General features: G+C 40.0%; 2 protein-coding genes across 6 annotated transcripts; one reads left to right on the top strand and one right to left on the bottom strand.

Moving 5' to 3' along the window:
* Positions 1 to 4,857: 4,857 nt before the first annotated feature.
* On the bottom strand, positions 4,858 to 31,303 carry MTPAP (mitochondrial poly(A) polymerase). The gene is made up of 10 exons (XM_024573734.4): positions 31,030 to 31,303; positions 30,120 to 30,458; positions 26,783 to 26,955; positions 26,062 to 26,295; positions 24,580 to 24,804; positions 16,917 to 17,128; positions 14,257 to 14,483; positions 7,914 to 8,006; positions 7,759 to 7,832; positions 4,858 to 5,588 (listed from the first exon to the last, which is right to left on the bottom strand). Exons 2-10 carry the CDS (start codon positions 30,271 to 30,273, stop codon positions 5,226 to 5,228), a joined length of 1,755 nt encoding a protein of 584 aa, XP_024429502.2. The 5' UTR covers positions 30,274 to 30,458; positions 31,030 to 31,303; the 3' UTR covers positions 4,858 to 5,225.
* A 17,123-nt stretch (positions 31,304 to 48,426) lies between these two features.
* MAP3K8 (mitogen-activated protein kinase kinase kinase 8) lies at positions 48,427 to 71,454 on the top strand. Of its 5 annotated transcripts, none has more exons than XM_045182983.3 (8): positions 48,427 to 48,795; positions 52,886 to 53,244; positions 59,996 to 60,163; positions 62,467 to 62,728; positions 64,137 to 64,243; positions 68,314 to 68,466; positions 69,159 to 69,405; positions 70,319 to 71,454. In XM_045182983.3, exons 2-8 carry the CDS (start codon positions 52,909 to 52,911, stop codon positions 70,447 to 70,449), a joined length of 1,404 nt encoding a protein of 467 aa, XP_045038918.2. In that variant the 5' UTR covers positions 48,427 to 48,795; positions 52,886 to 52,908; the 3' UTR covers positions 70,450 to 71,454. The 5 variants fall into 5 exon arrangements, with proteins under 5 accessions (XP_045038918.2, XP_053779109.1, XP_045038919.2 ...); XM_053923134.2 differs by lacking the exon at positions 48,427 to 48,795 and adding an exon at positions 48,865 to 49,176; XM_045182984.3 differs by lacking the exon at positions 48,427 to 48,795 and adding an exon at positions 49,187 to 49,368.
* The last annotated feature ends 635 nt before the right edge of the window (positions 71,455 to 72,089 follow it).

Raw genomic sequence — 72,089 nt, 5'->3', positions numbered from 1 at the left:
ATACAGGATGGGTCAAAAGCAGGTTTACAGGTGAGAGTCTGTGAAAGTTTATTCTTACATTATCATCAATTTGGCAGTCCTTCACAATGTCACTCAACCTCTACTCTGCTGAGCATCACAGTAAACTGTGTCCCAGCCTGAACTGTCCTCCCCAGCCGTGCCTCCCCCCTTCCTGACTCCCATGAAGGCTGTTCTTCATTTCCCCACAACAGTCCCTGTGCCCTCCGTGGCCCACCTAACATCCCTTCAACACCTCCCGTTGCCTACCCAGTATGATAAAGCTCTGATCAGCTCAGGCAGAAATGGTTTCACTTCTGTAGCATTTTGACCGTTCTATGCCTATAACCTTTCCTGAAGGGACTGAATCAAAATACAGTAACAGCTACTCACCACCTGAATCACGCCAAACTCTGGGAAACTCGCGGAAAGCTGCTGCTGGGACAAGCTGCCAGTGCTTGGCTGCTGTCCTGTGGATTTAGCTATAGATGGCTATCTGCTCAGTGGGTTGGCTTATACGTGCAAATGCAGCTTTTCCCTACTATGGCACCAGCAAGCCCCAGAACTGAAGAGAGCTGTACCTTTCAGATCAAGGAATTTCAAGACGATAAAGTGACTTGAAACAACTGAATTCTATCAGCACTTGACTACAGCCCTAGAGCAAAAAGAAGAGGCAAGTAGAAAAAGACAGCAGAAGAGAGTCCTATTTCAACTGTCTTTATTCTCTCTCCTCCACAATGACTGAAGGTTTGTGAATGAGAGAGATTATACACCACTTTTCTAGAATGTCTCTGGCCAATTCTCTAATTTCCTAAAGGTAGGTAATAACTCCAGGAATTATACTACTGAGGTTTAAATCTGTAGCGATGTATAACTGATTGATATACATTTAATCTATGTAGGCTCATATCAAAACTAGTTTCATATGCTGAATAAAACTCAGGTGAAAGTTACTGAATGAAAGCCTAGTAATAGCTTTTAAAAAAAACTAAAAATTATTTTTAACTAAAAAATGACAATCACAAGTAACTGATTGTCCCCAAGATGTAATAAAGACTATCTTTTAAAACTTTGGAATGTGAGAGAAAACTAATATGACGGTAAACAGGCTCACCTCCTCACAAAACCACATTGAAATTGCAACTAAACTACATAACCACCATTATTCAGAACTGTCAGAAATCAAGCTGAATAGAAGTCCTATGGAATTAAAGAAGAAACCACATCGAGACTGGTAGGAGGGTTGGACACGCAGAATGGACTTGTCCCACACCCATGTGTGGCAGGGAAAACTCAGGAGTCAGGGGTCCCAGCCCCACAACAGGGCTCCCAGCCCAGGTTCCAGTGCCAGGAAGATTAAGTCTCCATAACTTCTGGATTCCCAGGCAGTTCCTCTTAAAACGGCCTGTGCATAGACTTAAGTCTCACTCCCTCTGAGCTCTAGTGCAGGGACAGCAGATTGAAAGGCATCAGAGAAATACAGGGAGGAACTGAATCGTGGCATCAGGAAAAGAGCTGGGGGACAGCTTTCTCCCAGATAGAAATGCTAGCAGAGGCCTCTGTTCCTTTTCTGAACCGCCCTGCACAGAGTTGGCAGGTGGGTACTATATCTGAGATTCCATCAACCTGGGTCACACTATTTGCCCCCACCCTGGTGATTCCCTGAAGCCCCACACAACTTTCAGGCCCACCCAAGCTGTTTCCGGGGGCTTTCCCATACAAATGGCTTGTCTTGGCTCATGCTTCAGGTTTTCCTAAATTCTCTCCAACAAGCAGCACCTGGTCTCAGTAAGCGCCGCACCTATTGCTGCAGCAGTCAGCCTTGGTTCACAGCTTGGCTTCACTGAGGTACCTCAAGCCCAGCAAAAGTAGCAGCCCGGTGGCCGTGCAAAGAACACAGGCAGTGACTGACACTGGCCTGCACCTCCTGGGAAGCTCCAGAGCCTCATACCCAGTGGACAGCTACAGACCACGTCAGAGTACCACCACCCAACCACCTCCACAAGTGACACACTGAAGGGGTAGACTCAGCAGGGACCAAAAAGTCCTGCTCTGTGGAGTGGGCCCCTGCACAGCTGCACCTCCACAGTGGTTGGAAGTTGGTGGTAAGTAGTTACAGCCAGTCCTTGAAGCTGATTGGCCTGGGTAAGTCCCTCCCATTGACCTGCCAGCAGCAATCAAGGCTCAATTACAAGAGGAGGGTGTACACAGCCCACACAGTGAGCATATCTAGCATACCCAACTTGGGTAATAGCAAGAGGTTATGCCACTGGACCCTAGGGGACACTTACTACATTAGGCTACTCTTCCGAGCTAGGGAGGAGTCATAGCACTCTACCTAATACATAAAAACAAACGCAGGGAGGCTGCCAAAATGAAGAGACAAGGAAGCAAGGCCTAAATGAAAGAACAGACCAAAACTCCAAAAACAGAACTAAACAAAATGGAGACAAGCAAGCTACTAGATACAGTTTAAAACACTGGGTATAAGGATGTTCAAGGAACTTAGGGGAAGAGTAAATGAAGTAAGGGAGAACTTCAACAGCATGGAAAAGGGCATGAAATCCATAAAAACAGAACCAGCCAGAAACAAAGAATACACTAACCAAAATGAAGAACAATTTACAGGGAACCAACAGTAGAGTGGATGAAGCCAAGAATCAAACCAGCAATTTGGAATACAAGGAAGCAAAAAACACCCAATCAGCACAGCAAGAGGGAAAAAGAATCAGAAAAATGAAGAATAGCATAAGGAGCCTCCGGAACAACTTCAAGTGTACCACCATTCTCATCATGGGGTTGCAGAAGAGGAGGAACAGCAAGAAATGGGAAACCTATTTAAAAAAGTAATGACAAAAACATCCCTAACTCAGTGAAGGAAATAGACAAATCCAGGACGTGCAGAGTCCCAAACAAAATGAAGCCAAAGAGGCCCACACCAAAACACAGCATAATTGAAATGCCGAAGTTTAAAGACAAAGAGAGAATCTTAGAAGCAGCAAGAGAAAAGTAGTTACTTACTACAAGGGAGCTCCCATAAGACTGTTAGCTGATTTCTCAAAAGAAACTTTGCAGGCTAGAAGTGACTGGCAAGAAACATTCAAAGTGACAAAAGCAAGGGCCTACAACCAAGATTACTGTACCCAGCAAAGCTCTCATTTACAATCAGGGCAGATAGTTTCCCAGACAAGAAAAAGCCAAAGGTATTCATCATCAACAAACCATTATTATATGAAATGTTAAAGGGATTTATTTAAGAAAAAGATAAAAAAGATGAGCTATAAAATGGCAATAAATACATCTCTCTCAACAATTGAATCTAAAACACAAAATAAAATAAACAAGCAGAGCAGAAACGGAATCACAGATACAGAGATCATTTTGATGGTAGCCAGATGGGAGTGGGGTCAGGGGGATGGACTAAAGAGGTAAAGGGATCAAGTACGAATTGGTTGTTACAGAACAGTCACGGGACTGTCAAGTACAGCACAGGGAACAAAGTAGCCAAAGCACATATTTGCATAACCCATGGGCATGGACAACAGTGTGGATATTGCCTTTGGCAGTTGGTATGGGGTTGGGTGGAAGGAGGAAAAGGAGGAAGAATTGGGACAACTGTAAATAGCATAATTGATAAAATATAATTTTAAAAAATTAAAATGTTTAATGTGACACAATGAACTTATGAGAAAACATTAAATTTGGTTGTAGTCCATATTCAGTTAAAACTTTAAATTAAAAGATCACTGTATATAAAAATTTATCACAATTGAATTTGATTCTGAAAAGAAAAACAGACCTACAGGGCCAAAAATCATTCTATAAATTACGAAAAAGAAAATGCTAACACATACACACATTTTATGTACTTATATGACCATTTTAGACTTAATAACAATCTAAGAGAAAAATGTCCAAATAAAGAAAAAAAATCATCTCATTTAGAAGCTATTAAATACTTATGCTTTTAAAACCTTTTTAATTCTTAATATAGGTTTCCAGCCCAACAAAATAAACCTAATTAAAGAACAAATGACAAATGGCTTTTGAAGACACCACTTGTATAAAAGAATACGGATACTTATTTGTTGGTTTCAGAAGTTGGCTATACACAACTTATTTGCTTCATAACAATTCTATTAGTTTCCCAAAACTAATACTAATCTGAAGCAGAGCTCATTATAGTTTGTGACTGAAAATTTACATGGAAAACTATTTTGAAAACCACTACACATTCTAAATCTGAATTTTGAGTAGCCAAGAATAGTAATCACATACCACAAACACACAAATAGGAATAGCTAAAGGGAAGTACCAAGTACTATGTGTCAGCCTCTAGACATACATACCTCACTCGGTCTTCACAGCAAGTTGTGGAGCAGGCACCATTATCATCCCCTTTACAGATGAAACAACTGGGAGCCCACAGGGACCAAGTAATTTACCACAAAGCCGGTCTAGCTCAAGCTGGTCTAGCTCAAGTCCATGTTTTCAAACACTACATTTTTGCTTCTTAAAATGGAAGTTACTTCACAGGAAATGTAATGGAATTATATTTCAACACACATCTATTTCCTACAGGAAATAAAGTAGTTCTCAAAAGAGAAGTGAAGAAATACTAGATATATTACAGATTAATAGTAATAGGGTTTTAATTTTTTAAATAGAAAAAGTAACTAAATAATATTTAAAATACAATGTACCAATATAGCATAGAATACCTAGAACATAGTGACTTAAGTGTCTGTATTCATTTTTTAAAAACATGAACATTTTTTTCAAAATCATTACCAACCCCTTTTAGTTTATATGTGAATAAAAGCACTTTGCTTACAGAATACAAAAATACATACTAAAGAGTATTACCAAAATGTGAAGCTTTATTATATTCATCGACTGTACATGTACATACCCAGGGACTGACAAGGGTATCAACAATGATTCTAAAACTGATTCTTACCATTCGCTTTGTACACTGTATCTATTAGAGTACATTTCAATCTTCATGCACCCGTCCCTTGCAGCTGATGTTTTAATAAAGTGCCTGCATCAGCCTAAAAACGTCCCAGAACTTGAGACCAGATAAGGACCCAGAGAGAACATCGAAGATCACGAAAAGAGGAGCCATCAGGCCATCAGGTGAAAGTTGAGCTTTGTGAAAACTCCACCAGGCAGTCCAAAGATCATTTGATAGGATAAAACCAGTTCTTAAAGCCAAGCAGTAGCCATTATGCCTGAGTACTAACTGTTCTTTTCCCATTGGTGTTTGTGGAATTTTCTGTACTGCTACTTTTTATGGATTCCAACAAGTTTTTAACCCTTTCACTTGCAGGCTTCTTCCTTTTCTTCTTGGCATGAGACATACTGTTTGCTACAGAAGGCAGCAGCAGGGCTGCCAGCCCCCATGGCTGATTACTTGATGGGGAAGGGTGATCTTGACCTTCCTGATGTAAAATCCAGGCGCTTTCTCTGGCCAGATCTACAAATTTTTGCAGCTGGCTTTGGCTTACATTTTTGCTGATGTTGAGAGAAGTTTCAAAAGGATTCTGAATGTGCAGTGGAGAAGATTCTGGTTTGTTCTGTTCCCTTCCCTATAGGTTATTACAAAGAAGAAAAAATATATACATACATGACGGGCTCAGAATGAAGAACAGTTTGGCTTAATGAAGTGTCAAGAACATGTAAAATACCAGCACTAACTTTACAGAGTAAAGACTTTCCTTTCTAAGAGGACTAGGTATGTACGCACGTTATGCACTTGTGTGGATGTGTGTACTTCTGACTTTCTCCTGTCAGTTTCATGAGCATTCTTTAGAGAAAAATTAATTTGGTTTATAAGCTATGGATGATTATGTTCAGTTGAGATTATCTGGACTAAGTCAACCAATAAAAGTATTTTTTAAATAACACCTAACAGGATAGCTGGGAAGGAAAAAAAATGAAAAAGAAAAATGGCAGAATACAAAGTAAAGATACATTTATTTTTCAGATTTGTTAAAGATATATCTACTACAGGTGGGAATAGAAGCACACAAAATTAGAATCCTTAAATTAAATATAATAATGTTTGCTGTGTATAAAATCAGAAAAGAAACAAAGGATTACTCGTTATTCATTTTACAACATTGAAAGTTTCCTATTTTATCATTCTTAAAGATCCAACTTAAGTAAGGCTCTGCCAGGTGACAGCTCATAGGGAAAAAAGGAAAAAAACCTGAAGCCATGACTCCATTAGCACCTTTTCCTTTCAAAATGATACCATTTCTTACTTAAAATTATGAAACAAATGCTCAGGATTCTCCAGTGTGAGCGAGTACGTGTTTATTCCCTGACTTCCCTCATCCTACTGCTCAGCAGAGCTCCTGCCTGTCCATCACCTCTGAGCCTCAGGGGTAAGAATACAAAAAGGATAAAGAATTTCATGTGTTCAGAGACCTTTTTCTAAACTGGAATCTAATTACTAATCAGATTGTGTTCCACAGCTCTGTCTCAGCCCCTCCTTTCCCCACACTTTTTTAAAGCAAAATCTCCATCAGTAGGATAAAAGTTAGGAAAGAATGAAAAAAGGAGAGTTGAAGAAAAAACAAAAAGAAATCTGAGTATGTGTTATAAAGCCAACCTTATAAGAGTTGTAACTGAATGTCCAAAATGACAAACAGGATAAACCAAATCCGAGAACTATCTTGAGTACCCCCACTTACAAACAAATGTAGCCTAGGGGTCTGTGGTTTCTTCTTCAGAAAAATGTCTATTATTCCAACTATTCAGATGAACCAAAATCAGAAATTCAATTGCTTAAATAAATTAAAACCTAAGGGCTTGAATTGAAGAACTCACTAAAATCTAGCTTTGAGACCAGATACCAAATTTGTTACCTAGAACACAAATCCCGTTTAAAAAGAACTCTATGTAAAATTATGCTTTCCAGAAAACTTTTCAAAATATATTTCACATTTTAAAAGCTACAGTATTAAATGTTGAAAGTGCTGGCTTTTGCTCTTCCAAAAAAAACTAGGTGACTGATCTTGGTTAACTTATAGCTCCTCTAGGCACTATTTTTCTTATTAGTATCTATTACTGTAATGTTGAAATGGAGTAACATTTTTTAGAGTGCTTTGAAAACTGGATGGAGATACTTGAAATTTGGCTGTTAGGGGCTGTTAAACCCTCACCACCACTTAAGGGTTTCTCTGTGCCCTGTCCGCCCTTTGGGAGGGGGTGGATGCTGGCCAGTTAACAGGAAAAAGCACACACACGAGGTAGCAGCAGTCACAGGAGCCCCCTCCTGGCTTGGGTGTGAAGACACACGTATACGCAGGGGTTTGGAAACAGGAGCTGGCTAGTACGGAGCATGTGTGTTCCTGACAGGGGTGTTGGGTTCTTTCCTAGGGGACAGGATGTCACTAAAGCAGGCCTTTTGACATATTAAAAACTTTTTTAATGCAAAATAAGTTTAGATTTTAATCATATTTGTAGGGATTTGAAGACTTTGTTTTACAGAATTGCTTGTTTGCTTCTACTATCTCCTTTCCATCTGTTTTTAGAGGAGAGGAGGGCAGGGCTGGGGTCAAACACTTGTAATTTTGTATCCTGGTGTCTGTTCTGAGTGAAATATTCCTTCCTTAAGATTCCAAAGAGTTCTTTTTTCTTTTATAATAAAAAATAAACCCCACCCTCATTTCTTAAAAAGAAAAAACTAATTAAATATTATTACATTAGGAGATCAGAAACCTAATCACCAAATATTAAAATATTATTTACCTGTTGAATATTTATAGAATTTTTATTGAAAGCGAAATTTCCAAAATATTCAAAAAATTCCTTCAGTAATAATTCTGGAAAAAAAAGGAACACAAATAGTAAGGGAAAAGTCTGTTTCAATCCAAAAAGGAAAAAGAAAAAAGAAAAACACCTACCTAGTGTTTCTGTGTTTTCTGAAGGTTTAATTCTATTCAAGTCACAAGTAAATGTACAGTTGTGGCCTTCTATTATACATTTATCTTCTGCATCTTACATAAACAGAAATAAAAATATTTCACATTATATTTCAAAGATATTCCCTATTCAGAAAAGAAAACTGTAATTAAATAAATCAGTTATAGATTAACATTTCCCACTATTACTCAGTGTCATATATATTTACAGTTAATAGGACTTAAAACTCCATTTAAAAGATTTAGACTAATTATACCAGTGAAATGAACATTACATTTACTTCAGCCTATCAACATCCAACGATTCTTAATTTATCTTTTGAGGTGATCAGTTTTCTAGTTATAAATGAAAATGCAGACAGTTCCCATCTTTCAGCAATATTTCTTTGATCAATATTTCATTTTGATCTCCATTTCTACTCCTATCACCTTTCTATGCATTATTTTCAACAATTCACCCATGACACAAACTGAATGCTCTAAGTTTTATAAAAACCAAGTAATTTCTAAAATGCAGTACTGTAACAGAGACTGGAATTCAGTACAATAAACTTAACACTACACTGGATGTAAACATTCCCCTTTCCTAATAGTAGTGGGTTGGCCAAAAAGTCCGTTTAGTTTTTTCCATAATATAAAAGACACATTTTTCATTTTCACCAACAACTTTATTACTTTGGTATTTTGACTATGTCAGCTATCTCCCATGTGGTATAACATTGATTGTCTTGAATTAAAGTCTCAATTTGATCGCAATCAACCTCAACTGGTCTCCCCAACCACAGAGCATGGTCCAGAAAGAAATCTCCAGCATGAAACTTCACAAACCACTTTTGACAGGTTCAATCAGTCGCAGCACCTTCTCCATACACTGCATGAATCCTTTTTTTTTGCATTTCAGGTGTGTTTTTACCTTTCTTGAAATAATAAAGCATGATGTGCTGAAAATATTGATTTTCTTCCAACTTCAGTATTAAAATGGCTACATAAGTATTCACTAATTTTGATAAGTTTTTTTAATGCACACTGACATAACGGCTGTCACAATACGGCTGTCAAATGAAGTTAAAGACAACTAAGCGCTACTAGAGCCATCGTACAGAAAAAAAACAACCTTTTTGACCAACCCAATATTTATGTCTATAGAGATAATCATTTCCCTAATTATCAATAAATGTACAACCACCATAAAATTGCTCAGCATTCTAATCTCCCTTCCACTGTACAAATATGCAGACAAACTCCCAACCTCCAAAAATTGAGTCAAAGGCCACCTCACCTGAAAGCATTTCCTAACTTCAAAGTTGGTGACCTCCCCTTTTGTTCCTTCGGAGCTTATCTGACTGCATGCTGGTTGTGTGGATGCAGTCTTCTCCCCTACACCCGCCTGGGACTACACGACCACTGTCCTATCCATTACTGCCTCTCCATCCAGTCTAATCCAGAACAAGTGCCTAACATACGGCAGGCACAAAGCCAATAATTTGAATGATCCCTGCTGTTTGATTCTGAATGCTTATCTACAATTGTTAGAGAGAAATTAGAAAGGGACAAGGTAAATCAACAGACAAAGTCAAGTCCTACCTGCTCTTCTCACCATGGCACATGCTCCAATAACACTCAGCCTCTCGGAGAGGCAGCCTCTATATATCCTGGTTAAGAGCACAGGCTAAAGATGGTGAAAGAAACACAAGCATCTATATTCACCCCCTCCTAAAACACCACTAAAATAACAGTAAAATGATATGAAATTTAAAAGATCAAGAACAGAAGAGATAAGAGCAATACAAAATTTTAAACTTAAGGACAGATGGCCAAGTAGCAATGATTTAGGAGCTATGAAAACACTAAACCCTAACCAGCACCAGAGGTGGCCAAGAAGAAGCCAGCTACACAAGGCAGGGTCTCTGCCAGCCCAGGGACTGCAGTGCCACGTCTGCCTGGAAGACTGGAAGCTAGACAGTTAAATAAGTACTTAGACTCCACCCTCCCCCACCCCCATCTCTTCTTCCCTAACAGAAAACTTCAGTATGCTAGTAGCCTGGTCTGATCTTCCAGGAAAAAAAAAAGATTAAGACTCATTTCTGGGGACTATGAATAGCCCAAAAGGAATGACCCAGAGATTGTGACATCTAAAGTTCCTCCCAATAAATCAGTGCAGCCCTATTATCCAACAAGGAACATTCATCAGACAACAAACCCCACCTATGCTCAGAGATTCAAATTAACTTTCTGGTTTCCAACTCAAACAGGAGCAGAAATTTGAAGATTACCAGGCATCTGAGGAAGGTCTCTAACGTAAGACTAAACAAAACAAAATAAAAAGCTGTTTAGAAAAAACAGAGGCTAGGCAAGGAGGAATTAATAAACAGAATATTTCCTGCTTCTAATTCTTTCAAGAAAAGATATAGACAACTGGTAGCAAGTTTGAGATTTAATTAATGTTAAGTTCATAAAACCTAAGCAAACAGTAACAAACAAAAAAGAAAATAAGTAGTACTAAAAACTGTATCATTAACCCCCAAAAGATAAAAAAGTTAGGTAGGAAAGGAAATCAGTCTCAGTGTCCATGGATCAGACATGAAAAATGCTTACAAGGTCATAATTGTGTAAAGAGCGCACACCACAATCCTCCTATAGCTACTTTCAAAATATGACGGGTGTGTGGTGGGCGTACAGGCGAAAGAGCGTTAATTCCTCCTCTTCCGTAAAGGGAAGTCATAGATGGTGCCTAAACCTACAAGTCAAGAAACCGCAATTCAAGCATTTTATTTTAGAAATCCATATGATTTAAAATATCAAACAGATCAGCTATTTGAGTTAAAGTGGTTGCTTGCCTAGAAGGAACAGGCTCAGAGGTCGAATTATTGTTACAAAGTTTGTAGAACATTTTTACTCGTTATCTACGTACATGTGTAACTTTGGTAGAACTGAACTTTAAAAACCAGTTTTTTTCATCAGACAACATTAGGAGAGTGAAAAGGAAAAGCAGTGTACATATATCTGAGATATACAGATATACATATTCATACAAAGTATATCACAAAGGACTCATATGCAAAATATACAAAAATTCCTACAAATAAGAAAATAACAGATAATCCAATAAAAAAGGCAATGACTTAAGAGAAACCTCACAAAAGACACTCAAACAGCTAATAAATATATAAAAAGATGCTCAATTTCATTAGTTATTGGGGGGGAAAAAACTCAAACCACACCATAAAGCCACCACATAGGCATTAAGAAGAGCGACACGAGAAAAAGGCCACACCAGGTACTGCAAAGACACGCAGCAGTACAACTTGTCTATGATACCTGTGGAAGCTCGCACTTCAGAAAACTGGCAACGTCTCTAAGGCTGAATATACCCAAATTCTCAGACTCAGAAATTCCACTCCTGTATTGGGCAGAACACTCTGCAAAGTATATGATCACCTAACCACTATGCTGTACACCTGAAACTAGTACAAAATAAAACTGAATGTAAACTGTAATTGAAAAATAAAATAAATTAAAAGTTCTGATTTAAAATGAAAAAAAAGAAAAAAGAAATTCCACTGCATGTATGTACTTGACAGAAATGAGCACCTGCGCTCACCAAGGGCAAGGTGCCAGAGCTGTCACACTAGTAGTACCTGTGTGGTTCCAAACTTCAAATTACTCAAATGCACATCAAAAACAGAATTTAATTTTTTGGGGTATGTTCACATAACAGAATACTACATAGCAATGGAAACAAATGGTCCACAAATACACTAACAACATGAATGACTCCTGAAAATAATGTTGACAGGGAAAACAGCAAACACAAAATAACGACTCTGTGATGCCTTTTACACGAGCTGTAACGGGTAAAATTAATCCATGCTGTGAAAAGAGCTGGGGTGGGGAACGGGTACAGTGACCAGAAGGGAGCCCGGCTGCTGTTTCTGGGGTGCTTCACTCAATTTGGTAGTGGTTATGTGGACGTGTTTGGTTTATGAATGCTGATCCACATACATGTATTTCTATGTGTATTCTATTTAAGCTCTGAAAAGTGCTTGGGTTTGAATTCTGGCTCTAGCATACTCTAACTATGTGACCTTAGGAAACTTAGATACTCTCTCTCTAAGCCTTCATTTCCTCACCTGCAAAATGAAAATAGTAATTCTGCCCCATAAGGTTTGCCATGCCAAGAATGAAAATACTGAAGGAGTCAAAGACAGCCTGCCCTAGAAAAGCTTGGCAAAGGCCTGCAGATAAAAGAACTACAACAATCTAAAAGTTGTTACAATACAGGTGTGCCCAGGGTGCTTGGATGCCAACAGAGCACTACCTCCTGGCAAGAAGGCAAGGAAGACCTAACAAAATGATACCTTCGACTGGGTTTCTCTCTCTCTTCCCTGGCTGAATCTTGAAGAGGTTCTCCATGCAAAAAGAGGTAGGGACAGAGAGGTGAAAATGGAAGAACTTCTGAGGATCAACAAAGGAGTTTAAAGGGCTGAAGCTCCTGATTGCAAACAGGAATGAATGCAGAAGAGCATAAAAAGGAAGCTCACAAAGGGCCCTAAATACAACACTATAAAGTCTGAACTTTTACTTTAGGTTCCAAACAGTGGTTAACAAAGTTCTAGAAAGGTATTTCAGAAATTCATGCTGTTTTCCAGTAAAAAAAACAAGAAGCTAGCAAGCAAAATACATGTTTTCTTTTATAAAAATATACAAATTGATAGCTTTTATCTGAATATCATGTGAAAAATTCCTTTATAGCAAACTCAAGATATTGCTAGAACTTCAAAGACCAAAGCAATAATTATATCAAATTATCTTTGCATTTATTGGCAATTCACACCTAAAATGTCTGCAGAAAACAGCCTAAAATCTCTCTTATCATGTTAAAAAGGTGAAAACCTTTAAACAACCATTTGGTATTCTGAAATAGAAAACTGAAGAATCCCAAAGCTAGTTTCACTTGTTTTGATGCTATAGATGTGAATAAATTTCAATTTATTTTAAAGCAAGTCCCTTTAAATTTGTCCACAAATAATATTCTTTTTCCAAAATAACTAGCAGAATTTTAAACCTCTGTACTAGACTGAGTTCCTGAGAATATTGTCCATATCCCCACTGCCCCCAAAATAACACCAACCACATAGTAAGTAACCAATACTTGGTGCATGAATAACACGGAACAATGAGGTGAGGACGAGCATGGGTGCTGCCCTCTATTTCAGTCTCGAAAGCGAGAAACATGACCACCACTCTACCTGAAACTCCCTACTTTCCATTAACCTGTCACACTGAGCTGTTTTAGAGCTCAATTTCAACCTGTACTTAAAGTGTTCACAGGAAAGAAAAGATTATTTATAATTTGAATAAGGGAAAGTGGCATTGAAGAGAGAATGCACAGAACCAGGTAGAAAAACAAACAGTGTGAACAAGAGCTAAGACAAAACCTCATGAGTGTACTCACAGTACTGGCAGGAATATGGAATGCACGAAGAGGAATGGTGGGGAAAAGGCTGGAAAACTGAGTTGGGGCTAGACAGACCAAAGTCTTAAACAACAAGCTAAGGAAACTGTTTGAGGTTTATTCTGTAGGGAATAAAAAGCCTTCTAAAGTCACTTTAAACAGGGAAGTTTTAGACAGGCTCTTTAAAAGAATTATCTGGCAGCAATATACAGGATGGGCAGACTACAGAGTGTAATACATTTTAAGTGTGTCCCTAAATTATCTTCCTTTTAGAATTTAGGATTTAATACTTTGATATCTCCTCAAGCTTCAAGTGTTATCAAAATTGCAATTTTTTAATAATATAAGTTAAGTAGCACACTGATTTTAAATTTTATCTAAGATTGCTTATAATTTTTAAAAAAACTTAGGATCTTAAAACATCATGAAACAATTTTTAGCAACTGACAGGAATCTGGAAATAGGTTCAAATTTACATAGCCATCTATGAATGTGACCCACCCAAAAGCCGTATGTGGGATCTGTTGTTGTGCCCCCCCCCCCCCCCCCCCCGGGGCTTGGTCAAACGGAGGGAGAGGCTCCAACTGTCTCATGGTAGCTGTAAACAACCTTGTCCACTGATGCAAAAAAAGTAAACAAAACAGATTTCTAAAAAAATTCTACAGGCCTCAGCTTCGCAAGTCCTCTGCTCTTATGACCCCTAGTGGGCATTAAAAAATAAAAAGCACTTAAATTTAAGTTCACAAGGTTTTAAAAATACAGATGACAAATTGTAGGACTAACAAACAAACACACACAGCTTTGATAACACATGGTAACTATATTTATTCAAAATGTCAGAAAGAAAATAGATACTGCTTCTGGTCTTACCTGCTAAGGTTTTTAAGTAGTCTAGTGTTGGAAGAACAGGAGGTGATCTCCTTTGGAGAAAGAAGATGACCATCATTGTAAGGGAGAAATTTGTAATCCAAGCACCAGGAATACTACTCGTTAATGAATGTGCTCGAGCCCAACACCGGATACTGAACACCAAGGCTCTCACTCGTGAGTCCAGGGCACTGTATATATAAAGGAGTTCAGAACTTTTCAAGGCAATCCTTCCAAAGAGAAAAATAAAAAGAATTTTCAAACCATTAAATTATGATTCCAAAGTAGAATAAAACACACAACTGGAAACACCTAAATATTTTCCGATATCTGAATGTCTTCAGAACACCATGACCAGGAAACCAAAAGTATAATGTATTTGCAATATAAAAAAATTTTTTAAAGGTTTTATTTATTTATTTATAGAGAGAGAGTAAGGGAGGGAGAAAGAGAGGGAGAGCAACATCAATGTGTGGTTGCCACTCACACTAGCTGGGGACCTGGCCCACAACCCAGGCAAGTGCGCCCTGAATGGGAATCGAACTGGCAACTGGTTTGCAGACTGGCGCTCAATTCACTGAGCCACACCACCCAGGGCTGCAACATAAAATCTAATGTGAATGGTTGAATATCAAATACATTCATTACCACTAAAACTTTCTTCTAAATGTTGACAATTACGATGTATTTCTAAAACTTAGAATTCTTAAAGTTCCTAAACATGACTTACATAAATAAAACACACTATATAAGTGCTATTTAATAACTACCAATAAAGGCAAGTGAGGGCTTTGCACTTGAGTTTTACACCATGCTTATCTAGTCCTTTGGTAGACAAGCAAGCCTAAAAACAGAAGCAAATATTCTACTTATTTCACCAAGAAAGTATAAGTGTCTTAAAATTCAGCCAAAATTACTTAAGTCTACTACTTATAAAACCAAAACCAACAAAGATAAAGTATCTATTAAGAAATCAAACTTCAGAGTTTAGTTTCCATGTTTCCAAGTCATAATGTTACAATGCAAAGAATTATTAATCAGAAATATTTTAAAATATTTAAGTACCTACTGATCCAAACATATTTATAATTTCTCAAAGAACAGACATAAGGCACAAAATCATTTAACAGTATCAACCTTGAACTGTCTATAAAAGCACCACAATGGCACTTACTTACAGTGTGTAAAGAGAACAGAGGAAGTGGCAAATCAGAAATTCACGGTGATTAAATGTTTTACAATATAGCGTGCAGTTCCTACAAATATCACATGGAATCAAATATTTTTCTATCAAAAATCATTTTTGTAAAAGCTGTCTGTTTTATGCAACTTGTGACGTTATCTTTGTTTTAGAATAAAAAATATTTTATCTATATAAATGAAGCTAACTTAAGCTGAAACATAAATATCAAATAGTGTGAAGTATCTGATATAAAGAAATGATGCAAGAATTAAAAACCTGAAGTCTATTAAAACAAATGTTTAAAAACCTGTCCCAACAAGACAATGATAATTACAGGCAAATATAAATATCATTTCGTTCTAATTTACATACTAGAAATAAAATAATGTTAGAAAGTACAGTGTATATTTTTACTTATTTTTGCTCCATCGGCCACTTAAGAGAAATTCAGAAGTAATCAGCACTGTCTTGTTAGTGAACCCTTGAGTTTAATTAAAACTACTCTAGATAGAATTTTCTGAATATTTTTAGTTATGATGACTTATCAGATAATATAGTGAAATGAAATGCATGCAATGAGAATACCAGAATTAAAAAATAAACTTCTCCCCCTGGCCAGCATGGCACAGTTGGTCGAGTGTTGGCCCATGAACCAAAAGGTCGCAGGTTCAATTCCCAGTCAGGGCACATGCCTGAGCTGCAGGTTCAGTCCCCTACTGGGTCACGTGCAAGAGGCAACCAATCGATGTTTCTCTCTCACATCAATATTTCCCACCCCTCCTCTTTCTCCCTCTCTTACCCTCTCTGTAAAAAGGAAATAAATATTACTTTTTAAAAATGAGTAAAAAATAAACTGAATGTTTTCCATATTGAGAACAAAAAAAAAAGAGAGAGAAAGTAATTAGAGTATAAAGGAACTTGTTATTCTCATCCTATTTTTTTTTTAAGCAAACAGGTTGCTAGGATAATAAAATGAAAATATGCTAAAGAAAAACCTATACATTCTAAAGCCACTTAGACTACATTCTGACTTAAGCAAGTACCGTATTTATTTAGGACACAAAGTTGACTATATCTGGAGGTAATTCAGAAGTCAAACTCAAGTTGCTACTTCATTTTCTAAGTGTATTTAGAAACCTATATAGATAAGACTATACACTACTACATACTATAGGTACTTCATGTTGTCATCAGGCTGCATAAGTAATAACAATGAAATACAATTCTTCCAGAAAATGATGTTAGTTAGGTACGGTAACATTTTAACACAATATCCTAACATTTTAGTTATGAATACCAAAAAACTAATACATCTAACAGAAAGCAGTTCCTACTTTTTGAACCCCACATTCAAATCTTTAAAAGATTATTATTAAAGCATGTCTATTTCTCAAAAGCCACTAGACTGTTCATTACAAGAAAAACTATGCTAACACCTTATAATATTCACATTTAAGATGATAAACTTAAGCGACCATACCTATTGTTAGTAGTCAAATCACACTGAAATCCAGAGGCCTGGTGTGAGAACCTCACTAGCGGACACCGAGCATTGAGTATTTTTTGTACGCCCACACAACCAGGGCCAAAGTGGTCAAGGCATTCTCCTATCACAGACAGGATCTTCTGAGTTGCAATTCTTTCTGAAGCAACGTTTTTGACTTGAAATTCCATCAGAAAGTTTCCTGAGGTCTGAATAATAAAAACATTTGTAAATAGAGGCTTTTTATAAAAAGGAATCTCTTCCATAATCTTTCTAAAAGGATGCTCTAAATCACTTCTAGCAAAAATAAATCAAAACAAAAACAAAAAACAAAACACAGGCAAAAGCAGAGGACAGTACTCGCACAGATCAGAAGATCGACAGAAGACAGCACTGACAGACGTAACTGTATGTAGAGCAATTTAACATTTAGCAAAATAAGCTCTGCAAATTGCTGGGGGGAAATTACTATTCGACAAATGAGCCACGGGACCACAAAAAAAACTAACCACCAAACAAAAAAACTCACCACCTAAATCCCTACTTTGGTCCAAAAACCAAAGTAAATTCAACATAAATCAAATGCACTGTAACACGTTTTATCAGTAAAGAACTAGAAGACAATGGCTGAATAGTTTTACAATCTCACAGTAGTGAGGGGTTCACTAAGTATTACACAAAATTCTAGAACACACACAAGAAGAAATACGATTATATAAAAATTAAAACCATCTTAGGGCAAAGCATATGTTCAGCCTAGATAAAACACAAAGTAAGACAAATGTCACCTAAGGACTACTTTCCCTAATTTATGAAGGGTTTGTACACATGAAGGGAGGAAAACCCACCCAATTCTAAAACAGGCAAAAAAGACTTCAATAAGAAATTAACAGAATAAAAATGGCTAAGAAACATAGTAAAACATGTTCTTGTTTTCTAGAAACTAAAGAAATTAGAACCAAGTAAGACTCTGCATAGCCTCTTCTTGAGAAATAAGGGCAAATAGGAGGGATCACAATACCTAACATCAAACTATACTACAAGGACACTGTAATCAAACAGTCTAGCACCAGCATAAGAACAGACACATAGATCAATGGAACAGAACAGAGAGCCCAGAAATAAACCCATGTCTCTATGGTCAATTAGTACTTGACAAAGGGGGCAGGAGCATACAATGGAGTAAAAATAGCTTCTTCAATAAATGGTATTGGGAAAACTGCAGTGGTACATGCGAAAAACTCAAACTAGACTAGCAACTGACACTATACACCAAAATAAACTCAAAATGGATAAAAGACTTAATTATAAGTCAAGAAACCATAAAAGTCCTAGAGGAAAACATAGGCAATAAAATTTCAGATATCCCATGCAGCAATATTTTTAACAATGGATCTCTATTTAACAAAGGAAATAAAGGAAAAAATAAACAAACTACATCAAATTAAAAAGCTTCTGCATGGCTAACTTAAAAATACATCATCAAAACAAAAAGGGAACCACCCTTTATGGGAGAACATATTTGCCAATGATACCTTGGACAAGGGTTTGATCTCCAAAATATATAAAGAACTTATACGACTCAACACCAGGAAGACAAAAAACACAATTAAAAAATGGGCAAAGGACTTGGACAGACACTTCTCCAAAGAGGACATACAGAGGGCCCAGAGACATATGAAAAGTTGCTCGACATCGCTAGCCATCAGAGAGATGCAAATTAAAACCACAATGAGATATTATCCACACTGGTCAGAATGGCCATCATTAACAAATCAACAAACAACAAGTGCTGGCAAGGATGCAGAGAAAAGGGAACCCCAGTGCACTGTTGATGGGAATGCAGACTGGTGCAGACACTGTGGAAAACAGTACAGAAATTTCCTCAAAAAACTAAAAATGTAACTGCCTTTTGACCCAGCAATTCCACTACTAGGATTATACCTTAAGATTTCTGATACCACTGGGAATATATGCTAAGAATCCCAAGTCACCAAATTCACCAAATCAAAAGAACTTATGCACCCCTATGTTCACAGCAGTGTTATTTATAATAGCCAAGTGCTGGAAACAGCCTAAGTGCCCATCAGTAAATGAGTGGATCAAAAAACTGTGGCATATTTACACAAGGGAATATACTATGCAGCAGAAAGAAAGTACTACCTTTCACAACAGCATGGATAGAACTGAAGAATATTATGCTAAGTGAAGTAAGCCAGGTGGTGAAAGACAGATACCATATGATCTCACCTGTTAGAGGATGCTAATGAACAAAATAAGCAAACGAGCAAAACAGAACCAGAGGTATGGAAACGAGAACAGACTGAGAGTGACCAGAAGAGAAGGGGGAGAGGGATAATGGCGGAAAGAAGGGGAAGGGACTAGTCAAGGAACATGTATGAATGACCCACGGACATGGACAACAGGGTAGGGAATGACTGTGGGGGTGGGAAGGGTGGGCTGGACAGAGAAGAGCAAAGGGGGAAAAATTGGGACAACTGTAATAGAATAAAATATTTAATAAAAAGAAAAGAAAACAGCCTTGGCTGGTGTAGCTCACTGGACTGAGCACAGGCCTGCGAACCAAAAGGTCACAGGTTCCATTCCCAGTCAGGGCACATGCCTGGGTGGCAGGCCCAGCCCCCAATAGGGGACACTCAAGAGGCAACCACACATTGATGTTTCTCTCCCTATCTTTCTTCCTCCCTTCCCCTCTAAAAAATAAATAAATAAAATCTTAAGAAAAAAACCCCCAGAAAACAAATAAATCTAAGTATATCTTAAATTAATACCATAATTAAACTAAAGGAGAATATAAAATAAGTACCCTAACGATTCTTTAACCCAGAATTTTATCTACATACTCTCACAATTTAAAAAATACTGGAAACAAATAAAAGAAATTAAAAGAGCAATGAGACTTTATCAGTCTGGCAAAGGCAAAAACGCTGACAGAACCAGCACTAATGGGGGGGGGGCAGGGAAACATGTATATACAATCAGGGGAAATGTAAACTAGGATGTAATTTTTGGACGACTTCAGTATCTACTGAAATTTTAGATGTATACTCTGACCGGCTATTACAATACTAGGACATTACCCCAAAGGGATACGTGCATAAATGAGTCAATTTACCAAGCTGTTCACTACTGCAGCATTATCTGTGAGGCTCCCTACTCTCAACCACTCTCCCTTTTAGAAACTCCCACTAAAAGGACTCAGGCCCCAACAATGTTTACAGTGGAAATCTACCCACCCACTCACGCCTACTCTCAGAGGAGCTGCCCCGCCTGGGCAACTGATCTAAGCGCTGTAGGAGTGCATGGTTCACACAGAGATCTCCACTGGGAATTGGAACTGAGTGAGGTTCAGAGGCAACCACATGGCTGAAATATGTAACTCAGAAGTTCTGGGGCAGGTGCATTGTATACCATAAAGAAGAAAATGTAAAGAAAATCAATGGTGGTAGAGGGGAGTAAAGGGGAGAAAAAAAGAACACTTCATGGATTCTTGATAGTTTACACTTCCTAGTTCAAGTGCTTTCCTCAGACTCATCCACGTTCCTGACCATGGGTTCTATGATACCTCTTCTATTACTTTTTTCCTTTGCGTAAGCTAGTTTGGATTGGGTTCTATTATGTACAACAAAGAATATTACCTAATGTAGTAGGTAATAAAGGTGGGAAAAAAGATACCACCCTAGTTGTCTACAAAACAAAGGCTTGGTTAAATAAACAATGGTACATAAATTCCAGGGAATATTCTGCCACCATTGAAAAGGATGAATAGACTGAATTGCCAAAACACTATTAACTAGGGGAAAAAACTAAGTTATAATCTACGTAGATTAAGTTATAATCTATAAAAATTAACTGTGGTTAAAAAAAAAAAGCATTTCTAAATGAAAAGTATCCAGGACAAAATAAACTATTCAGAATAGTTATTTCTGGAAGTGGTAGGACCATAAGAGATTAATAACATTACACATTTTTGTAATTATTACTTTATAGTCATAAAAAAAAGATTTAAAAATATACAAATGTGATGTGTAAGCAAACAATCTTCACAAATCAACATGATATATTTTCTCTATTTACTAGATTTCTACTTACTGGCAAACTTTTATATTACATTAAAAAATGGATTTCCTATAAAAAACAATAAAATTTCAAAAACCTAGTTCAGTCCCTTTGCTATAACATCTTTATAACTTGTTTCCCTAGTCCATTCTATTTTAAAATACAAACACACAAATTTATATGGCAGGAAAAACTCAAACAAGAGAAACCAATAAAGTATGGATCTCCTTAATGAAAAAGCAAAGAAGGTAAAACATCGTCTATCAAGATTAAGAACGTCTTCTATCCAGAAGACATCCATGCCCTGGCTGGAATGGCTCAGTTGGTTGGAGCACTGTCCCATAACCGAAAGGTTGTAGGTTTGATTCCTGGTCAGGGCACATACCTAGGTTGTGTGTTTGATTCCCAGGCAGGTGCATATGGGAGGCAATCAATCGATGTTTCTCTCTCTCCCCTTCTCCCTATCTCCCTTCCTCTCTAAAGGATTAAAAAAAACCCTACAATGAAATACCACTTCACACCTGTTAGAATGACTGTCATCAATAAGAAAGGAATAACAACTTGGAGAGGCTGTGGAGAAAAAGGAACCCTCAGTCACTGCTGGTGGGAATGTAACTGGTGCAGTCGCTATGGACAACAGTGTGAAGGTTTCTCAAAAAATTAAGAACAGAGTTACCATATGACCCTGCAACCCCTCACCTGGGTATCTAGCAGAAAACATTTATTCGCAAAGATATATGTACCCCTATGTTCACTGCAGCATTATCACAGTGCCCAGCACGTGGGAACAACCAAAGTGTCCTCCAACAGAGGACTGGATAAAGAAGATGTGGTCCATACATACAATGGAATGCTACTCAGCTGTAAGAAAACATGAAATACTGTCATTTGCAACAATATGCATGGATCTTAAGATCACACTGAGCAAAATAAGTCAGATGGAAAAAGTCAAGAACCACATGATCTCACTCACATGTGGGATATAAAACTGAAAGCAACAAATGAACAAACAAGACAAACAACAAAAACACAGACACAGAAAACAGCATGGTGGTTACCAGAAGGAAAGGGGGTGCAGGGGAGGTGGTAAAGGGGGTCAAATACATGGTGATGGAAGCTTTGATTTGGGTGGTGAACACACAATGCAATACACGGATGATGTGTTGTAGAACTGTATACTTGAAACACATAATTTTATTAACCAATGTCACCCCAATAAATTTAATTTTAAAAAGATTAAGTAGGTAAAGAAGAAAAAGACATCTGGGGTCAAATCATCTCAGGATGGCAAATGAAAAATAGGGAGAGTAGTATCAGGTTAGTTGATAGAGGAGTATCATTGGACTCAGATACAAAGGAAGAGTTAGAAGCAAAAGAGATAATGTACGTTTTTAAAAATTAAATAATATAAGTGAGAGAAGAATAAAATCACTGAGGTAAGAGAAGTGAAAAATAACACCATAAAATAGGCCTAAGTAATGGAATTAGAGCCAGGAAACTGGAGAAACTGTGAACTATGGGCAGGTATGTGAGTGTTACTAAAGCTACTCACCAAAATTTCTGCATCCCCTTTCTAACACGATACCCCATTCCTGCCTCTCTGATGTTAAGTACAGTCACATGACCTGATTGCCAATGAAATGTGAGCAGAGGCTTCATGCATCATTCCCAGGCAAAAGCTTCAGGAGCCAGAGCTCAGTCCTCCACTTAGCCTTCCCACTGCGCCGGTGATGGCGGAAGCACAGGAGATGAAAGCGTGGTCACCCTGGGTGCTGCAGAGACACCTGTCTAGAGTGCCCGCTGACCTGCTTTGGCCACACAGCCTCAGCAACAGATAGCCAGTGATGTGGGAGCCACTGAAATTTGGGAGCTGTTTGTCATGAAAGCATAACCGAGTCTAATCTGGCTGACATAAGAGGAGATGGAGAATCACATGAGGTAATCAGATTTCTGCACAGAAATCAAACTCTGCAATTATGGAAGGTACAGATGATAAAAACACATCATTAAGAGCAAAAGTTAAGATCCTCTCAAAAATTACTCTCCTCCGTCAGATAAATAAAAATTAGAAAAATTCTTCATATACAGCTAAATCAATACTTCTTTTTTTTTATATTTTTTTTAGGATTTATAAGATTTTTCTTTTTTTAAATTTTAATTTTGTATTGTTATTCAATTACAGTTGTGTGCCTTTTCTCCCTATCCCTCCTCCCCACCCCAGCTGAAAATCAATATTTCTTGTGTTATTCCTTATAACACTACTTAATTTCAGATAAATTATAAAAGTATTATTGTATGTTCTTCCTAATCTCACTAGTATTATACTACTATCTAACAAAGATAAAACAGAAGTTAAGCACCTTGACCACGGCAATAATTTAGATAACAGAAAATAGAACTTAGCCACTGATTTTCACCTGTTACTTAAATTCACTAGGATATAGAAACCGTTAAGAGAAAGAAAAATTGAAGAGCAAAGGTAGATTTTAACTTAGAGCTTTGCGCTAAAATAATCCATTGTCATAAGTTAGATGGCACATTTCACACGTATACATCTTTCACACATTAAAAAATTTATGAAAATTTACAATTTTAGTTAGGAAATAACTTTTATTTACTCTTTAGCAAATCATCTATTAATGCCTGAGCCACACAGGACGATCTACATAATGCTGTAAGACACACAAGAGTCTAACACACTCTTCCTAACTGTCCTCGACTCAGGCTGAAGAATAAAACAAACACACAGAGAATTACAAATTGGTTAACTTTAATTCTAAACTTTAAGAGGAAAGGGAGGGCCGGAATAAAGGAAGCATTAATCCAATACCAGGAGGAAAGAGAATGAAAAGCAACAAAAAAAACTTAGAAAATAAAAATTAGACCTAATTAGACTAAAAATTAGACCTAATTAGACTAAAAATTAGAAATGAACCCAAAAATTATCAGTAATAGATGCATTGAACTCAAAAACTCACAGTAGAAGCACAAAATTTAGTGATCTGCTATTTCTAAGACATATACCCAAAATGTAAGAACATACATAAAAGCTGAAAAGAAAGATAAAAGACATGTGAGAAAAATAACAAGTGATCACCTGAACAAACAAAAAGGATTTAAGAAGAAAGCATTTAGAGATAAACAATATAATTTAATGATAAACGAATCCAATAAGAAAATATAATAATCACATACTTATATATACCTAACACAGCCATTGAACAAAACAGAAATCAAAAGAATTCCAAGATAAAGCCAAAGATCATGAGATTTAAAAATATTTCAATAACTAGATAACACAGATAAGCAATTAGTTAAGATACAGATATTTTGAATAACACAGTAAGTAATGTTGGCCTAATCTAAAAACTTCTGAACTCTTGAAAAGAACCATTTTATTATGTATAAATAGAATATTACTAAAAAATGGTCACATATTAGACAAATAAAAACTTTACAATATCAAATACACCATATTCTTTAACCACAATGTTTACTAAGTTTAGAAATCAACAGTTACAATTTCATTGATTTTTTTACTTTTCTACTATCTTAATTTTAGTGATCTAAAGAAAAATACCTTGTGAGCACTGGATTTTCTGATTTCATCTAGATCCAAAAGCATGTCCAAATCACATCCTAATTTCCCAAAACCATTCACGGAAGAGCCAAAGGGTCTGATCTCACAGTATGGAAAATACGCAGCTGCTATGTCTTCAATAAGAGAACAGGTGAGATAGCGCAGCTTTGTGTTCTCCTCTGTGAGCTGGAACTCCTTCAACAGAATGTTCAGCTGATCATCGACCTAGCTGGCCAAAACAAAACCAACAAAGTACAAAAATGTACAAGTCATATAAAATCATTGTCATTTCACTTCTAGAGACTTAATGACTTTGGAGACCTACTTTAAAATATGCAATCTTTTTTTCTTCAGCCTTAGAAGTAGATTTATTAAAAAGCTCTTTAAAAAGCACTGAGAAATAATGACAATAGCAAAATAAAAGTGACCAGAATTAAAACTACTACTTTTCTTAGGCAATCAGAACAAAGTACTGTAAAAGGAAGATGAAAACAGTAAAATGCTCCACAAGAGGTCAAAAACAACCACAAAACTAGACATTTTAAAAGAAGATAGGGAGACAAAAGAACTAATGTTAAAGGCAAGAAACACCAGAAATAATAAATGCTTCAAGTAATGAAGCCCAAGATCTATGCTCCTTAAAATAATAATCCTATATTTTGTGTGTATGTGACTGGTGTTGAAATGATTACATTTTCAAGGTATAAATTGGAAATATTTAAAATACAAATCACAGCCTAAATGTCCACAGTTGAAAATAACATTAACAACAAATCATACAAGAAAAATAAGTAAAAGTAAAAAAAATATAAAAGAAGTAAAATTTTAAAAATCAGAAAATTGCCCTGGCTGTTGTGACTCAGTGGATTGAGCACCAGCCTGCAAACAGAAGGGTCGCCGGTTCGATTCCCAGACTGGGCACATGACTGGGTGGCAGGCCAGATCCACAGTGGGGGGATGTGTGAGAGGCAGCCATACGGCGTTTCTCTCCCTCTCTTTCTGTCGTCCTTCCCCTCTCTCTAAAAATAAAATCTTTTTTTAAAGAAATTAGAAAATCAAACCAAAAAATAACATTTTGATAAATAAAACCATGGACTGATTGTTTGAAAGAACTACTAAACTAGCTAAACCTTTGAAAAATTGAAGTATGAAAAACCAAAACTAATATAAACATTATTAGAGCAGAAACAAAATAAAGCCAGAAATAAGGTATTTTAAACTTTGGAGAACAACGTCATGTACAAATTATATCACTATAATGACAAGAGAAAGAAAGCCTCAGTAGTCTAAAAGCCCAAAACTTGGGAAGAATGTGGTCACTTCTGAGGAGTACAAATGGGGTGTGGGGGCAGGAAGTGGGGACGGATTACATTCACTTCTCACTGGACATATTCTGTAGTTTAAATATTGAATAATCAGAACTTACACAAAATAACGCAAACACACACTTTTAAAGTTAAGGAAGTATTCCTATAAACTTACACTCTCGGCATCACAAAGTAATTCAAAAAGCTTCTTGCTGGAAGGAGGCAGCTGGTTACTGCGTGGTAGACATGACTGCTCGGAAGTCTGGCTCAATGGATTCTTTAACTTTAAGTTGAAGAAACGTGACCTGAACGGAATCGCGGCCTCTGCGCCCATGCTCAGAGTATGTGTCACACTCTGCAGAGAAGCTACACTTTCCTTTTGACAAAATTCTACAACAGCATAGAGACCCTAGAACAGAAACATAAAAACAGAACATATTTCAAAATGATATAGTTACCACGGTAATATTTAGTTCACATCTCAAAGCAATTATCATGAGCAGATATTAAAGTTCAAAATTTACAAATGATATGCTTCTAACAAAAACATTGGTTTTAATAGTTACAAACAGATTAAGAAAAGGAACACTATAAAGTGAGACTAGTCAAGAGAAGCTGAAAAAGAAATTTAATGGCAAAACAAAGATCCCTCCCAATGGCCTTTATCCCTAAGATAATGGAACTACTTAAAGCATTCAAGTAATAAAATCCTTCAGTTATAAATTGCTTATAAATCTGCAATCCTCCTGTATTTCTATTTTCATATTAAAAAAACCCTCATTACAGAAATTTAGATAAGGAAAAATGTAGGATAACAAAAGAGAATCTAACTTTACCATATTGCAAAGAGGCAAGAAATTTAAAAAAATAAGTTATATTGTTTTTCAAATACTTACAAAACTTTCAAAGAAGAAATGATTATTAATAGGTCCATGTTGGGATAAATATTTGAGAAACTTTTTTTCACTGATTTTATTTGGGCAAAGTATTAGAACAGTCCGCTGTGCCTGTTCTCGTCTTTCTTTTTGCACCTCAGAGAATCTCTTCTTGGGAGTCCTGTCTTCAGAACCTATAAATGAGACAAAAATCATTTCCAACACACATACATGTGTAAAATTTAAAGCATATTTCATAAGCAAAATGCTTTATAAAGCATATTTTGTATAAAAATTTTACGTCTAACTAAAACCAACTTTATCCAAATCTCATCTTCTTCTCTTCTAAGGGAGAAGCTACTGTATTACTTCAATTTTCATTTTATCATTCTCTTGTGACTGCCATTAAAACTGCCCACTTTTCTGTTTTGATTTACTATATTCAATGCACAGTGGTAGAGAGAGTTCCACAAAATTTTAAAAGCAAAACCAGTAAACTAAAATCACTTATTTCACATTTCCACAAATACACACATATAAAATCTGTGTGACTGCAACATTCCATAGCCTGAAATTATTACAAGCTTGAGTGTAATGAAACAATGAAGATAGAAGTTTAATGTAGTGAAGTTATTACAGTTTTTCGTTGTCAGGGATCTTGATTGGGTTCAAGGCATCGACTACCAACATGCTCAGGGAATCAAAGAATTCAAAACCTAGTTGCTTCTCAAAAAGAGCACATGATAATTTTACTAAAGAAATACAGGATAATTTTTTTTTTTCACTGAAAACCACTCCAGGGGTTAGGGATTTTACAATCACAGGAAATGAAGACAACAAGCACTGTGATAGTCGAGAATTAAATACTACTAACCCACTGACCACAAAGGAATGATCAACAAGTGAACCAAATATGAGGAGAAAGAAAAATCATTCAAGTTAAAGCCAAATACGGAACCATAGGAACTCATTTTTTTATCCAACATTTTTGACTTATAGTTGGGCGGCTTAACAGTGCTTCTTCTAAAACTCCGGAATGGCATATTCTAGGGATTATAAACCACCATGTCTAGTACCAATACCCTCAACAAAATTCCAAAGAGATTAAACAGAAAATGTAACTGATACATGCAAGTCAATGGAAGCTTTTAGCTTCATTTTCTTTCAAAAAGTTGTTATAAAACTGGTAAATAAAGGAAATACTGCAAACACACTGTACCTTGATTTCAGCAAACTCCAAATATCCTCATAAAGCTCTTTCATAGAATTTTTCAAATTCAGGTAAAAGAGTATTTTGATTTTTCCGTTTGAAGAAAGCTATGAGCACATGAACATGGAGTTTCTGGTGGCCATGCTCCCCACCATCAACATCTCCAAACAGAAGAATCGGAGATAATGAAGCCACCAAACAACAGCTGAGGAAAACAGGAATACCTCCCACTGACCACATCCATTCAGCCAATCCTAAAACAGCTATGTGTCTTTCTGGAGTTTGGTCTCCTGGGTTGGTGTTCCTCCTTTTCTACTGAAGCTAATTTGAGTTGGTTTCTGTCACCTGCACCCAAGAGTCCTGAATAATACACTACATAATTCTTATTCTTAAATCAGGGCTCTTCCACTACTCATGTGAAAGCTATGTCAAAATGTCAAAACTAAGATTAACATGGAAATGGGAAATTAGGAGATTTTAGCTCATTGTAAACAACTTTCAACCATTAATGCTTACCAAAGATGAAACTGCCTGGTTTATGAAATGGTATCCTCCTTGTTACTAGGGATATTTTGGCAATGAGTTCTCACAGAGTGAAAAACTGAGTTGGATATTTCCCAAGTTCCTTTCCATCATAAAATTACATGTTTCTAAGTGAGTATAAAGTGCAGTTACCTTTCCTTTTTAAAACTGAAGAAACGCAAATGAGGATTTTGTTACTTGTTATCCCCCACAAGAGTCCCTGCATAGTCAGTTATGTTATCCCAATGATACAAAATGAGACACATTTCCTAAGAAAAACAACAAAGCTGTAATAACTGAGTACAGACTTGGAATCAGGTTTTATCCTTATCTTGGCTACTGAACAGCTGGATAAGTCTGATTTAGCCACATAGTCTAGCCTTTTCCTCATCTATCAAAAGGAGCAATAATAATTCTCTCCATACCTACTTTACAGAGTTCTATTCTTAAAAAAAGCATATGAAAATACTCTGAAATATAAACCACCATACAGGTGCTAAATTATAATACCTTCCTTGTTAAAAGCTAATTGCTTAAACAAAACGAAACAAACAAAAAAATAGTTTCTTTGGCAGAATCCTTAGTCGAATTGTCGAAGTTTCGTAAAAATTTTTAACAGAAGCAGCTTCTAACTAAATACAACCCAATCAGTATTCCACTGAAATGTCGTATTACTAACTTTCTGACTGTCAATGAGTCTTTCCTGCAGTCTGGTGACAAGAGCAAGCCTACCATTTATTTCATCGCAAAATGTTTTGCTTGTTTAGCCTACTTTAGAACTGTTCCCAGATATAATTTCATATCTAAAACCTACAGCTCCGAGCAATAGTAGACATTAACACACATTTTGTTTAACAGCTCCACTTGAGGTCTAAATTAACTCAGCTACGTGACCTCCGCGAACAAGTCACTCAGCTCTTGGAGCCTCTTTCTACACCTGTAAAATGGAGACACTGACACATTTCTTGCTAGATTGTTTTAAGGGCTGTAAATAACGTACACAGCTCTTGGATCACAAGAGGTGTTCGATAACAGAGGGCTGCTCAATACAAGCACACAAATTGAGAACATCTGCGGGGCAATAGCCTGTTCCAGCGAACGCGTATCTGTTACCAGGTTTATTTTGCTCAAAAACGATAAAAGAATAAACTCAACAGCAGCAAATTTCATAGGCAGAGACCTACATTTGGGAGCCAGGAATCCCGGTTATTCGTCAAGATTTCACTATACTTGGCCTCCATTAGCAACTTGTATCAAAATCAGGTACACTTATGAATGATGAAGTAACTGAGTGGGTATGTGGCGTCCATGTTATTATGGGGAACATCATTTCGCCAGAGTGTAAAACGCTAGCAAATTGTATTCTTGACCTGAACGTCAGAGATTTAAACAATTTCATTACGGAGCACAGGAGTCCGCAAAAAGTAACGTCACATGCCACCACCAGGACCATCAGGGGCGGCCCTCGGTTCCCGGAGTGACATTAGAGGAGCGCGAGACACAGCCTCACCCTATTGCCAAAGGTTCCACGGGCCACGCGTTCGCCCGCGATCCCAGTCTCCTCCCCCTTCCCTCGCCCGCGGTCGGCCCCGGCTTTAGAGCAAACCTAGGACATGACGCCATCACCTGTCTCGGCGCTCCCTAACGACTGCTCTTCTCTCCTGACGTCTGCGGCCGCAGTTCCTGCGCTACTGAGAAGCCTGTGGATTGGACGCAGGACTTGGCTTCTCTGAGCACAGATGGGTAAACGGGTCAACAGGCTCACACCGCGAGCCGCCATTGTCAAAGCAGCAGAAGCGCTAAGACGAAAGGGCACGCGACTGCTGCGCACGCGCGCTGAGGAGAAAAGAATGGGAAGCCCGGAGGGTCAAACTAGTAGAAAGACGTTCGCTTAAAGAAGACAGTAAGTCTGGAATGAAGATACTTGAGCTTTCGGACTTGTTCTGTTTCCACTTTCCCGCTGTCCTGTAAAAAAAAAAAAAAAAGAAGAAGAACCCAATAATATTGACCGTACCACCTTCTCTTTCAAATAAAGTCGTGAAAAGAAACAGAGCAAGGTCATGAGGAAAAACTACAGACTTTGGAATTTACACTTTAAGTGACAGCAGTTTTTCTTTACCAGACACTGTTCTAAGTCCTTTCATTCTTAATCCTTACAACAACCCTAGGAGAGAGGAACTATTATTATCTCTTTATTTATGCAGACTTTAAGGCATGTACTAACTAGTTAAGCAATATTTCTAAACTCAGCCATTCCGGGGCAGAGATGGGAGTTAAATCTAGGTTGTCTGGTACAGGGTTTATTTTTCTTTCTTCTTGTAAGCAAATTTGTTAAGATTTAACAAATATACTAAACAATTCACCCCTTTAGGTATGCCATGCAATGGTTTTTGTTTGTAGTATAAGTCACAAAGTTGTGCTAAATTCACCACAATCATTCTCAGAACATTTAATCGCCTCCCAAAGAAACCTTGCGCTCACTAGCTATCGCCCCACCCCATCACCACAGTCCCCCAAGCTCTTGATAACCACTTGCCTCCTTTCTGTCTCTATGGAATTGCCTGTTCTAGACATTTTATATAAATATAATCATTCAATATGATGTTTTTTTGTGACTGGCTTCTTTCAAGGTTCATCCATGTTGTAGCAGCTTCCAGTACTTCATTCCTTTCTATGGTCAAATAATACTCCATTGTATCATATCAAAAGATAAACTGGAGCATATTAAAACTGTTGCGTTTGTCCTAGCAAAAATTAATTCGAGTCGGGAAGCATCCGGTCCAGCAGATAGCAAGGCGCTCGCAGGGGCGGCACAGGACCGCAGACGCACGGGCGGAGGGAGGGAGAACGCGGAAGTCGCGCGGGCACGGCGGCCCGGCGGTCCGGCCGGTTCCTTCCGGGAACGGCAGCGTCTGTTGGGCGGGTCACCCGAGTAGGGCCGACCCGGGGTGACTGACTGCGTTTCCAAAAGAGACGAAACTGTAATTGCGCTAAATTGGTTTGGTGACGTGCGGCTTAGCAAAAGCAAGTCCCCTTTGGGCCTGTTGCTTGTTTTTAACAATGGATAACGCCACGTGTGGTTATCTATTCATTAGTTAACGGACATTTGAGTCATTTACATCGTTTTGCTGTTATAACTAATGCTACTATGAACATTCATGGATAAGTTTTCGTGTGAGCATATGTTTTTACTTCTCCTGGGTAGAAGTGCTGAGTCATGTAATTATTCTTTATTTAATCTTGTGAGGAACTACTAGGCTGCTTTCCAAAGCAGCTGCGCGTTTTCATGCTCACTAGCAGTGTACAAGGGTTCCGATTTCGGCACGTTCGTGCCAGTAGTTGTTATTTTCTGTTTTGTTTTTTTAAATAATAGTCATGTTAATGGGTATCTCACTTTTGATTTGCGTTTTCCTGATGAATGTTGAGCTCTCTTCATTTAATTATTGGCTATTTGCATATTTTCTTTGGAGAAATGTTTATTCAGACCTGATATTTTAAAAATTAAATTGTCTTTTTATTATTGTTTGAAGAGTCCTTTATATATTCTAGTTATAAGTCCCTTATCAGACATGTAATTTGCAAGTACATTATCCCATTCCGAGGGATGGGTTTCCCTTTCTTGAAACATAAAGTTGTGCTTCCTTGGAAACAAAGTTCATTGTGATGAAATCCATTTATCTATTTGTCCTTTTATGGCTTATGCTTTTAGTGTCATAGTTAGGAAACACTGCCTAATTCAAGTTTGTAAAGATTTACCCCTGTGTTTTTTTTCCAAAATCTTTTTATATTTTTAGCTCTTACACTTAGGTCTTTGATCCATTTTGAGTTAATTTTTGTGTATGGTAGGAGGTAGGGTCCAACTTCATGGTTTCGGACGTGGATATCCAGTTGCCCCGGCACTTTTGTTGTAAAGACTGTCCTTTCTTCATTAGATGGTGTTGTCATACTTACTGGAGTCAGTCGACCATAAGACACCTGGGTTTGTTTCTGGATTCTCAACTCTATTCCATTAATCTCTATGTCTATTCTTATGCCAGTACCACACTCTGTCTTAATTACTGTAGCTTTGCAGCAAGTTTTAAAACTGAGAACTGTGAGTCTCCACTTTTGTTTTTTTTTTTCAAAATTGTTTTGGCAATTAAGGGTACCTGCATATACGTAGGAATTTTAGGATGAACTTGTCAATTGCTGCTAAAAAGGCAGCTAGGATTTTGATAGGAATTGTGTTGAGTCTATAGATCAATTTCAGGAGCATTGTCAGTATTAACAATATTAAATCTTCTAAAATATTAAATGGGAGGAACTTCCATTTATTTACTTCTTATTTAATTTCTTTCAACAATACTTTCTTATTTTCAGTGTATAAGCCTTACACTCTTATTAAATTTATTTCTGAGTATTTTATTCTTTGCGACACTATTACAAACATTTTTCTCAATTTTGTTTTTGTATGTACCGAAAGTTATGGAAATATAATTGATTTTTATATATTGACACTGTATCCTATAATCTCACTGGCTCATTTATTAGTTCTAATAGGGTTTTTTTTTTCCCCCATAGCTGCCTTAAACTTTCCTATGTGCAAGGTTGTGTTATCTGCAAAGAGAAACAGTTTTACTTCTTTCTTTACAATGTGGCAGCTTTTATTTCATTTCCTTGCCAAATTACCCTGGCTAGCACCTCCCATACAATGTTGAATATAAGTGGTGAGAATGCACATCCTTAAAGCGTTCCTGTTCTTACTGAAAAAGTATTCCATCTTTCACCACACCGTGGACCGTGGCTGTGGCTGTTTTTCAGGTGCCCTTTGTCAGGTTGAAGAATTTACCTTCTCTTTTTGTTTGTTAAACATTTTTTTTCACAAAAAGGTGTCAAATATTGTGCTTTCCCCCCCCCATCTATCAAAATGATCTTATGGTTTAGTTTTTTATTCCTTGAATATGGTATATTACATCAGTTGATCTTCAGTTGTTAAACCAACCTTGCATTCCTGCAATAACCCCACTGGGTTGAGGTGTGTAATTGTTTTTACTTGTTGCTGCATTCAGCTTGCCTCGAATTTTGCTCTAACCTTGAACTAGTTTGCCTCTTTTCACCATGTTCAGTATAGTCTGCTCAGCCCACTGGCTACAATGTTCTTATCATGACATTCTTTTTCTCAAAACTCTCCAGGGACTTCTTTCCCACTCTATTACTTAGGGAACCAGGATTTGTAATAAAAATTAAAATGTAAACCATGTCTGAGTTTCTTTGAACTACTTGAAGAACAACCTTTAAAAATGTCTTTCAGATAGTTTGTCAATATTTGTCAGAATTACAAATGCGTATATGCTTTGACCCAGCAATTCTACTTCTAGAAATTTATTGTATATATATACTTGCTCAATCTTGCAGCTGATTTATTAGGGCAAAAGATAGTAACCTAAATAAGTACGCCTGTTATTTAGTGATATGGAACTACCTTTAAGATATATTGTTAAAATTGCGAAGTCAAACAAACACAGGGTGGGACACTGTGCACATAGACACACGCAGAGACAACACACATTTGCCTGGAGGTATACAGGCCATGTTTGGAAGGATACACAAAAAACTGATAGTTTTGGTTGATTTTGGAGATGAGACTGAAATGCTGGAAGACAAGTGTGGAAAGAGGATTATTTATACCTTTTATACCTTTGAATTTGTAAAGATCTTTAAACATATGTCTAAATTTATTTTAAAGATTTAAAATACTTCTTAATTCAAATGTGAAATGTGTTTATTTTAATTTTAATTATTTTTGTCTATAAATCCTCTATGTTGAATACATGTTACTTTTACATTTGGAAAATTTTCAAGGAAATTATTTGACACATTTGGAAAGTGTACTTTATTGACAAAGAATTACCCTACTTTTTTTTCTTTTACCAAGGTATTCAAGTAAAAGAAATACAAACTACTGCTAAAAATAAAGTCACCATTTTTCCTTGTATGGTATACAGCTATTAAATAAAAATTTAACTATTAGGAAGAAATGTAAGATGCCTTCATATCTACAGTTTGCTTCAGAGGAGATGAATTTAGGATTTAATGATCAGGGAAGGCAGGGAAACTCACTTTTCCCTTTTACCTTTCTTGTACCCTTTTAATTTTGTACCATGTATAATATATACACAGGAAGAAAGAGGAAGTACCACTTTAGATCTTCCATATAACTTTATTAATGAAATTATTATATAAATTCTTAAATGTAGTCAAATACCTTTAAATACCATAAACCTTTACAAATCACATACATATTCTAAATTTATTATAATTCAAACTGACATTTCACATCCATATCTTTGGGGTTAATAGGTTTTGCTACCGATATTAATTTTCAACTGTTACTCGTGCCTCTATAGTTCTAGATATTCATAGACTTAATAAAGTAAAAGCTTATATTAAAATCATACCTTTTATTTAATCCTTATGAGTAGGTTATAGAAACCGTGGAATTAAGATTGTTGTGATGTTCCCTGAAATAAAATTTATGAAATATGTAAATTCATCATCTGATAAGACGGTTGTTTAATATACTCAATGTGCTCACTATGTAATCACTTCTGGTTGTATTTATAGACACTAGGCCTCCCAACCTCTCCAGAAGTTCAAGCCAGGGGGCCTTTCACGAATTACAGCTTGGGTACCAGCATGCCAATCCCAACTGCTCACTAAAATTCAGTATTAGAGTTTGCTGGGATTTATAAGGTACAAGTAAAATTGCCAAAGTGATTTCTTGTGGCTATATTTTTCAAAGAGATACATCATTCCAGTGCTGGTTCTATAGAAATGATGGTGAATTCTTTTACCTGTTCCTGTATATCTGAGATCTAAAACATATTATCATCATCTTCTAATATTTAAAGCAATCGCTGAGGCTCGCTCTCCTATGCAGATGAGCAGCGTTCATTATCCCTTTCTAGAGCATGTCTATATCAGATGGTTCAAGAATCTCAGGCACAGGCTTCTGCCGTCCAAATGGAGAGTCCTGTCAACAAGCTCCATGACACACAACTGATTTTCTGCTGCTGCTGTTCCCATTACCGCCACACGGGGTCACTGTTGTAAACTGGTGGTTTTAAAAAGTGCAAGGTATAGGCTTCCAAAGCTAGGAGGCAGCAATGCAGTGCTGGTCAATGTGCCATAATTTAAAAAAAAAAATTACCTTACATTGATTTTGAACTTACTAAGGGCCAGTATGGTATTGTGTTGGATTGCATTAGCTTATTTAAACCTTACAATACGCTTGTGAATGTTATTATTATTCTCATTTTATAGATGCAAAAACAAATGCAGAAAGTTTAGGTAAAGTGACCAAGATCACGGGGTAAGTGGTGATTCTAACCCAGGTGTGACTGACTTTGCAGTCACTGTGACTATAAATCCATCCCTTCACTATGTTCATGTGTTTGACCTAATAATTCCACTTTTAGGAATCTATCCCATTTAGAGATGCACACAAAGGTTCACACACAAGGACGTTCAGTGCAGTTGATAATGGTAAGAATATTGGACACAATCTGAAGGCTCAACAGGGAAGGACTAGTTAATTTATACTCCATTCACATATTAGAACACTAATAAGTTATGTTTATTAAGTGATTAATATTGGCCAGTCATGGTACTAAGCATTGTGTTTCTTAACTCAGCTGACCCCCACAAAACCCTATGACATAGTTATCATATTTCATTTCATCCCAGTCATCATCACTAGAAGACACTCCGCTATTTTAGGCACCACTAAAAAAATGCTGCCAACTAATCTAGAACGTAATGTTTTTTCATTGTAAATGGTGAGGTGTACTCCGACTTCAGAGATATTAAAGTATAGAGAGAATGTTAATTTTAGAATTGATAAAACAAACTATTATCATCCCTCATTTTATGGATAAAGAAACTGAGGCGCACAGAAATTAAATAATTTTCCAAAGTTTAAAAAAATAAAAAGGCACTGTGAGTAAAGGTACAATAGGAATTAGAGTGACCGGCAGTCCAAGTCTCTCTCTTTCTCTCTCTCTCCCTCCGTCAGAAAAATATAAAATTTTAAACAATTTTTTCAAAAAACCTACAAAACACCCTTAAAAAGAGTAATTCAAGTATCTCCAAACACAGAGGGCTTTTGGACAGGCCTTATATCACGGAAAATATTTCTATTAGGACCACAGGTACCTCTTTGATTCAGTGAATTAAACAGAGCTCTGACTACGAAGTTGCCTTAATTCAAAGTTAAGTATCTTCTTCACTTATATGCTCTATGTAAACAACCAGCATTAACAACTTTACGCTTTTCCCTGTGATTTTTTTCTAAGCAAATGTTGCTATTTGGGGAAAATGAAGTGACAGATGTAAAGTCATGCATACATGCTTGTAGGCAAATGTTCTGAAGTGTGAACATCAGCTGTGACTTTGTATATTTCACACTAAGTTCTGCTTCTCTTTTTGGGGGGAGACTAGGGTTTCCAACGTTGATCCAGGGCCTTGATTCTGGCATAAGAAGCATTTGGTGAGTTTACTGAAATATAAAGAGTTCTGACGCTATTGGTTCCCAGAGATAGGAGAGGGGGCTAGGGGACGGGGTGAAAAAGGTGAAGGGATTAAGAACTATAAATTGGGAGTTACAAAGTAGTCACGGGGATGGAAAGTACAGCATAGGGAGTGTAGTCAGTAATATTGTAATACCTATGTATGGTGGCAGCTCGGTACTAGACTTACTAGGGAAACACTGTAATCATTTTCTAACCGCTATGCTGTATACCTGAAATTAATATAAAATAGCATTGAATGTTAAAAGAAATTTAAATAAAAGAAGCAAAATAAAAAATAGAGAGTTCTGGCTTGTACTGCCAGATTTATTTATTAATCAGATTATCGAGGGGTGGGATTCAGGAATCTGCATTTTTTACAAGCTGTTAGGTGTGCTGACCCTGAGAACCACTGCTGGAGACAGACCACCCCTACAGGTGTATCATCCCATGGAATTCCACGCCTTTCAGAAGAGGTTGTCTTATGCCATGGAAACACCTCACATAATCTAACAATTCTAAGAATTCATTACTTTTCTTCATACAGAAACAATGAGTGCTATTTTGCTATATTTGTTATAGTAAAAGTATTTGCTGTGTTTGCTAAATGTGTTTATACTAATTTTTACTCAGGTTACATTTATTGATTCACTTATATGTGATTTTTAATTATGATCCCCTCTTTTAATTCATGAGTTTTAGGCATCAAGATCCCAACAAGCTCATGATCTCAGATACATATTCATCAGTACAGAAATACTTGTTTCTACTCTCACTGCATTTAATGCTAACTCATATCTTCTTTAAAAAAAAAGAAGAAGAAGAATGAAAGGAAGAAAAAAAAAGAAGGTACTAAAAAGACTTTGAAGAGGCAAGAGGGAAGTGAGACTGCTTTGCCTTGTCTTTTCCTCTGCAGGCTGCTGTCCCCTGTCGCAGCCATCTGTCACTAGCTCCCTTGTCCTCCCCTCTGCAAAGGCTGCTGCAGCCACCTACAGTGAGACTGTCTCCTTGTGGGCAGCAAGGCCGCAGGCCACAGGATGAAGGCACAGGAAACCTACTGGGACAGGGACCAGGGGCCCCTGGGTAGAGTATGCTCTCACTCCTTGGGATGGAGCCCACATTTTCTGGCTAGGTCAAGCCATGTCTGCTTGGTGGGTGGCAACGCAGCTGGGTTGGGAAAAGAGATGCCTGCCTAAAAAGCCTCACAGCTGAAGGCCCGAACACATTAAAAATTAGTTCCTGTCTGTTCCATTGTTCTAAAAATAAGCACTCCATGAAAGTCCCTGAAACACATAAATAAGCCTTTAGTTTGACCTTTCTAGAGAGACAGTTAAGATCTCGTTAAAGCCTCTGCAAACTATGCAAAATGTTCAATAATTCCTTAGTTGGGTATTTCCTGAAAAATGTCCTGTTTCTTATCAATTTCAAATACTTTTCCAAGAACCCCAGGGAGATTTGCAGTGGAATAATTCAGTTCACGTGGTAAAAATGAAACCACTACCACACAGCTTATGATGCAATAAATACAGTGTAAAGAGCCACCAGAGAAAACCCGAAAGTTTGGTATCTTAAAGAGAAAAACCACACTGATATGACTTCAGCCTGCTGAACTGGTTACCCAGGTTTCTGGACGCACGGACTGAGGGTTTCTGTAACTAACTAGAGCCCTAGTCAATTGAAAGAAAAACCCAGCCTCCACCAAGGCCTGCTCTAGTTCCCCTGCACTGAAGACATTACATTTTATCACTCTTTATATGCCATTTGTTTCTATAAAGTCTCACTTAATATTTTCCTCATTTAAACATTGGAATAAGACCCATCTTTACAAAGCAATCTGGTTTTATAAATAAACTAATGCCCAGAGAGATCGAGTAGGTTTTCCAAATCACATAACTAGTAAAAGACAAAAAACTAAAAAAGAAAGAAAGAAAGAAAGTTATTAAGAAAGAAAAGACAAATGCATGGGGGTGTTATGTAACACTAAACACCGTGTTCTTTTTTCACTCTAGACTTTGCTTCAGGGAAAAAAGATACAATGTAATTGTATCTAGGTAATTGATTACCATCTGTTGCCCTGTATAATGCACACTTTTTTTGCCCAAATTTTTGAGGGGAAAATAAGAATGCACATTATTCATGGATAGTACTAATTCCATATCTATATAAATGTTTTTAATTGTTTTATTTATGCTTATGCATTAAAAGTGTAACTCTAGAAAGCAATAACAATATCTGTATATTCAAAAATAAATGCTAGAAGTCCTTTATAATTCTAAAAACAAGTATCTAAATATAAATAAATAAATAATTGAGTTAAAAAATTAAAATGAAAGATCTTTTTCCTGAAAGTTTGGGCCAAAAATATGGGTGTGCGTTATACACGGTCAAATAATGGTATATTTGCTTACAGTGTATTTATGGGCACTACACAGAGCAACATTTTTTATATTACTTTTCTCTAAAAGGAGCTGCATGTTACAGGAATGATAGGTGAGATTCGTGAGTCAAAAAGCTAGCCCCTGGGCGTGGGTCCGTTATTTGCTAGTGACTCTGGCTAAGTCACCCCTTGACCATTTTCATCACTTACAAAGTGGAAGTGTTGGATTAAATCACTTCTAAGATCTTTGCTTACTTTGAGAATCTATCCGTATCAACTAATATAACAAAACTGCAGTCTGGAGTTGAATGACAGCTACTCCTACACAGCGACCTTTGACCTACACCAGGTTGCTATAATCCACATCCTTGTCTTTCTGTGAGGGGCACATCCACATTCACTCCACAGCATCTCCCACACCCCTTTACTTTCTCCACTTTGTTCGTTTACTTCACGGAAGGAAGTCGTCACAAGTGTAGTCTCATATGTGTTTACTTGGCCAGTGTCTCTCTCTCTCTCTGTCCCCAAGTTATAGGCTCCCTGAAGGCCATGACCTTGTCCCCTGCTGCTTCCCAGCACCTGGAATTAATGACTGGCACATAGTAAAACACTCAAATATATATTGAATGAATGAGGGAGCAAAATGCCTTTAAAATGATGCAGTGGTTATTTTTTGCCTTCCACTTGTAAAGTTGACTTTGGAAGTAGTTACCAGAGGTAAAGGTAACAAAATCTGAATTTCCGTGCATTACAAAGGAAATCAGAATTCTGTTCACAAAAATGTTAACAGTATGTTATCTCTGATCTGAGTAGGTATACATTTTATTATCTTTATTTTCCAGAATGTCTTTATTGAACATGAATTGTTTTGCAATCCGATTTAAGTTTTTTAAAAGTCGGAATTCTTGGTGCTCTCTACTTTGGTGTTTTTCTGGGGGCAGTTAAAGCTATAACCTGTGCGTTCAAGATGGGGGGCTTCTGGGACCCATGTTGTGCATCAGGAGCTTCCCCATCTTTAATTCACTGGAGGTAGGAGGACGCACCTCTTCACACCAGCCCCCTTTGGAGGCCTGCGCCCTAGACCACCCCCGTGAATCTTGGACAATGGGTGCAGTAGGGGAGCTGGGGTCAAATTTCCCATCTGTGTGTTATCTTAGTATCTAGCACAAGTCACTGATCTCTAAATTTCAGATTCTTCAAATGTAAAGCAAGGTAAATTTCAGTGAATTTCAGCAATTTTCAGGGTTATCACGTTAGTGGTAACAACTAACAAGTAAATAGAAATATATGTTTTTCGAAAGTAGGTTAGTACAATATAAACATATGTAATAATTGATTTACCTTTTTCTCTGAATGTCAAAGGTTATAACAACTTTAGATAGTACAATATAAAAAATCAAAATGAAAATAAAGTAGCTTTAATTTTTTCCCCCTTCTATAAATAAAAAACCCCAAGGCTCTCTGAATTGAAGTGATTGGCCCAAGGTCACATGGACAGAAATTGCCAGAGCAGATGTTTGAATCCAGAAAGTACTCTTAACTTGCCCTGTATTTCCCAGGAACATTCCCCTTGAGCTTTCTGAACTTCAGACCTCAGGGTCCCAAGCCTCCATCTACGGAATGTGACTTCCCCAGGTGATTCCTCTGAGGCCAACGGGAGACACTAATCCTAAACCTGGCCAGCATCAGCTTGGCGGTTTAGATTCTGAGGGAGAGTGGCCCCTCCCACTGCCCAGGGGCCAGGCTCACAGTGCTGCAGCCTGGCTTTCAGGAGGTGCCGCTGATGAACTTCACCCCTCCCCCTGGCTCTGCCGTTTGATTAGAGCTGAAGCTGGAGGAAAACCTTGACTAACACAGAGGTGGAGGCCCACCACCGCCCTTCCTTGCCAGAGATTTTCCTACCTGGGTAGAAATAAGAGAAATATAGATGCATTATTGAATATTAGAAAAAGTCAAGTAGAATACAAACACAAAATTGGTAACTTAAAATGTGTCAAAAGTACCTGAGAACGTAAAATTTACCTATAAGCCGTGGTGGGCGGATAAATACTTAACAACTAGCTGTCCGAAAACTGCCCTGGCTCACGGCATTTGCTGACTTGTGTGGTGTAACTAAATATTCCTACTATGGCCAATGTGAAGCTTCCACGGTGAGGCCCCCAGACGCGCAGTTGGAAAGCGACGCACAGATACACGTCATGTTACACTATTTCCACCGCGCAGTTATAAGAGACATGAGTGACCCCAGGAGCCTGGAAAACAATGAAATGTATTATGCAATCAGAAAGTGGAAAGTACTATTTATTACCTTTATTTTGAATGTATATTTTATTCACTTGTAATTTTATATCATTTCACTTTTAATGATGACTGTGTTTAAAACCAGCTCTCACAGATCCTGAGAGTTGAACATGGCTCTGTGAGCAGGTAGAAATGGGCTCCATCCAGCATGCCACAGCCTTCGGGCGACTGGGCAGAGGACTCCTGTTGGGGGGGAGGGCATTGGCCCGTTGGCCTTGGCGGAGAGTCTGTGAGGGCCAGGGCGGACCAGGGGGAAAGCCGACTTCGCACCTTCGGCATTCTCAAGAACCTTAGGACCAGGCCTTAAGCCCCAGCAGTGCTCCCACACACCCGTCACCCCACCCAGAACTGGGGTGAGAGGAGGCAGGAGATCTCTCCGGGTGTCTGCAGACCCCAAGAGGAATTAAAGCTGGTTTACCTAGAGGATAAGCGAAACTAGTGTTCCATTTCTGAGGCTCTCTGGGCCCAGCCCTTCCCAAGGTCTCTATTTCTGGGAGATAGCTGAAATTCCTGCCTCTCCTCTCCAAGTTAGAGGTAAGAGTTAAAAAATATAAAGACCAGGGCAACATATGTTTGCAATCCACTCACGTCTTGAGGAAGGGGGCCTGAGGTTAGAGCCTGAAGAGGAAAAGTCAGCCTCCTCTAAAAGAGAGGCCAGGATGGGAAAATGATCCAAGGCGTTTCACGAGTGGCCCGTGGTCAGTCCAGCTGCGCACGGAGGTGCCTTTGCAGTGGGGGGCGGATATAGGAAGTAGTTAATCTGGGTTTAGGGTCACACAGACACGGATTAGCATCCAGTTTCCTTGGAACATCACAGTAGTTCCCTTATCTAAACAGTATATATACTATGTTTTTTTTCCCTGTACATAACATACTTATGATAAAGTTTAATTTAGAAATTATGCATAGTAAGCAATTAATAATAACATAATAAAATAGAACACTTGTCACAAGATTCTATAATAAAAATTATGTGAATGTGGTCTCTCAGAATACCGTATTGTCCTGTACTCTTGTGACGATGCGAGACGATGCAATGCCTCCGTGACGGCATGAGGTGCGGTGAGTTACAGAGGCATCACGACGTCAGGAAGATTTAAACATTGGAAAGCACATACTGAGACGGACCTTCTGATGACAAAGAGGCTCTAGGCTAAAAGTGACTAATAGGCTAGAAGCGCATTCAGCATGGAGATGCTGAACAGAGATGATTCCTGTCCCAGGTGGGACAGAGCAAGACAGAAAGAGATTTCGCTTTGCTACTCAGAACTGTGCGCAACTTAAGACTTATGAATTTTTCATTTCTGGGATTTTCCACTTAATATTTTTGGACCACGATTCACGGTAGGTAATGGAATCCTCAGAGAGTAAAACTGTAGATAAGGGGAACTACACTACTTACCCTCTTGGAACTCAAGTAAATCCCACATGCGAATGGACAGACTAGCACTCCCCTCAGGGGTGTCACCAGATGATCCAATGAAAGAAAGGGCTGAGGAGGGTGCCAGGAATGCAGTAAGGGCTCAAAATATAACAACTATTATTGCTAGTTTTAATATGGATGGAGTGTATAATGATGCTTCATTATTATGAAATCCATCAAGCAAAGCATCTTGATACTAAGAAAAAAGTTCTGATGAACATGAATTGGATTTAATAAAGAAAGACATCTCCCCAACCACGTAAAGAGAGTGAATCTTTTCTCCGTTGTTTTTAGTTCTGTAACATAACTGCTAGAGCAAAAACAAAATGTGTTCAACCAACTTGGCTTAAAGCAAGTCAAATGCAGATAAGCACACCACACCTTTTTTTTAGGCTGTTGAAAAACATCTGACCAGTTGCCTCACATTTGCATGTGAAGAATACCATTTCAAAGGAGGTGAGGAAATTACTGCTGTTGGAGAGTAGGCTATTCTAGGGTTTTTCTCTACCTACGCATTTACGTTTGCAGGTACAGAGTGGGGATCAGACTGTAGCGCCTCTTTAAACTGAATCCTCCCCTCACTCAAACAATATGTTGGTGACAGTTCCCTGACTTCAAGGTAGGGCCCCTTCTGTACAGCCTTTGCAGGTGACGGGAGTGCCAGGGAGGGAGCCTGAAGGCCATAAGGAAGGGCAGGGGGTGCTCCAGGTTGTGCATGGGGCCCCTGGTCCACGCAGGACTGCTGTAAGGACATGCCGCTCCCGGCAGTTGGGGGAGTGCCACTGCTAAACCTTTCTCCCTCTCACACTTTCAAATGTGAAAAGTGAAAGCTCTTGCACAGGCCTGAGCGCAGAGCCTTGTACGGCTTCCAAGCCACGTGGCCATTCTGGAAGCCCAAGGTTAAGAAATGCTGTAGCAGGACTTTCCGTTCGGGAGGTGGAAGAGAGAAGCACAGAGCTGTAGTTTCTGTTTCCAAAATGTGGTTCAAGGACCTCGAATTGGAGGAAGTCACAGCACAAAGCAATTAATAAAAATACACATCATACAAAGTAATGCAACTGAGGCACTTTGAGAGACCTAAGTTGTAGCTTTCTGCACAGGAGAACAGAAGGCCTCTGATTGACAGACCAGCCCCATTTACAGGCAGAAATGGCCACAACTGAGAATATTTAGGAACTTCCCTTCCCCTCCCACGGCTACTGGGGGATTTCTCTCCCCTCCCCCACACGAGGACTCCATCTGCTCAGCCCTAGCCCCATGTCTCACCTGCAGCTGTTGTTCCCACTTTGCCACGGTGATGGCAAAGGTGGGTGAGTACAGTGCTGTACTGACAGGTAAGGAGAAGGCAAAAGGAAGAGGCCAGGGGAAATTGTCCCTTTCATTTTGTCTGCACTCCACTCCCAGAGACCTACGGAGGATGTGAAGGGGAGAGGGCTGCAGCGGCAGAGGGCTGCTGCACTGACTCTGTCACGAATGCATTATAGATCCTCCTTTACTCCTCAAGGCAGCCAGATGGGGCCCAGCGCTCCAAGGCCTGCTGCCTCTGCAGTCTCACCTGGGGTGCCATAGGGTGCTGCTGGGGGAGAGCAGAATATAATGATGCACCATGTGGTCTCCACAGGTCTGAGGGACATCCACCCAGAGATGCTGAATGAGGGGAGCAGGGTCAGCAGCTGCAGGGTGTCCAGGCCCTTCTGGAGGAAGGGCTTTGTGTCTCAGGTACCAGAGGAGCCTGGCCAAAGCCCAAGGAACAGCCAGCAGTGGAGGTGGGGCATGAGATGGGGCTGTTGGTTCTCCAGCTGGGGCAGGCAGCCCTAAATCCCCTCCTCCACTGGGTATTTCACCTTTGGGCTGACTTACTGTCTTTTTAGTAGTGTGCAAGCTAACCGATGAAAGCAAGTTAAAGCTTTGTTATTGTGAAAGATTTAATGTGAAAAAGCTCAATTATAATCAAAACCCACTCACATAAGAAAGTTAACATATCTCAATGAAAGGAAAAGAAGAGCTACTGGGTTCTTAAAATATTCAACTGTTCAAAACTTTTAAAAGGTATAATAATGGTTTTAAATTTACTATCTTCTGCCTATACAGTTTCTCACCTGATGGTTATTATCAGAAGTTGGAAGAGGTCACTATTCAAACATCTTAATTGGTAAATATGTATAGTTGTTACAATAAAACCATACATTGGGTGGGCCATAAAGTTCATTTAGTTTTTTCCATAAAATAAGAGACACATTTTTCATTTTCACCAATAACTTTATTGATTTGGATATTTTGGATATTGATTTGGATATCTCCTATGTGGTATAATGTTGATCTCAATTAATGCCTGGATTTGATGGCTATCAACTTTAACCGGTCTACCTGACCGTGGAGCATCGTCCAGTGAGAAATCTCCAGTACGAAACTTCACAAACTTCAGTCAGTCAAAGCCCCTTCTCCATACACTGCAGAAATCCTTTTCTGTGTTTCACTTGTGTCTTTATGTTTCTTGAAATAATAAAGCATAATATGTTGCAAAGTTGCATATTTTCTTCCATCTTCAATATTTAAAATGGCTACAAAAATTCACCAATTTGGTAAGTTGTTTTTTTTAATCCACACTGATAGGACAACTGTCACAAAACAATGTAACAAAATTGTTTCGAATGAAGTTAAAGACAATTAAGTGCTACTGGAGCTGTTGTACAGAAAAAAACTAAATGAACTTTTTTGGCCCTCCCAACAGAAAACAGTTATGCTCATGAAATCAGGCTCAAGTTACTCTTTAAAAATATCTTATTTAAAGCTTTATTCAAATTCAGTATTTAATTATCTTCCTTGAAATCTGTATTTTATTGTTATAATTTAAGAAAACTGAACACATTTTTCACCAACCCACATGTAGGTATTCTCTAATTTAGTCCAATTTATCCTAGTATTGTCTAAAATATTGTATTTTATAAGTATGAAAAATACTGCAAGCAACATCCTGTTATATTTATTAGCATAGAGCCCCATTTGGGGTTCCATAGGCCAATCAAGGCACTGTCCAGGTAACCTACCCATTGTCAATGATTCTGATTCCCTGAGTAAGTAAGTTCTGATTTCCAAACTACAGATTACAAACCCATTACTGTCCCCACCTGCAAGTAGAGAGAAAGCCTCTTCAAGTTACAACTTATTTTTAAAGTGCATTTTGTTTCCTGCCAACAGCTTCAAGAGGCTTGGTAATGTACTTGATAATGGCTTCTTGAGTAACCGCGCCATGCCTGTGCACACTGGCCCAGGCGGCTTCTCTCTGGCCAGTTTAAACCTCGCTTTCCTAGCGCTCCTAAAACAACAGTATCGCTTTTGTAAGCCCATGTTACCGGTCCTGACCAAAGCCCTGGCCGCAGAGCCCAGTTGGTTAGAATGTTGTCCAGATACACCAAGGTTAGGGGTTCCATCTCTGGTCAGGTACACACAAGAAGCAACAAATGAATGCATAAATAAGTGGAGCAACAAATTGATGCTTCTCTCCCTCCTTTCTTCTTTCTCTAAAGTCAATAATTAAAAAAGAATAAGTCTCATCAAAAAAACACACAGAGTCTATACACTTTTTCTTTCTTTTTAGTTTTCCTTCAGTCTCTTCTAACTCACCAGACACAATCTCTGTTAGAGTTTTAAAATGTTTTTGAGTAACACCTCTTAATTCACCCTGTTAGATGAAATCTTCTATCGCATAAGCAGGAGAGAACCCTGCAGCAGCAGCAACCATCTCACCAGTCCCTAAAACGCAGCAGTGTTTGGGAGATCAGTGTAGGAAGCTAGGCTAATACTTAGTTCCCAGAAGATTAGGTGTGGTTTTAATGATCTCATTCAAGCGGGTGGGGGCAGAATGGTTCCATGTTTCTATTTTTAAAATGCTTATAAAGATCATCCTTTGTTGGTCAAAGGCAGATGATGGACAGACTGGTCTCAGGCTACCATTGGAAGTAGCAACCTGGCCAACCCTGGTTTACAGAGAAAAAAAGCATTCAAACTTCATTTTCAGCCAAGACTGGGAAAATCTGGTCTTGAGACTGGGCCACAGTCCACAGAGTTCCAGTCCAGACCACGGGAGCTCTCCCCCGTTTCCTGGGCATGCAATCCCTGCCCAGTTAGATCCCCAGTTGGTGCAGGCCGCGCTCCTTCCCTCCAGAATTTGAAAGGCAAGTCCCCAAGAAGGGCTTTTTCCACGAGGCGCCTGGGACTCCTCGACTTCCTGAGTTTAGGTGGAGGTTTTGATCCAGTTTCGAACGAGCTGGGGTTCTGGAAAGGGCAGGGCGTGGCCTCAGAGTGATGAGGCGTTTGAATCCGGGCGCTGCCTGGCACGCGCACATCGTCCGGGTGGGTAAGACACAGAGGATGTCTGTCTAATATTATCTCTCCTCCTCAGGGCTGTCTTGCCAAATGTCTGGCTCATAGTAAGTGCTTGACACTAAGGCACTGTTGGGGGTTTGGAGTGGGGGTTGGGGGGAGCGAAGGGCGGGCTGCAACTCTGTGAGTACTAGGAATGTCCTGCCAAGTGTTTCGTGAAAACAGGCGCTATTTCCCTAGAACTATTGTATTTCGGCTTTACCTGGAGTAAACGCTTTCCACTCAAGAAGGAAGAACACTGTAAACGATCTTTGATCTTCTTTCCAATCAGGACAGAGAATCCCGGACACACAGCTGGGGTTAAGAGGAAGAGATCGGTTGACACACTTCGTAGTGGGGCGGTGACATAAAATAACCAGGTCCAATGAAAAACAAAACCAGGCTTTGCTGGCGGAGTCCACCAGCCCCCCTCCAGGTGCTTGCCCTCTAGGTTCTGGCCCAGCCTGCGGCAGCCTTAACCAAACCTTTAAACCCAAGTACGTGGGTCCGGACCACCGGTAGTAGCACTGAGTGTGGTCTTGAACCGGAACCTGGACGAGGCTAGAGGAGGCCAGACGCTACTGCGCCTCCTGCAGCGCCACGGGGATAGCACACGCGCCTAGGTCCGGGAAAGGGCCTGGGCGGCTCGCCGCCTGGGCCATCGACACCAGAATAATACCGAGGGCGCACGCTCTTTAAGAAATACGATCTTCTTCCAGGGACAGGGAAGGGGTGCGGAGGCACGGTCGCGCTTTATAACTCCACCAGGTTTTCCGGCCACCAAGTCCGAGGGAAAACTCAAAGGTGTCCCCGGCCCTCGACTACTGTCCCCGGCCCCTAGGTGGCGTGGCGATCCCCGACTCCAGCGCTCAGAGCGAGCTCCTCCCTCCTCCCGCCTTCAGCTCCGCCCGGGAGCCCCGAGGGCAAACGGGGGGAGGACGGAATTTCCCTGCGCTGGGGCTTCGGCTTCCCCGCAATTCTTTCTGTTTACGGAGAGAAAGGGGAAATGGAAAAGGCGGGGAGGCGGTGGCTAGCGTGTGCTGCGCCGCCCCTCCGCCGGCTCAGACGCTGTGAGTCAGGGGCAGACGAGGGCGGCCGGGGCTCGTTAGTCCGCTCGGGTCTGGACGACGCACCACGCTCTGGGGCCGGTCGCCCTGGCTCCAGCCTCTCCCACCGCCGGACCTCGGTGCCGCGGCGCGCCGGGCTCTGGAGGGCCGGCCTCCCGCTGCGCGCCAGGCCGTCGGGGGGCCGTAGCTGGAGCGCCCAGGCTGCGTGGGCAAGCGGAGGCAGCAGGTAACCCAGAATTCGGGGGCTTAGGGGATATCTTCTGGTCTCAGCTCTCCCTGATACCCCACCTCTCGTGCTGAGAGGGAGGGTGCCCCCAGTAGGGGGTAGATTCCGGGGCTCCAGAAGGTGGGGGCGTGCCGGCCTCTCGCTTGGCTGCGCTTCCGTCCCCCGGGCGGGTCGCGGCTGCGGCCACCACTGCTGGAAAGCACCTTGCGCAAGGGTCTCACGCGCTGTGGACTCGCGACTCCGCCCCCTTCCTCCTCCTTCCCGGATCCCGAGCGTACGAGCAGTGCCGGCCGGACCCTGAGCGGGGAAGCGGGGACCGTGCCACCGCGCCGTCCACCGCGAATGCCTCCCGGACGGCTGCACTCTCCGTGCCGACTCCCAGTGAGTGCAGCTCAGAGGCTGGGGGCCCCGCTGCCTCCGGCCAAATGACGGGCGCTTTCATCATTTACAAACTCTTAAAAGCTCCCTTAACTTTGAGGAACGGGAGGAATGGAGTGGGGGTGCGAGTTGGCGGTGCAGAGGGGAGTTCGAAGCGCTGAAACTTAATTTCATGCTCACACCCTCCGGTAAAGGGTGGGTGTCGCAGAACACGAATGCCGGGCTTTTGGGCTAAGAATATGACGGGGCGAAAAGTTCCTTCGCAGGTATTTCCCGGTGGTAATGCGATATCAGAACTCTGAAATTCTTCCAGTTCTGGGCGGAGAACAATGTTTAGAAGGCAGCACGAGCTTATCCCAAAAGTTGACAGGGAAGGCCACGAGCTGCCTTTAAGTGGGACATTACAGTGTCTACCTATTTCGCTTTTGGAGAGATATATTTTGATCCAGAATAAAGGGCGTCCTGAAAAGAACAGGGAACGAAACACGAGTACAGCTGCTTTACGTATCTGTGGCCTAAGTCTCAGGTATTTGCCAAGTAGAATATAATCTGCTTCCAGCAGACGCCCCCACTCTGATGGGCTGAACTTGTGTACAACACTCCGGGCACTTGGCACCTCACGACTCCGTTCTATAAGGAAAATGAGATGGTTGAGGCATCTGGAGGTTCTGAAGCAGTGTGGCTGTGCTTCTGTACAGCTAACTGCATCATCCCGGGGCTTTTTGTAAACAAAAAGCTATAGTAAGAGATGTGCCCTGAGTGTCAGTGTGTATTTTGGCTGAAAAATTGTTTAAATGGGAAGTAATTCGGGTATGATCATCCTTTGTTAGACAGAAGCTAGTGCCTGTAACCTTAGCCATTTTTACCCCACTTGCCAGGAACCCTCACTTTTGTTTGCGCAGATGCGTGGAGCCAAGAGTTTAACCTTAATGTTTAGTAATAGGATTTCCTCTTGGTTTTATGGATGATTTCTGAAGTAAGTCACTTTGACTGTATTTACCCGTCTCTCCATTTCTGAAAGTGGCACAGTCACCTACTGTATTAAGAAGTAGGCATTTTATGAGGATTTTAAACCGTGTGGGGAAGGGTCTTTATTGTTAAAGTCGAATACCTTCGCAATCCACCCTTTCTCTACGTGGGTACAGATCATGAATGACTTGGAAATCTGCTAAATGTCTGCTAAATTTAGGCTTGCAAGTGCTGAGGCTCTTTGCAGGGGTACTTAGTGGGCGGACTGGTCATCAGGGCTGCTCCGGGAGCGCGGGTTTGCGTGAGAAGAGCCTCGCGTTGCTAAGGAATTATGCCTGGCTCTGATGACAGCCTCAGTCATGCACTCCTCCACCTCCCCTGCCCTCCTTCGCGGCCTCCCGCCCGCTTCCCTCCCCCTCCTGCCCTGCCCCCACTGCGAAGTATACGGTTGTGCGTTTTTAAGCTCTTGCTTGGGTTTTACATATAAATACTTGAGCCTTTCTGCAGCGTTTGAAAACTGTAACCTGTCTTTCCTTTTCGGATCACCTGACTGACTCCTAAACTGCGCGGACTTTTCCTCCTCTTTCTTGACTCGCATCACTGTTAGGAACTTTATTTTCTCTCAAGTCAGCCATTTGATAAGTAAGTCCAGCCACTTCGGAACTTTCCAGCCAGCGGGGTCCTAGATAGGGCTATTTTTGTTTTAACTTCTGTTTTTCAGTAAATTCTACAAGTAGAAACTGCAACTAAATGGCTCAATGAAACCCAAGTCGAATGCTCCTCCTTTAACTGGAGAAATTCTTTTCATAACTCAACAGACTCCAAGAGTATATAAGATCTTTGAGAGGGAGCTTTCTTTTCTCTCTCAATGCAACTGTGGTGATAACAGCCATCAAAACATTTTGTAGGTTTCTGCCATTTTTTTCTTTGTCTTTTGTTTTAGATACAATCTTTAACACTTTACTGTGAAGAAGCTGGGGACTAGGTAGCCACATCCCATTTGCAGATAAGAAAGGAGGCCTAATGCAATATCTGCAAAGCCAGGTGGCTAACTCAGTCCTTGTGTCTTTTATGCACATAATAGCACTCACAAATGACACAGCTTATTTACCATGCCCCAGACACCGCTTAAAGCACATGAACTCCTTTAACCCTCACGGCCGTCCTAGGAGGTAGGTGCAGTTGTGATTCCATTTAACAGATGGGGGGGGGGAGTTGAGGTGCACAGCTAAGGTGTTTTGGCCCAAGTCATGCAGACGTTAAAAGAGGGGCTGAGATTTGATCCCAGGCAGTGTGAGTCTAGATGGAGCGTCAGGCCGCAGGATGCTACATTGCTTTTCTGAAGCTTGAGACATAACATCAGAAAATGAATGTCAAGTAAGTTAATGATGACACAACATTGTATGGTTCTTTTCTTTTGTTTTTAAATTATTTAATCTTTAAAAATTGTATTGAGGTCATTGGGATGGCATTTGTTAATAAAATTATGTAGGTTTCAAGTGTACAATTCTGTAATACGCCATCTGTATATCCCGTGGTTCTTTTCTGAAATGAGACGCGCTCAGAGGCGGGTGGCCGATTGGTGCGTCGCCTGTGGGACATTTCCTGGAGCCTCGCACTGCCGCTCCAGGCAATCGATTTCGCTCTGAGTGTGGGGCGTGTTAGGCTTGTGCTCCTGTGCGTCTGGGACATGAGCGAGGCCGCGCTTTTGGGGAGCACGAGGGTTTAAGAAGACTTACAGGCCTCCAGATTCTTTTAGGTCTCTTACATTTTTTTATCTTCAATTCTTTGGACAAGAGTTGTTCTAAAATTCTGAGCATCATTTTTACTCTTGGCTTACCTTCTTTTTCTCATTTACAAGTCCCCAGGTATAGCACCTGATGTGTATGTAAGAACTGAAATACAATAGTGGCTAATAGAGTTAAATGGCCTTCTTGAGTCTTGCCTATGATAAATTTGGCTTTCCTGGCCTCTTTGTAAGACCACGACTTCTAGAGGGTCATTGATCTAGATGTTAAATTAACTTTCTTGGCACCTTGAGGTGTGTGCCTTGTAGTAAAAAATTCTGGTCTCGAGAGGCCAGCTGATTCACAGGTTAAATGAATCTTCTTTCCCTTTTTCATACCCCTCGCTGGCAGAAGGGGGATTTGAGTCTTTTCCCATGTCTGAATTAGCTGTTTAAGTCATTTGCATCAGAATTATTCCTGAAAGTTGACCTATTATCCTCAATTTGCTTAAATTAAAATCCATTTTACATGCTTCTAGCTCCAGGGGGTGAACTTTATTTGTGAGGTTAGCTTCTGAATGTGGTAAAGTAGTTCTTTTCCTTTAACACCCAAGGCATAAAAGGCACAGAGACCCATGCAGGGAGGGTTGCCACCTTGGGGGAGCAGCAGGGTTGGAAGCTGTAAAGGACCTGGAGCCTCAGCTCCTGGGATTCCTGAGCTGTTTGTGCTTAGGGAAAGTTTGTTTTCAGTGGCTATAGCTGATGCCACCTACTTAGTGAGTAAGAAGTGAGCTGTCTAGATCTCAGGTTTCCCCTCTGTGAAGTGAGTGAGCTGGACTAAAGGTTATCTAAGGTCCCTTGCTTCAGTGTCAACTTGAATTCACACATCTGTAGACACAAAGACCTCATTTTTTAAATAAAGACATGTAGAAGCCCTATCATTTTATGTCAGTTTCCCACTGATTTCAAATGCCAACACAAATATAGTGAACATAGTGTTTACGTTTCCTTTTGCAGGCTCTCTGGAAAGCACAACAGTAATGGAGTACATGAGCACTGGAAGCGACAATAAAGAAGAAATTGATTTATTAATTAAACATTTGAATGTGTCTGATGTAATAGACATTATGGAAAATCTTTACGCAAGTGAAGAGCCGGCAGTTTACGAACCCAGTCTAGTGACCGTGTGTCAAGACAGCAATCAGAACGAGGAGCGCTCGGAGTCCCTGCTGCTCAGCGGCCAGGAGGTGCCTTGGCTGTCATCAGTCAGATACGGGACTGTGGAGGATCTGCTTGCTTTTGCGAACCACATATCCAACACCGCAAAGCGCCTTTACGGACACAGACGACAGGAGTCTGGAATTTTATTAAATATGGTATGTCTTTTCCCAATCGGTTGAGTGCTGTGTGTTTAGCTTAACCCCTGCAGCTTCATTTAACGCACAGAAAGGCATTTGAACTCGGTTTACACTAGCTGCCAGGTATGATTTTTTTAAAATGTAATATCTGTAAGAATCACCTTCGTGTTAAAGATACAAAAAGAGTCTTCATTAGAAGTTCCATTAAGAAATGTTGGTAGTAGTTCTACAAAAAGGGGATGAAAAGAAGTGTGTTTTAATTTCACAATTAATTAAAAAGCTGATTCATCAATTAGGAAGAAGAGAAAGACTTAATGAGAATCCTTCATCTGAGGGGGGAATAATTAATATTTCTGAAGGTGGTGTTTTTTTTCTTTTTTTTCTTGTCACATCTGGAAGTCACGATGCCAGTACTGGCTAAGTTTGGTTGTTGTGGAAATGTAGTGTGTAGGTGGTAAATAGCTATCTATAGATTCACTCTCTTTAATTGACAAAGTATGGGTGACACGTGACATACTTGCTTAGACTCAAGTATGCAAATAATCCAAAATATTATGACAGCACTTTGTTGCCGCAAGAGTAGATCAGGTGATGTGTTTAGGTGTGCCTGGCATTCTCTCGGTCTCTTAGTATGTCAGAGGTGATTGTAGGTGTTGGCTAAGGGTGATCTAATTTTTGAAAAAGAACAATTAACAAAGGAGTAGGTGGTAACTTGCAGAACATGCTTAGCGATGAAAGTGACTCCTTTGACTTTGATGCAAGTAAACAGCAAAATTGGGGAGGTCAGTGCTGAACAGTAGAGAGTCTGGACAGAGAACTTAATTCTTTTGGGTTTTTTGCATACTACACTCTTTCAGTTAAAAACGACACAGTAATTTAGGACAGCTATGTAGCGAATTATTTTATTAGAAGCCAGTTATGTTCATCTGTAGTTCATTTGGAGGAAGATGACAATTTGCATAGTTGTGTGACATATTTTGGTCTGGTGTACCAGGTTGTATTTAATAGTTGATGAAGTACTTTACATTGAGAATATTACTGCAGCTAATCATTAAACTAGAAGCAACACCTGATTTTCTTAGTTAAAATACAGCTAAAGAACTCCAGTTCAAAATTACATATATATGTCTATAATGACGAACATAATTGGTTACATATTTCTTTTTTTTAACATTTGTCAAAATGGACATTTTAAGGGAAAACATGCAGAATAAACAAATTACTCTAGTTTATAAATATGTAGAGACTTAGGTATGTTTCCTCTGGCCCCTCAGACTGGTGAGAGATGGGACATAGACCTTCACTGGGAATGCACAGAAGGAATTTAGGAAACTTGTAACGAGTACAAAGAAATAGCTTCCTGAAGGTTTGGGAGTTTAAAAAAAAAAAAAGCTAATTTGGAAAAGGAGAGAAATTAAGACCTTTAAAGAAAGTGAAAATTCTAGATGAGCTAAGTGTAGGGTCAGGTCCTGTCATTGGTTCTGTGCCCTGTAAATGAAGAAATCCGCGACTCAGAGGAAATTGAAGAATAGGACATATATTGGGTTGGCCAAGATGTCCATTTAGTTTTTTTCTCAAACCGAAAGACACATTTTTCATTTTCATCAATAACTCTGTTGATTTGGATATTTGGGTATGTTGCTATCTCCCACTATTGACTTCTAGTGCGTAATGGCCAGGGGGGCTGCTAGACCTCTACCAATGCATAAGACAGCCCCACAGCAAAGAGTGTTTTTGGCTAAAACGGCCATAGTACCAAGAAACTTTGCAAAGCACCTTCTCCATACATTGCACAGATATTTTTTGCATTTCAGTGTGGTTTTACCTTTCTTGAAATAATAAAGCATAATACTTGGAAAATGTTGATTATTTTCTTCCATCTTCAGTGTTAAAGTGGGTACACAAAAGTTCACCAATTTTGATAAGTTTTTTAAAAACGCATGCTGATATGACAACTGTCACAATAGAATCTAACAGTTGTTTTGAATGAAGTTAAAGACAACTAAGCACTACTAGAGCCATCGTACGGAAAAAAATAAACAAACTTTTTGGCTAACTCAATTATAAGGCAGGGATCTTGAAACTTTAAAAAGATGTTTTATTTTAAAAATGATCAAGAATGTAAAATATAAAGCAAGAAGACTTAAAAACAAAACAGAATAGCAGGAGAGTCTTAAAATCCATAGGAACGTAGACCGTGCTTCACTGGGAAAACCAGCCCAGTGTGGGATGGCTCTGGGGCCGTGGTTGGCCTTCCTGTCACTGCCCGTAAGGGTCAGATCAATCCCTGTGACTGCTGCAACCTCTCGCAGCTCTGTGTTTCATGAGCAGTGACACAGGAAACGTGACTTTCTATCCCTGATCATGGCCAGACTGAGACAAGATGGTACGGGAGGCGGGTTTGCTTTAGCTCCCTTTCATCCTCACATCAAGGTCTCCTTGGAACCATCCTGTGGTCAAAAGCTTTCTCTTCCCATGGTCTTCCCCCTAATACCCTCTCAAAACTTTTCTCTTTTGGGCTTCATTTGCTGCTCTGTCTTTCTGCTTTACAAAATGACAGCTAATTGTCTACCAAACAGCTTGGTTCCATGACAAAATCTACTATAAGTGTGTCTAGGCATGGACCAGATGCTTTCATTCAAGTGTTCACCATTCATTTGCTAGACAAAGCTGGAGCAGCCGCAGTGTATTAGTGCTTTTCCAGATGCTGGAGATACAGTACTGAATGGCTTGTGCCTTCTGGTAGCTTACTGCCTGGCGATAGCAAGAGGCAAGTAAACAGGCAATTACAATGCAATGTGGTACTTCCCAGGACAACTATGCTATGATTGCTGTGGGGTGGTCAGACAGAGTACCTCACACAGCCCTGGGGGGAGGGGGGGAGGGCGGCCAGGAGATTATCAATCAGAGAGGCTTCCAAGGGGAATTGATGCCTAAGTTAATGAGTTAGAGTCAGCCAGATGAAGGGGTGGGGAGCAGAGTGTTCCAGCTGAAGAGAAGAGCATGTGCAAAGGCCTAGAGGCGTGGAAACATGGAATGTTCAGGCGACCGAGCACCGCAGCGCCTGTGGCGGTAATTAGTTAACTAGGGTGGAGGAGCAGGAATTACAAAAATATCCTGAAGCACAGCCATGTTAAAAGATGGTCCACGTGTGTGTGCAGGTGTATTCTCTTTTCCTAAAAATATTTCATAAAGATTCCGCCAACCTCCAGCAGGACCCAGGGAGGAAACTTTAGGAGACTAACACTGGGGTTGCTTTGTATAAGAGTGCTTTTCAGGTTATTGATAATCTAGATAATTCATAACCCGATCTGGGGTGAATGACCAGAAATGGGTTCCAAACACTTGACTCGGTGACGGTATGAGGGGCCGACGGGCCCACAGGGCTCCCTCCCGGTCGCGGGTGTGAGATGCTGTGTGCTGTTCCTCGGGGGCTAGTCAGGGGTCCCGGCTTCTCAGGGCTGGAAAAACCTTAAAGATACCGAGTCAGACCGTCTCCTGTCTGATGCTGAAATCACCCCACTTCCCATTTCCAATAACTGCTGGAGCTGGGATGAAGAGTTAATCATGTCATGGGACATTTAATTTCATATTTGGCTGATTCAGACTGTAAGACAGTCCTTCCTCCCTTCAATAAAGCTAAAATCCATCTCTGATTCCTCTTAGTCCTATTTCTACTCTTTGGCCGTCAAAAGGTATATGGGATGAGTAGTGGGGCAGACTGTGAGCCCGCATATTAAACTGCTTGTGTGTGTGTCTTCGCTCTGAAATGGATTAGCTGCGTGACCTTGAGCTAGTTAGCACACCCCTCTGTGCCTCAGTTTACTCATCTGGAAAATGGGGAACATGGCAGCACTTACTCCATAGTTGTTGTTAGAACGAATGATGAAGACACGTGACCTGTTTACACAGAGTGAGTGTTGAAAGAACACAAACCGTTGCGGTATTTGTTGTAGGTAATTGTTGCTCACCTTCCTCGTGACAGTCCTGGCCATATTTTGAAAATCGCCTGTTCCCCACATCTTCTCTCCTCTTTCACAAACACGTCTCATTGTGGCTGCTACCTCTTGGGTATTGTCGTGTCAGCTGACCCCATCATCCAGGCTCCCTCTGCGTGCAGGCCTGTGCAGTGCCTGTCTCCTAGGCCAGAACACGAGTGCGGAGGGCCATTTGTGGCGTGACCAGCAGAGTGAGACAGGGCCAGCTGTGCCTCTGTTCTAGGTCATTGGCTCCTTTTCATGGAGCCTGCAGGCTCATCCATTTCATAGCAGCCACATCACATGGGTCTCTTATGAAGTTTATTTTCACTGAAATACCTAAGGATTTTTCTGAAGTGCTGCTCCTGGCGCAGTATTGTCCAATACCTGTGCCAGTGACCTGGATGAGGAAGTCAAAAGCTTATCACGTCTGCACTTGCAGTTGAAGAATTGGCAGAAACAAGCAGCATGGAGATCCACAAGATTATTTGGTAGGGCCCCTAGAAAGAAGAAGAAGAAGGGGGAAAACAAAAATATCTCAAACCCAAATAGGGAAGGTCCACGGCGAGGGGAAAACCAGGGGCTGTGCAGAACTGCAGAGCGGCCCGTCACCCTGCACACTGGGGCCCTTCCTCAGAGGTGGCCGTGGACACCTTAGGGGGCATTCGGGGAGGGGACGCCCTGACTGGGGCAGACTGAGAAATAGGGGTGAAGGCCCTTGCAGGACTTGATCCAGAGAGGAGAAGGCTAAGGTGTGCTCGGTGACATGTAAACATAGGCTTTTAATAACTGGTTTGGGTCATGGCTTAGCTTTAATTATAGCTTCCCGGAAGATAAAAGGCTCTTATCCAAAGGACAGGAGTGGTGGCTTTGGGGTCAGACAGCTCTGAGTTTGAATCCTGACTCTGTCACTGACTCGTGAGTTACTTAACCTCTGAAGCCAGTTTTCTCACCTGTAAAAAGGAGATAAAAATAGCGCGGCATAGGACTGTTGTGGGACTTCGGTGAGATAGTGTGCAAAGTATTGAGTGTAGTGCCTGGTCGATAATTAGCACTCGTTATGTGGCTGCTATTATATGCTTCATCCTCTTAGACAGAATAAGAGGACATGGGTCAAATTGGATTATAACCAACTTCGGTTAAACAAAAGTAAAGCTTTCATGGCAGTGAGTTAAACACTGAAGTGGACGATTGAGAGGCTACGGTGAAATTGGATCTGTAAATATGTAATAACAAGAAAGGCAAGTAAGAAACTATTTTACATGTAAATTATATATCTGTATCTTAAAAAAAAAAGAAAGGTAATAATCGAGTACAGTTGAATGCAGTGAGCATGGTTCTGTCTGAATGTGGAAGGGGACTAGGATCATCACGTTCTTGTCTGGAAAAAGGCCTCCAGTAACTTGAGGTGACACACTTCTCGAAAGGAGGTCATGTTTCGAACAAGTTAAGTCTGTGGTCTGTCCTTAGTCATTTGCCCTCCGAGGCTCTGTGCAGGAGCCCACACAGAGGCAGTGCTCAGGAAGTATTTCATTCTTCAATGAAGTGACTCCATATTTCTAAGTATTGGAGTTACTCTGTTTCATGCCCTGACTAATGGTGAACACATCTGTTTGTGGAGTGTGTCCCTAAGATTAGCAGTCGTGGAGACTGAGTGAATAACCCTTCCGGTTGGTAGAAGCGTTCCCGGAGCAGAGGCCTGTGAGGAGCCCCCTGTGTCTGTGCGTGGACCAGGTGTCCGTTTTGTCCCCGTGTGCTCTGCGGTCCCCTTTCGCTTTATCTGTACTGGAGGTGACGGAATGCTGCTCTGGTAGTTCCATAATTTCCGAATTCATAATCTAGTTACACTGAGGAAACGCTTGTGTTTTTGAGACACTTCATCCCTTGGAAAAACACTTAAAACATTTTTAGGCGTGTATTCCACGTCATATCTCTTGTGGACTACCTTATTAATTTGTTTTGATTTTAATTATTTCTCTGTTTAATATTTTACTCTTTAAAACTTGAGATAGACCTTCTATGCAGTAAAATACACAGATCTTAAATGCAGCCGCTTGTAACCCACACTGCCATCAGAATACATTACATCTCTTGGTTTTGGAGTGGACTGGTTTTGAAATCTCTTGTTCTGAGTGCTGGCTCACGAACTCTTGGAGGTCAGAGGACATCTGTCTCTTAGGCATAGCTGCCTCCCCAGCACCAAACACAGTGCCTGGCACATGTTATGCACTCGATAAATATTAAGTGAGTAAGTAGATGAGAAATGATTCTGCCCTTACTTTATTTAGGTAGCACCGTCAACTCATAGCTCTGGCATAACACCTTGTTTTTCAGAATCCTCCACGATCATCAGTCTATTTCCACACTCTCTCTGGATGCATCATGTGTGAGTAATAGCTATGTGGCCTAACAGGTTAGCACAGTCTAATTGGAAGCAAGTCACCTTGAAGGCACAGTTTATATTTATGCAATCCTTATTTTCGGCCTCTTGGTCACAGTAGTCACGCTCCCTTAGGTAAATCATTTTTAAGTTCTACTTGGCGATTAATGGCTCCTGAGTAGGAGGAAATCTGATCAGGTCCGACCAGGGATGGACACGTTTCTGTTACAGGCTTTCTCTGCCTTGCCGAAACTAAATATAGTCCCTGCACACTGTTAGGATCACACACGGCGACACTAATTTCAAACACTGCGTGGAGGAATGCAATCTAAAGTAACCAGTTTTTGGAGGGTGTGTCTTAGAAAAGGACTTTGCTGGGGTTCTCACTCTCCTGCATTTTTATTTGTTGTAGGTAATCACTCCCCAAAACGGACGCTATCAGATAGACTCTGACGTTCTCCTCGTCCCCTGGAAGCTGACTTACAGGAATATTGGCTCCGATTTCATTCCTCGGGGGGCCTTTGGGAAAGTGTACTTAGCACAAGATATAAAGACTAAGAAAAGAATGGCATGTAAACTGGTATGTACTCTGTAACCAGACAGCGCGCACTGCGTGTTTGGGATTGTGGCATTGCTTTGTTTGTTCGCATTACTCAAAACTTGGTAGCCTTTGACTGGATCTTGTCTAAGGCTGCCCCATCCAAAAGCATCTGTGTTTGATGGGTTTGCTTGCTACCTGGAGCCGTTCAGCCCCTAAATCTGGCACAGTACATCATTGATTTTAATCTAGTTTGCTATGATAAAAAAAAAAGAAAGGGCTGGCTAATTTAGCACCGGTTTGGATAACGTCATCTCTCTGTCACGCCTCTTGTGGTGGGAACGGAAGAGCGTGTTCCTGTAGGAGCAAAGCAGTTGCTGCTCCTTTAGTCCTACCCACCAGGGAGGGGCCTGCAGGGAAGCAGAAACTGGAAAAGGGTGGAATTTAAAGAGACCGATTCTTGAAAAGATCCCATCTCTTCTTATTAACCCATCATTGCACACGTGGCTGTCAAAGCTACAGACTAGAGTATCCACGGCAGCACTATTTGTAATAGTCTCAAGAAAATAAATGACTTACAATAACAATAATGTAGACGAATGTCCTAATCATATGTTGAACTAAAACAGCCAGACACAAAATAAGATCTGCAGTATGAGATTCTACTTATAGAAAGGCCAAAACCAGGCTTACGAAATCCATGCTGTCGGAACACAGGTTAGTGGGCTCCCGGGGACTGGAAGGGGTCTGCAGGGGTCTCTGGGTGCCTGGAGAGTTCTGCTTCATCTTCTAGATGATGGTTACATGGGTGTGCTCGGCTGATAATTCATTGAGTTTGATACTTAACCAGTGTTACACTTTTATGTACGTCTGTTTTACTTTAAAACATTTTTAAGTGCAGTAAACTCACTTGATTTAACAAAAATAAAATAAAAATAATTGTTGAATATCATCTCACTCCCTGTGGTCAATTTAAAAGATTGACGATATGTTGGCCTCATTTGTTCCTTCATAAAAATTTGGTGGACTCTCTGGTATTAGAAGAAAAAGAACAGGTATCATGATAAGCCACGTGAAGCTTGCATTTAGAGGGGACATGTTCAAGTTCTTTTAAAAAACCTGGTGACGTTCTACAAAGCTCTTAGAACCAAAGTGTCCCATGTTTCATTTTCCTCATGAAAGGCATGGGGAAATAGCTTGTATTTATGTTTATATTTTTATAAATGTAAATGTTTATACTTATAAATATTTTAAAGTACTTATATTTAATTTTTAAGCTATATTTTTTCTTAAAAAAGAAAAATATGGGATTACCAACCCCAAACAGATTCAAAAGAGAGTAGGCTGAAGAATGAGATCCCTTTTCTTGAGGGAGCTACTATTAATAGATTCTTATGTATCCTTCCAGAAAGTCTTTGTGGACACACAGTTTAAGTTTTCTTTTTTTTTTTTTTTTTGCAAATGGGAAAATAATATATGTACATCTTCATCTTGCTTTTTTCATCTAGCCTGTATTCTGGAGGCATTTCATATCTATCTACACTGAAAAATTTACTTATTTCTTTATGAATAACTTCTTTTCCCCCTCATCTAAGGGCATGCTTATTGATTACAGAGAGAGGAGAAAAGAAGGAGAAAAAGAGAAACATTGATAGGAGAGGGGAAACATCAATCTGTTACCTCTCATACACTCCCCAACCGGGGACCGAGCCTGCAGCCTAGACAAGTGTCCTGACTAGGAATCAAACCCGTGACCCTTCGGTTTACAGGACAATGCTTCAACCAACTGAGCCACACCAGTCAGGGCCAAGTGCTTATTTTAAATGCATTTTGTTAGAGCATGAGCTGTGGGATCAAAGACATTATTTTATGACAAGAAATACTGAAAAATGACCTAAAATCTAAGTGTTTTAGAAACTACATCTATACTAGATAAGAAACTATCTTTTTTGATTCAATCATAAATGATTCTCTGGTTGGATTTCTATACTCTAAATGAAAGTAATAATTTATACTCCTTTTGGTTTTTAATTTTCTTATTTTGAATTGTTTATGTAAAGCTGACATAATGTAAAGGCTCATCTCAAGTCAACATGATTTCAACAAGGCAGTACAATCTTACACAGATCAGGGCACCTTGAGGGCATTTATTTGTCTCCTATTTTGTGGGTTGACCTAAATTACAGTCACCTTCTGGTCTCTAAGGGGTAGTGGTTCCAGGAAACCCCAACGATACCAAAGTCTTCAGACTTATATCCCTTTTAGTTGGCCCTCCATATCCGTGGGTGTGGAACCTGCATTGACCTGGGGTTGTGTAGAATCTTACTGGGATTTTTGTGTTTTAGATTCCAGTAGATCAATTTAAGCCATCCGACGTGGAAATCCAAGCTTGTTTTCGGCACGAGAACATCGCTGAGTTATATGGCGCCGTCCTATGGGGTGAAACTGTCCATCTCTTTATGGAAGCAGGCGAGGGCGGGTCTGTTCTGGAGAAACTGGAGAGCTGTGGACCAATGAGAGAATTTGAAATTATTTGGGTGACAAAGCATGTTCTCAAGGGACTTGATTTTCTACACTCAAAGAAAGTGATTCACCATGATATTAAACGTGAGTTATCTTTGGATATGTACCTTTCTGGCTTAAAGTGACTAGTTAGACAGGAGGCAAATGGGTGCTTTCCTTCAGTCTAAAGACCCTTTTATTTCAGTGGCAGGGAGCATGGCTCCCTTGGAGCACTTGGCACTATCCTCCTCTGTGCTTTTGAAACACCGTTTAGAATCAAGAGGGGCACTGGAACTTTCAGCGTCATAAGGAAGGGTGTCTGTCCAGTGGTGGGAAAGATTAGAGCCACACTTCTATGAAATGCTGCCTATGCCTTTATGGCTTTTAAAATACAAATTTATTTACACTTACACACATCCACATCTTTCTGAGAAACAAATAGCTTTTAAATTTTGAACATCAATTTGGCGATAGTTTATTCCACAAGCCTTCACTGGCCGCTTTCTAGGAGGAAGCAATGAGGCAATGTGCAAGAGAAACCCGCTGTGGACCCTTAAAGATCAACTGGACTAGCAAAACTTTCACTGAAAAAAATGGCTATTTTACTTTTTTTGTTTTAGAAAGTGGCTTGATAATATGCTTATGTCATAGAATTTGAAACTCAAGCTCTTGGTCATTATTGTGTTTTTTTCTAGCTTGAGATATAATTGACATATTGCACTGTGTAAGTTTAAGGTATACAGTGTAATGATTTGATATATGTATATATTGCAAAATGATTACCACAATTAGGTTAGCTAACTAATGTTCATCATCTTACATAGTTACAATTTGTTTTTGGTGGTGAGAACTTTTAAAGTTCACTCTTGTAGCAACTTTCCGATGTACAATACGGTATTGTTAACTGTAGTCACGATGCTGTGTGTGACATCCCCAGAACTTATTCATGTTATAACTGCAGTTTTTCCCCTTTGACCACATTCACCTGTTTTCCCCACCCACTGGCTCTGGCAACCACCAGTCTGTTCTGTTTTTATGAGTTGGGATTTTTTAGATTCCACGTAGAAGTGAGATTACAGTGTTTGTCTTTCTCTGTCTGACTTATTTCACTTATCACAATGCCCTCAAGTTCCATCTAGGTTATCACAAATGGTAAGATTCCCTCCTTTTTAATGGCTCAATAATATTCCATCACGCACACACACGCACACACACATTTTCCTTATCCATTTTTCCATCAGTGGACACTTAGGTAGTTTCCAAGTCTTGGCTGTTGTATCTTGAACATTGATAAGGACTACAGTCATTTATGTCCACCTTGGCTGAATTCTTGACAGAGCTGAAGTGATTTCACCTACACTCTCAGCCGCCGCTTTTGACTATATTGCAGCCATTTCAGTAGGGAAAGCTTCTCAATCTATTCTGATTTGGGACTTGCTGTTTCAGATAGTATTTTGATTTTATTTATGTGTATGTAGGCAATTTTATACTAAAAATGTTCTTCTCTTTACAGCTAGCAACATTGTTTTCATGTCTACAAAAGCTGTTTTGGTGGATTTTGGCCTAAGCGTTCAAATGACTGAAGACATCTATTTTCCTAAGGACCTCCGTGGCACAGAGGTATAATTATATTCCCATAAGAATGGTCGATATCTTACAGCGTAAAAATAAAAAATGTTCTAGCATTACTGCAGAAAGGACGAAGAAGGGGAGAAAAACCATCGCAGGAAATTTTTATTATCGTTGGAACATATTTAACGAGTACTTGCTCCATGCCAAGTGCTAGCTTTAGTGCTGTAAGTGATTATGTTTTTTGGTCCTCACCACAACCCTCTCATTGGTAAATACTATTATCATAGGCAAGTACTATTATGATTCCCGCTTAACAATAAGCAAACGAGACTGAAGAGTTTAAAATAAAGTGCCCATAGCTTCTCAGCTAGTTCTAGCTATAGCCTCAGTTTTTTCTGAGTCTGAAGTCTAAGATCTAACCACTGTATACATTTTTAATATAACTAATGTGTATGTTTTTAGTGTATCTAATATTACTGTTTTGGTTCATTTACAGCCACAATTTTCATGGTTGTTAATAATATTTATTGATACCTGACAACATTTTAGGCCTGTCTTTAATCCTAGGGATCTTATAATAAACCTCAAGTGTATTATAGCATAAATAAATTTTATTGAAGATGTGAACTGGTTGTAATACTTATATTTGGGAAGCAAAATAAAGCAAAACCAAAACAAAACTTTCCTGAATCTAAATTAGGTTCAGGGAAATACATTCCCAGGTTTTCAGAAAAAAAATCAATTTAACATCCACATTATTAAGCTGAGAAGTTGATTCATGTGGCGAGTGTCTGCTGAGCTTCTGCTAGCTGGCAGGCTGCCATACACAGGACAAGGCCTGCGAGGATCATGCCCCTGGTGGGACTTCAGTAGTCCTAATTGTTTGGTGGAAGGAGCTGTGTTAAATTTGCCAGAATTGTTAACAGAGCAACAGTTTAGTTCACAGTTGGCTCCAATGGACAATGGGGGATACAATGGGGAAGGTAAATAGGTGTATCAGCTGCCTCCCTCGCTCATTCCACTGTCATGGGTGCTTAACTATCAGCCTCCTAGCCCCATGCCCTTCTCTCTACTGGAAGCGCCCCCAGATCATGGAGGGAAGGGAATTTGCCTCAAGATTACCAGGTCAGTCTTAGTGTTCAGCCTAATATCAACCCTTAGCCTAGCAGGTGGATGTATCAATTGCACTGAATTCAACTGCAATGCAAAAAAAAAAGCTTCATTTCAAAATAAGATTATGCAGGCCTTTTCTATTTTTCTTTTTAAGACTTTATTTATTTTTAGAGAGAGGGAAAGGGAGGGAGAAAGAGAGGGAGAGAAACATTGGTTGGTTGCGTCTCATGTGCCCCAACTAGGGACCAGGCCCACAACCCAGGCATGTGCCTGACCAGGAATCAAACCAGCAGCGATTCACTTTGCGCGATGTTGCCCAACCTGAGCCACACTGGTCAGGGCTGTAAGCCTTTTCTTAACTCTTAGAAAGCAAAGATTGTCCTGGGCAGCAGAAGAAAGCCTTTTTTTGCTGATATTACTGAAGTTATTCTGCAAAATACTTGACAGAGGATTCTTGATAGTCATCTTTGAGCAGAATAATATTCAGAAGAGAAAACTGTAGACTTTTTTTTTAAATGCTTTAGTCCAGGATCTTAAGAATACTTCACCAAAGCACAAAATCTAGTAAGAATCAATGCTGATGACTTTTTTTTTTTTTTTTGAAAATGTTTAGCATATTTTGGCATTAGTCAGAAGTTCAGATATGTGACACTTTATCATTGTTCCTGGAGCCAGCTTGAGAAACAAACTACTTACGGTATTAAAAATGGAAAATACCTTTTTCTTCCTGGCAGAATGATCAAATTGGACATTTTGCAATGTCTGGAGGAAGGCATGCCCTTTCTGGGATTCTCTAGCACAGAAAGAATGTGTGCTCGAGCATGAGATAATCTTACTAATCTTGCATAGTTTGTGAATTTGCTTATTTTTACCAAATGTAAGTTGCTTCAGTTAGCTTTGGTGTTTAGCGTTTATAGTTGTAAACTCTTCTAAATCAGCCTGTGTTTACTATCTGTGTGGTACTCAGGAGCTGAAATTTGATCATGAGCAAGGTCATGAAGTCACCAGTGGACAGTTATCAGCAAGCTTGTTTTTCTCAAACTTAAAGACCCAATAAGATATAGTGAGTCAAAGTCAACCGTGCGGATTTGCTTTCTGTTAGAACTTACTCACTTGACTACTTCATAGCTGTAGATGATTTTTGGTCCCTGCAATATAGCTCATCAGTGCAGACACTAGTCGCCTGTGTTGGGTATCTCTCTCTCTCTCTCCCAGCATTTACATTCAGAACATTATATTGCAACCACATAATACATACAGGGAGTGGGCAAAAGTAGGTTTATAGTTTCGAGCACTTGAAACACAGAGTCTATTCTTGTATTATTTATTAATTATTATTTATTAGTATTACAGCTGTAAACTTACTTTTGTCCACCCCTGTATACAGGGTTAATCTGGTATATATTTAATCTATTGTTTCTCAATAGAAACAATATGGTGCAGAGAAAGAATAATTAATGTAGATAGCTAATTAGAATCACTGTTATAGCATGGTCCTTTTTAAAAAGTTTTTATATTCTTCTGATTCAATGCTTGGTCTTTATGTCAGTTCACATGTAATCATCTTACGAATGGACACACATACACACACAGTCTCCTCCCCTTTCTAATAAATGTGCTGATCGGCGAGGGCCTTGACCCCTGTCGTGACACCCAGGTTCCCCGTGCCAGTGCCCATGCCTGAGGGTGTGCCACTCTCAGAGCCTCGGCCTGATCTCTGTGCCATCCGTCAGCCAGCCTGCAGAGTCCGCGGGCTCTATGCCCTGCTGCCCTGGCTCTTGCAGAACTTGAGGAAGCAGGACCTCTGAGCCACTGGGCCCTGCAGCTCTAGGCGATCTGGCTGAGGGGCAGCAGCCAGATCACCGGGTGGACAGGACACTTCTGTACCCAAATGTTAGTCTTATAGAGCCTGTAGAGGCCCACTACACCACTGCCGTGGGTTCCACCAACAGCAAACACTTCTCCTGACCCTTCTGTTGGGGGGTCAGGGGCGGGGGGACACCCCTGCTGACAGTTAATCCTGCCACAGCATTACTTTGTGATAGTGTTGAGTAAGAAAGTCCTTCAGGGCCTGTTTCTGCTTCAGGGGAAGTTTGAGAACAAGAAGATTGGTTTGGCCAGTTTGCTGAGAGAGAGAGAGAGAGAGAAAGAGTGCCAGAGCCAGCCCAGAAGTGTGTTGTAGGAAGTAGTCGAGCAGGGTTTAGACGGGGAAACCGGGCAATTTCCCCAGTTTCTGTAAGCCAGTTCTTTACTTTTTCACTCTGAAATGTATTCTGGGAACACTTACCCCTTCTCATTAGTCCCATAACAGACAATATATAATTTCTTAAAGTGAAATATTGTTAATTAAGATATGTCTGGGCCAGCCATAAATACAGGTCATTGGGCACCAGGGTTTGCTCTCTTTTTCTCTTTCTTTTTTAAGTATAGAAACAAACACTCCTTAGAGAAACTATTTCTAAATCTAGCCCTGCTTTCCAGGCAGAGACTCCTGAAACCAAATTGAACTGACATAGTATTAACACGGCCTTGAATGTTTAGTCACTGGGCTGCATGGAAGGTAGAAATAACTAGTTCATAGAAATGACTAATTAGGATCACTTTTACAACATTTCACCTTTTAAAGTTCTTCTCTTTCAAGCGATCAGTGTTAATACCATGTGGAGTTCTGCCACCTTTTATTACTGCAGGTAATTAGAGGTTTGGCAGTTTAGTGACAAACAGGAAGTGAAGAATATTTGTGGTGTCCATTTAAATATGGGAGGAAGCGGTGTTTTAGCAGAAACATTAAACATGCATCAGTGCCTTGCAGAACTTTGATGAGCGGGGACCCCAGGTGGCTGTCCGCTACCCTCCTCAGCTTACAGGAACACTGCAATGGTGCCCCCCTGAAGGATGAAGGTGCAATAAATATGGTTCCAGTGGACGAGCCAGCTTCCAGAACTGGATTGGGGAGACTCAGACAAAGAGGGCAGTCAAACTGATGTTTCCTGCTCCTTTTTCAGATTTACATGAGCCCAGAAGTGATCCTGTGCCGGGGCCATTCAACCAAGGCAGACATCTACAGCCTGGGGGCCACGCTCATCCACATGCAGACGGGCACCCCGCCCTGGGTGAAGCGCTACCCTCGCTCAGCCTACCCCTCCTACCTGTACATAGTAAGTGGGGGTCCCCCAGGACTAAGGGGGCGGGATTCCACCTGCTCAGGAAAGCCACTCTCTTTTCTTGAGAGCAATGGTGGTGAACTCGTGACCCATGAGAAGCAGCCGAAAGTTCTCCCCGCAGGGAGGAAGCCTCATTCTCACAAAGAAGGCATTGCTAGTTTAGTGGGAACTCACTAAAATGTACGTTGGGCATTGATGATATGCTATTCTGTTAAGACATGTAATAATAACATGCCACTTAGTAGCCTCAGAGTAGCATAAATCTTTGAGCCAAAGCAGTTGTATATGTTCTTTGAACACTTAAAAAAAAGTATTAGGTTATAGATCCCCACACCAGCTTGGCCCATAGTGAAACATGCAACTCCCGTTTTATTGTTGGGAGACTCAGGAACGGGTACTTCCTCGTGACGGCATGGTGACCGATGGGCCACTGTTGAGACATAAAGCTGTCAGTGTTTATTCAAACCTAGCATGCACCTCTCCACTGAACCAAAAGATGGGTTTCACTTAGCGCTTTTAGGAAATTAAAGGGTAACTTGTGTCAGGGTATGAACTGTATTTGCTGCAGGACATGAGGTGGGAGACCAGTGAGTTTCCAGTTTGTGTTAGCAGAGTACCTTTCCTCTCGAGCGGGTGGTTTCATGTACTGATGTTTACATGTACTAAGAGGGCTGGTTTGTTGATAGATCCACAAACAGGCCCCTCCATTAGAGGATATTGCCCACGACTGCAGTCCGGGCATGAGAGAGCTGATAGAGGCTGCCCTGGAGAGGAACCCCAATCACCGCCCCAGGGCAGCAGACCTGCTAAAACACGAGGCCCTGAACCCCCCCAGAGAGGACCAGCCACGCTGTCAGAGTCTGGATTCTGCCCTCTTCGAGCGGAAGAGGCTGCTGAGTAGGAAGGAGTTGGAACTTCCAGAGAACATTGCAGGTACGGACACCCTGCTGTGCGCTCTGCCCCTGGCTTCCCTTCTTTCTCTGTCTACATCACACCGCTGATGGAGTGTGAAAGCACTTGGAAAAAAGAATAAAGGGACTTCTTGAGTGCCTTATGTTCTTTGAGAAATTTCAGCAAGAATGTTAGCAAAAGCATTTTAAAAAAAGACTAATTTACCAGCAAGTTATAACAGGATTTTTTAGTGTAAGTGTAGGTAACACAGTCATTGAGAATTGTGTCTGACTTGCTTTTATGTAACGGAGAATAGCATTTGCCTTCGAAAGCAAATCGAGCAGCAGTTTTGTTGCTGGTAAAGAGGGGGTTGTGTGAAGTGCAGTTATGGTAAAAGCCACGCCAGGCCTTGCTGGGAAACGTCAAGGCACTGTGCTGCCCAGATAAAGTGTTGTTTGAAGTCAAGCTGCATTTCTGTCTTCCTGTGCTTAAACCGCTATGAGTCTTTCCCATTTAGAAAATCAGCACATATTCCCAGGGCTTTGAATATGCGTGGGAGGGGTTTCTACTTTTGTTATTAAAATCTGTGGCATTCTTAATCCATTTAGGTCCAAACCCAGATGTCAAGCCTGGAATGCTTGTTTGCATTTCTGTGCTTCTTGTCTGATTTCTCCATATTTAAAGAGAACCATCTGGGATGTTGGAAAATATACAAGGATTTCTAGCTAATTTCTTGCTGTCATTGACTCTTTTGAACTCTCTTCTGTATGACATATTACGTGAATTAGCACAGGGTGTTCAGTTCTGTAGCTCTTTAGTAAAACCAGGGCTTGAATGCTGTTTCATTAGGCCCAGCCTATTATTTTATTTTATTTTTTTGCAGAAGGAACATGTTTTTACTGTTGAACATGTTTCCTGGTCATTTATCTTACTTTTTCAATGTTTCCCTTTTCAGATTCTTCATGTACAGGAAGCACTGAGGAATCTGAGATGCTAAAGAGACAGCGTTCTCTCTACATTGACCTTGGAGCCCTGGCTGGCTATTTCAACCTTGTCCGGGGTCCACCAACATTAGAATATGGCTGACTGATGATATCGTTTGCTCTAAATTAAGACTCAGCTTTTATCTCCTGGAAGCTCGTTCTGCTGACTCTACACAGGGGCTCTGTCTGGTGCATTGGACTACTTCCCAGCTGGCACTGTGGGCTCCCATGACTCATGAATGTGACTCCACATGGCTCCTGTGTGTTTGATTTGTGGAGCTGCCCTGGTACCCACCAGGGCTGAAGGTTCTCATTTCTCAGGTGGTGTGACTGAAGGGGAGGAAGTTAAGCATGCATAGAAGGATCATTTCTGGTGATTTCATTCACTGTGCACTTTGTTCAAAATTTTAAAAATACCAATTACAAGAGTAATATATTAGCCTAAAATTACTATTCTTGATTCTAACTTAAGTATGGGAAGTTCATTTAACGCAGAATAGTTGTTTTGTATATATCAGTATATATTATATGCTAACTCTCTGAGCCTGAGTCGGTAGATTCTAGTTTAAATTAAAGTTACTATATTTTGGGTGAATAGAACAACTTGAATATTGTAGCAATAAGCTGAACTAGTGTCTTGAAAGGGGCTCGCTGGTCAGTGGAGAGCCACCTGATGGCAGGACGCTCGTGCCAGGTTCTGTTGTGTTCCTATGGAAACATTTTGTACTGTACGTGCCATGCTTAAAACATTTAAAACATGACGTTTTGAATGTGGATAAAACTGTGTAAACCACATAATTTCTGTACATCCCAAAGGATGAGAATGTGACCTTCATGAAAAATGGAAACTTTTGTCAATTCTTAATGATGCTACTTTTGTACCTCCTATGACTCTATTTTCTTCCGAGCATTTGTATATTAAAATAGCATACTGTGTATGTTTTATATCAAATGCCTTCATGAGTCTTTCTTGTATATATATTTTTAACATTGTAAAGTATGTGACTATTACTACTTAAAGTATTTTTTTACATTATGCAAATGAAACCAACACTTTTATCCAGTGTGATTGGTCAAGTCAACTAAATAAATTCAGTATTTTGCCTTAATTACTGTGAAAGGTGTGATTCTCACCCGGGCCTGGAGGTGCGCTCTAAGGGGTGGGATATAGGTTAGAGGGGAATATGTATCATAAGGAGGCAGACGATACCTGAGAGCTGTGCAAGTTGTGTGCATGCTCCTCTTGTATTGCTGCTGCGTCAGGCTGTTGTCCTCTGGATCGGGTCACATCCCGTTGGTATACAGAGGTAAAAAATTGTGACCTGCCAGTTCAGGCTACGTGTGGTTCTACTTTGGATCTTGGATTTTTTTTACATTTATACTACTTTGGAATATATGTGTATACTTTCATGCTCTGTGCCTATTAGTGTTTGGCAAGTTAAGAAGTAACTTGACTTTGCACGAGGTAGATTTCAATCATACACACCAAATTCTAATGAAAACTGTTGAATGGGAGTGGGATCCGTTATTCACCGAGTGAATAGTATTAGACTTTCACATGCATGGAGGAAAACATGCCAGCTTTATAGTCCTCACAACACACGTGTAAAAGATGTATTGTTACCTCTAGTTTTACTCTGAGGGGGAACAAAGCAAGGAAACAAACAGAGCTGGTATTTGAACCCAGATCTTTCTGACTTCATCACTCATATTCTTCCTCATGCTATGGTGCTTATAAACGAT

This window comes from Desmodus rotundus, chromosome 4 (assembly GCF_022682495.2).
Source record: "Desmodus rotundus isolate HL8 chromosome 4, HLdesRot8A.1, whole genome shotgun sequence".
Lineage (NCBI taxonomy): Eukaryota > Metazoa > Chordata > Mammalia > Chiroptera > Phyllostomidae > Desmodus > Desmodus rotundus.
This window is presented reverse-complemented; position numbering and strand designations above follow the sequence as displayed.

What these genes read in the sequence shown, in the direction of transcription:
- MTPAP (XM_024573734.4), bottom strand. Translation starts at nt 30,273, where the DNA reads ATGGCGGCTCGCGGTGTGAGCCTGTTGACCCGTTTACCCATCTGTGCT. An exon ending in GTTAGGGAGCGCCGAGACAG is followed by an intron (nt 26,956 to 30,119) that starts GTGATGGCGTCA and finishes TCTCATTTATAG; the next exon opens with GTTCTGAAGACAGGACTCCC. An exon ending in GATTTGACTACTAACAATAG is followed by an intron (nt 14,484 to 16,916) that starts GTATGGTCGCTT and finishes TCTCTTTGGAAG; the next exon opens with GATTGCCTTGAAAAGTTCTG.
- MAP3K8 (XM_045182982.2), top strand. An exon ending in AAAGAATGGCATGTAAACTG is followed by an intron (nt 60,164 to 62,466) that starts GTATGTACTCTG and finishes TTTGTGTTTTAG; the next exon opens with ATTCCAGTAGATCAATTTAA. An exon ending in ACCCCTCCTACCTGTACATA is followed by an intron (nt 68,467 to 69,158) that starts GTAAGTGGGGGT and finishes GTTTGTTGATAG; the next exon opens with ATCCACAAACAGGCCCCTCC.